Here is a 72,089-nt window from a genome sequence, read left to right as displayed (position 1 = left end):
TAGTCGTGTTAGCTACATTCTTCTCAACCCATGAGGCAATTTAGCTACGCATGATATTGGTGAAAAAAACAAACAAGATATATAACAAACATGTATTCAAACTGCAAATCTGAATTTGTCAATACAAGAAATACATTACAAATACACAAAACAAAGAGAGGGTTAAAGAGTCAATCACAATGTCTTGCTACCTCCGACTCATTTTACAGCTACTTCATTTAGGTGATTGAATAGTATTATCCTCTTCTTTTCCTAGAATCCTAAGCTCTCACTAAGGTATTTCTATGGAAAATTGGTAAGGGTTTCGCAGAATCCCTTCTCAGGGTATTCTTCTCGTCTCCCTTGATGTATATTCTGCATGGAATTTGCATGGGTATTTATAGGCATTCGTGAGCACTTCTCTTCTCTAACTCATGATTGCGTTGATGGGGCACATTAAATTTCATACCCTGCCGCGCTGTCTACAACATGTCAGGGGTTCATTGAATCTTCAACAAAGTTTTTCTGTCAGCCACCAATGCAACTTGTGACGTGACACCCATCACCCATGTCATGTCATGCCTCAACGCTTGTAGCGTATGCGGTCATCTTTTCTTTTCTTCTCTGCCAATTCTTGCTTGATCGTATCAGTGGGTATGCAACATGCGATCGCACATTCATCAGACTACTGAAGGATATTTTGCATAGAAGTAGCAAAATTAGTCCAAAAATTTGCTATGCGTTAAAAGTATATGATTGCATGCTTCGTTTTTTGTATAGATTTATTGGTAGAAATTATCTAAATTTCATGCGCCTTATTATTTTAAATGAAGAGATATAATAACTTATATTTCTACAAGTTATCATAATCAAATTCATAAAATTAATATTTTAATCATATTCAAATATTTATTTCCTCTCAAATAAATTTTATAATATAATGTATCAAATATATTATAGTAATTATATCATATATAATTAGATCATAATTCCCGTTGAGCTACAAAGGGGGCCTTATGGGCCTGTAGCTGGAAGCTCCAAAAGTACGTGAATAATTAATTAAACTCCTTTAATTAAATTGTTCACCATCCATTAACTGTGGGCCACTCCACTAAAGAACGACAGCTATACTCTTCACACGACAGATATATTTTTGTGTCCATTCAATATAACCAGTCAACAGTACGATGACCCCTCACAAATTTCTCGTAAGTACAATTGGACCAAAATAACTGTTTTGTCCCTGTAGTTACATCTAACTCCTTAAGTATAACCGATCCCTCTAATGAACAATAAATCATAGTTCAACTACGACCAAACCCCTCTCGAGCTAAGAGAGGGTGCGACGCCACATTGTTCAAGCCCTGGAATCAGCCCTTAAACGAGCAATTTATCTACTTACCCTGACGTTGGGGAAGGAGTGAATTCCTTCTTGTGTAGTTGTGTTCCCAGCTCCTCAATCAGATGAATCCTCAAAATGGTAGGCTTGTTGAGTCAATGATCTGGCCACTCTCTGTTGGGAATGGTGTCCTAAATCTCCTTGTAATCTCGTAGTTTGTAAACTCTGTATAAACATATTGTTGTTAATAAATAAGTGTTATTTTAAAAGCATATACTCAATCTAATAAACTAAGATTCGAGGTTATTTCATGTAATTTAAACAAGTATGTAGAGACATACAGGTAGATCTTGTTTAAATGATAACCTAAATGGTTTGTAGTAGATGGATAAGGTTGGGTACCTTATCTTAGTGACACTACGGATACGGCTCGCTTTGTAGGTGTTACAAGTGTTGTAAAGTGCTACAAATGATCTGATCCTGATCATTTATGTAGAGACATGCGAACAGGGGTATCCTATATAAAGATTTGTATAAGACCGAACCATGAGATGATTAGTCTCTTTATATAACACCATTAATAATAGAGACTTACATTTCACTAGGATGACCATAGGTGATATGACCTGAATCCTGAGTGAGTTGTGAACTCCTGCTCATGAAGGTGGTCCTTTTAATTTGTATGAGTGAGAATGGTCAGATTACCAACTCAATAAGCCTACTATTTGTGGATTCGTCTGATTGGGGAGCTAGGAACTCAACTACACAAGACGAAATTCACTCCTTCCCTAATACAAGGGTAAGTAGATAAATTGCTCCCTTAAGAACTGATTCCAGGTCTTGAACATAGTGGTCTCACCCTCTTGGCCCGAGAGGACTTGGTCATAGTGGGACTATGACTTATTGTTCATTAGAGGAATCAGTGGTACTTAAGGAGTTAGATGTAACTATAAGGGAAAACGGTATTTTGGCCCAGTTGTAGTTACGAGCAATTTATGAAGGGTCATCGCACTATTGATTGGTTATATCCAATGGACACAAAAATTTATTTGTAGTACAAAGAGTGCAGCTGTTTGTCTTTAGTGGAGTGATCGACAGTTAGCGGATGTTGGGTAATTTAATTAAAGAGTTTAATTAATTATCCGAGTACCACTGGAGTTTCAAACTACATGTCTATATGGTCCCCACTATAGCTCAACAGGGATTTAATCTTTGGATTAATTTGTAGTGTTCAAATTAATTGAGTGAATTAATTATATATGATACAATTAATTATAATGTATTTGATACATTATGAGAGAAATTTGAATATGATTTAAATACCAATTATATGAATGAGATTCATGTAATTAAATATAAATATGATTTATATTGAAAGGAATAAAATACTTGGATATGATTCAAATATCATTTATATGGATGAGATTCATATAAATGGATTTAATATAAATGTGATTTATATTAAATGTCACGTATAGCTAAGAGAAAATAAAATCTATAGTTTATGTTGTATTTGATACAATATAAAACTATAGGCTATATGCTATATTTGATATAACATATAGTGCATATATAATAAAGTAGTTATTATATATTTTATTTTATTAATTTATTTAAAATTAATAAAAGGGAAGGAGTTATAACTCCCTCCCCATTTTATTCTCTCAATAACTAACATGGGTTTCAAGTGGGTTGTAGAGAATCATCTTCTTCCAAGATTCACACAGAGAAAACTTCTTTGAGAAAAACTCTCATCTCATCCTCTCCATCTCCTTCCCTCTTCTTAGGACTCAAGCAAAATCCACAACTTCTACTTGAGTCTTTGAATCCCAAAAGAGAATACAGAGGGTTCTCGATTGGTAGTGTCCCTAAAAGAAAAAGAAGATCCGCGAGGAAGGAGTTCCATTCATGATTGTTCGAGGGATTCGAGAAGAAAGGTTCTTCAAAGGTGATTTCTCTTGTACTTGTTTCTTGTTAAAGCATGCTGTAATTTAATGTTAAAATGCATATCTCTTGTATATTTACTATAAATTTTATATTCAATAATTAATGAAATTTAGGCGATCCGCTTCCGCTCAAGGATCTCCTCATGTCAAGTTTTCTTCAATTGGTATCAGAGCCAGGTTGTAGTTCTGATTCCAAATTCCATTTCTGGTGGGTTTTAATTTCTGCATTTAGTTTATTTAATATGTCTTTGTGGATGTTTGTTGATGGATGTTTACGGGATAGACGTACTTGTTTTATAGCTTTCTGTTTAATTCACAAAGTTAATTTGTAAGGGTCTCTGCATTTTTTGGGCAATAAATTGCAATCGAGTTTGTATTCGTTAAGTTTTAAGTCGATCGTGAGGCTTCAAATGAAGGGTTGCAATGCATTTCGATGGAGAAAATGAAACGAAGGTTGTCACATCGTTTAGCTAGAGCTAAAAAATCGTTTAGATTTTGTTATGCGATCGTGTAGAGTTTACTACAAGATCGTGTAGCATTTTCTAAATGATCGCATAGCTAATCCTACACGATCATGTAGAGTTTGTTACACGATCGTGTTTTGTTTGTTATGTGATTGCATAGGCGCTCGATGGGTAGACGATCGTGCGGTATATGATACTCGATGTAAGCTTGCGTGCTAAACGATCATGTAAACTATCATGCTCATCGCATAGTCATTAGCTACACGATCGCATAGTAAACATTACTCGACATACACTATACGATCGTGTAGACTTTCATGCTCACCGCATAGTCTTAAACTTCACGATCGCATATAAATGATCATTTATACTCGACGCCTCGCTGCTCAACGATCAGACTTTTGCTACATGATCAACTGCAAGGGTTCTTTGTGGAGTGGTTCAAAACCCGATTCACATGTTCCTTCTTTGATTTGTTGAAGATTTTTGGAATTCATTTATTTCTCCCATGGAACCAGAAGTCAATTTTGGTAGATAGGGATCCCAAAGAAACTTCTTTCGATAGACTCATTTTTGTAATAAGTTAGCCTTTAAATTCTAATTTTTGAGATTGTCTATCCCAGTCCATCAACTTTAGTTAAATATACATGTGATGTATGTTTATTTTATATGTCATAATGTATGTCACATAGTTTTAAAACCCACCATAGGTTATGTATTTATTTTCATGCATCATTTCATATTATAAGTGTCATAATATACTCGTATGCATGATTTAAATTACATAAAGTATGCTCATGTATCATATAATATAAGAGTTATAATATATATATGCAAGCATCATTTATATTATAAGTGTTATAATATAAGGCTGAATGGTTGTATAGAATGTATGCAATGATATGGTTCATTACTTAGTTATATAAATGTTATATATTAGTAATGAATGAACATTGCATGATGCATGACATTACTTTAGGTAATCTTATAAGCATTACAATTTTATAAAGTATGTCAATGTTTGCAATGTCGGTTTGTATCATTTACTTTATAAGAGTTATAATTAAATGAAATTAGAAATTAAAATCAATAACCAAGAGTTGCTTGCAAACTTAGGTAAAATCGTTTTTTAAAATAGTTTTAAAATATGATTGAGATAGACCTAAGTTCACAAATTTCCAATGAGATTAGAAATGAGATTAATCTTTTAAATTGGTTTAATAGGATTAAATTGATTTCAATAAAAGATTAAATTTGTAGTAAGTATATCTATAAGGGACCTTTTGTCTAAGACGGGTTCTAGCTAGACTGGGGTATTTAAGCTAACGGAAACGGAACGCTCCTACCTGGGAACCTACCTGGAAAGGTGAATTAGATAGATTTGTTACAAGCATGTAATTGTTGATCAATATTTGTTAAAGTGTTTAATGAATATTAATCAAAATTGTTTAACTTTCTAAAGTAAGTGTTACTTTTGGGCAAACTTAAACAATCACTTAGTAAAAATAATTAGCCGTATTTTTCTTAAGTAAATTAAACCCTAGGTAGTTAAAATACTCAGTGAGAGAAAAAGATATATATGATATGCCATTTTTCCACTCATGTTTCTCCTTTAATATTCACAACGTGAGATTCATGCTTGGCCTTTATAGTAAGTAGGAGAAGAATGTGTGTCAACATGTCCTACGGTCTCTTTCATTGGTTTGCACCGTGATACCTTCTTTCACGGCCTTGAGGGGCCCTGGGAACGTCTCCCTTATGATGGTTTGTGCAGTTGGTTAATATCAAGGCGAACTCTATAAATGGATAGGGTCGCTTTAGTTTTTTCCCAACCGGTTTTCCCTTCCGTTGGCTCATTGGGGCGGAACTCTAGGATCTAAAATGAAGGGTCACACTTATGGGAAATTATTAAGCAAATTAATGATTTCTTGGCCAAATAAATGATAACTAATCATTATAGGAATAAGAGTTATTATGGTGTAATGATTAGTTGAGAGTGTTTCAATTCAATGAAGAGAGAAATTGACTACCCTTCAGTGGCTTTTGTCCTAAATCACTAAAGCGTCATTACAAAATTAGATGTTAAATGGGGTTCATTTAGATTTTGCTAAAACTAATTGTTTTTTTTTTTTTTTTTTTTTGAAGAGTTATGCTAAAATCTAATATAGATCAATATGTTTGCTTTTTCAGCAAAATGTCAATTATTGATTTTCTGTTAGTTGTCTTTTCAACTTTGACCGGTTTTAATTACATGATGTGGAAAGAATCCATTAAAACATTTTTCGTGGTAAACGACCTCGAAGTTGTCATGAATAACGATTGTCCTCAAGTCCCAACCCTTGATGCACCACGAAATGTTCATAATGCATATGAGGTGTGGAGAAGGCTAATTCAAGGGCTCGAGTTCACATTTTGGCAAGCATACCTGATGCATTGGCCAAAAGGTTTGAGAACATGGTCATTACACATGAGATTATGGAATCAATTCCAAATTTAAGTGCAATCAAATGATCTGCAGCTGCCAATATATCTCGCGGTAACAAAAATGTATTGTTCTCTCTAGTTCCTACCGCCTTTTTACTTATAATATACGTAAAAACAATCAGTCAAAGTGATTAATTAGTCTTCTTTTTGAAGATCCACGAAATTTCATTTTTTCATTTCATTGGTCCTTATTTCTTATTTCAGCATAGTTTTCCTTGCGACGGTCCGGGACGAGGTGAACTGAATTCCTTGCAATGGATAATTGTAACACCAGAGGTGCGTCCTTCCCGGTCCTCTCGTAAGCAGTTTTTATTGTATCGGCCAAAAACCTGACTAATTGATCTTTACGGTGCTTCTTCTATCAATTAGATCCTTTATCCATAGAATAAAGTATCTATTTCAGTAAATAGCAGAATCATGGATAGGGAACTATACTAGGGACCTACCTAATTTTATTGTAGAAATTTTTTTGTATGAACGAAAGTTCTCACTATTCAAGCAAAATGGGATTCATGACAATGAAACCAGTAGTGTCAGTTCCTAAGATAATCTCCAGCTCACATTGAATGTCAAAGGACTAACAGAGAAAGTAAATTTTGCCAACTCTGATGAAGTTCATCGACGAGGATTGTCCTATGAGATGAAACTTGGAGTTTATAATATGGGTTCTGATACTGATCCCACTACTCTCCAGAAAATGAAAAACTCCAAAGACGATAAATATGATTTATTTTTCTTGGAGACGTGCTTAGTAGAGAATGATGACTCTACCTGGATAATTAATTCAAGGGCTACTAACCATGTGTGTTCTTCCGATCAAGGATTTAGTTCCTAGAAATAGTTAGAAGTTGGAGAGATCACTCTAAGAGTCGGTACTGGTGATGCCGTTTTAGTTATTGATATAGGCAGGCTTAAGTTATTTTTAGACAAGAAACGAAATCTGTTATTAGATAACGTATATGTAGTTCCTCATATCAAGAGGAACTTAATTTTTGTTTCCTGTCTAATTGAACAAAATTATTCATTTCCTTCTCTGAGAATAAAGTGTTTATTTTTAAGAATGGAATGGAGTTAGGTTTTGGTTTAATAGAAAATACTTGTATGTACTAAGGTCGATAGTCATAAAAGTTATACTCACTACTGAATTGTTCAAAACAACAACAACTGTAAAAGACCGAGAATTTCTCCTAAGAAAATGCCCATCTTTGGCATCTAAGGTTAGATCAGATCAATCTCAATAGGATTGAGAAGTTGGTAAAAAATGGACTTCTATATGGTTTAGAAGAAAACTCTTTACCAGTATATGAGTTATGCTTTGAGGGCAAAATGACCAAACGACCTTTTACTAGAAAAGGTTATAGAGCCAAGGAAACCTTGGAGCTTATACATTTAGACCTCTATATTCCGATGAATGTAAGAGCATGAAATGGGTATGAATATTTCATTTATTTCATAGATGACTATTCTAGATTTGGGTATCTATACCTAATGCAACATAAGTCTGAAGCTCTTGAAAAGTTCAAGGAGTACAAGACCGAAGTTGAAAACTTGTTAAGTAAGAAGATAAAAACACTACGGTCTGATTGTGGTGGAGAGTATATGGACTAAGATTCCAAAACTATATGATAGAACATGGAATCACGTCCTAACTCTCAGCCCCATGTACACCTTAGTAGAATGGTATATCAGAAAGGAGAAATAGAACCCTGTTGGACATGGTTCGGTCTATGATGAGTTATGCTTATATTCCAGATTCGTTTTGGAGATATGCAGTAGAGACTGGAGTTTATATTTTGAACAACGTTCCCTCAAAGAGTGTTTTTGAAACACCTTTTGAGTTACGGAGAGATCGTAAAAGTAGTTTACACCACTTCAAGATTTGGGGATGTCCAACTCATGTGCTTATGGAAAACCCCAAAAAGTTGGAACCTCGTTCAAAAGCGTGCCTATGTGTAGGTTACCCCAAGGAAACGAGAGGTGGATACTTCTATGATCCAAGTGAGAATAAAATGTTTGTATCGATAAATGCTACCTTCATGGAAGAAGATCACATGAGGGATTATAAGCTACGAAGTAAACTTGTTTTAAATGAGATTTCTAATGAGACTGTTGAAACTTCATCAAGAGTTGTTGAACAAGCTAATAGATCAACAAGGGTTGTTGATGTTAGTTCATCTAGTCATCCATCTCAAGAGTTGAGATTTTCTCGACGTAGTAGGAGGGTTATGAACCCACCTGTACGCTACATGGATTTAACATAAGCCCAAAACATAATATCTGGTGATGGTGTTGAGAATCCATTATCTTATAAGCAAGCAATGAAAGATGTTGACAAAGATGAATGGATTAAATCCATGAATCAAGAAATGGAGTCTATGTACTTCATTCTGTCTGGGAACTTGTAGATCAACCTAATGGGGTAAAACCTATAGGTTGTAAATGGATATACAAGAGGAAAAAAGATATAGATGGAAAGGTACAGATCTTTAAAGCTAGACTTGTGGCAAAGGAATATACCCAGGTTGAGGGAGGGGACTATGAAGAAAATTTCTCACCTGTTGTCATGTTAAAGTCTATCAAGATTCTCTTATCCATAGCCACATATTATGGCTATGAGATATGGAAATGGATGTCAAGACTGCTTTTTGGAATGGTAATCTTGAAGAGACCATCTACATGATTCAACCAGAAGGATTCATTGAACAAGATCAAGAGCAAAAGGTTTGCATGCTTAATCGGTCCATTTATGGACTGAAACAAGCATCCCGATCTTGGAATATAAGATTTGATACTGCGATCAAATCTTATGACTTTGATCAGAATGTTGGCTTTGATCAGAATGTTGATGAGCTTTGTGTTTACAAGAAAATCATCAAAAGCTCAGTAGGTTTCCTCGTGTTGTGTGTCGATGATATCCTACTCATTTGGAATGATGTAGATTTTCTGACTGACATTAAGAAATAGCTAGCCGCCAAATTCCAAATGAAAGATTTTGGAGAGGTGCAGTTTGTTCTAGGGATCCAAATTATAAGGGATCGTAAGAACAAAAGGTTGACCTTGTCTCAGGCATCGTATATTGACACGATGCTTATCAGATATTCAGTACACAATTCCAAGACGGGTTTATTACATTTCAAGCATGGAATTGTTTTGTCTAAGGAACAGTGTCCTAAGACTCCTTAAGAGGTTGAGGAAATGAGATGGATTATCTATGCATCGGCTATTGGTAGCCTTATGTATGCAATGTTATGTATTAGACCTGACATTTGCTATGCAGTAAGGATTGTCAGTCATTATCGATCCAATCTAGGATTTGATCACTTGACGGCAGTCAAAACGATCCTCAATTATCTTCGGAGAACGAAGGACTATATGTTCGTGTATGGAGATAAGGATTTGATCCTTACATAATACACTGACTCTGACTTTCAGACTAATCAAGATTCTCGGAAATCCACATCAGGTTCAATGTTCACTCTGAATGGAGGAGCTATAGTATGGCGAAGCATCAAACAAGGATGTATCGCAGACTCTAATATGGAAGTCGAATATGTAGCTACTTGTGAAGCTGCTAAAGAGGCTGTTTGGTTTAAGAAGTTCCTTACTGATTTGGAAGTTGTTCCAAATATGTCTTTGTCTATCACACTTTTCTGTGATAATAGTAGTGTTGTGAAAAATTCTAAGGAACCTAGGAGTCACCGAAGGGACAAGCATATAAAACGAAAATATCATATTATTCGGGAGATTGTGCATCGCGGTGATGTGATTGTCATGAAAATCGCATCGAAGCTCAACGTTGTTGATCCGTTTACAAAGTCTCTCACAGTTAAAGTGTTTAAGGGTCATCTAGAAAGTCTGGGTCTAAAGGATATGCGGCACATTGTCTAAGGCAAGTGGATATGTTACTGGGGTATAGTGCATGCCTTAGTTTATTGTATTTTGTACTTTATTTGTATTGTACATTAGTCTCCTTAAGCTTTAAGACAAGTGGAAGATTGTTGAGAATGATGTCCTAAATCTCCTTGTAATCTCGTAGTTTGTAAACTCTGTATAAACTTATTGTTGTTAATAAAATAAATATTATTTTATAAGCATATACTCAATCCAATAAACTAATATTCGAGGTTATTTCATGTAATTTAAACAAGTATGTAGAGACATACAGGTAGATCTTGTTTAAATGATAACTTAATTGGTCTATAGTAGATGGATAAGGTTAGGTACCTTATCCTGATGACACTACGGATACAGCCCGCTTTGTAGGTGTTACAAATGTTGTAAAGTACTACAAATGATCTGATCTTGATCATTCATGTGGAAACATGTGAACGGGGGTATCCTATACAAAGAGTTTGTATAAGATCGGACCACAAATTGATTAGTCTCTTTATATAACACCGTTAATAATAGAGACTTACATTTCACTAGGATGACCATAGGTGGCATGACCTGAATCTTGAGTGAGTTGTGAACTCCTACCCATGAAGGTAGTCTTTTAATTTGTATGGGTGAGAATGACTAGATTGTCAACTCAACAAGCCTACCTTTTTGGGGATTCGTCTGATTGGGGAGCTGGAAACTTAGCTACACAAGAGGAAATTCACTCCTTCCCCGATATAGGGGCAAGTAGATAAATTGTGCCCTTAAGAACTGATTCCGGGTCTTGAACATAGTGCTCACACCCTCTTCTGGCCTGAGAGGACTTGGTCATAGTGGGACTATGACTTATTGTTCATTAGAGGAATCAGTGGTACTTAAGGAGTTAGATGTAACTACAGAGGCAAAATGGTATTTTGGCCCAGTTGTACATATGAGCAATTTGTGAAGGGTCATCACACTATTGATTGGTTATATCCAATGGACACAAAAATTTATCTGTAGTGCGAAGAGTGCAGTTGTTGGTCTTTAGTGGAGTGACCGACAATTAACGAATGTTGGGTAATTTAATTAAAGAGTTTAATTAATTATCCGAGTACCGTTGGAGCTTCAATCTATATGTCCATAAGGTCCTCACTGTAGCTCAACAAAGATTTAATCTTTGGATTAATTTGAAGTGTTAAGATTAATTGAGGAAATTAATTATATATGATATAATTAATTATAATGTATTTGATCCATTATGAGAGAAATTTGAATATGGTTCAAATACCAATTATATGGATGAGATTCATGTAATTAAATATAAATATGATTTATATTGAGATGAATAAAATATTTGGATATGATTCAAATATCATTTATATGGATGAGATTCATATAAATTGATTTAATATAAATGTGATTTATATTAAATGTCACGTATAGTTAAGAGAGAATAAAATCTATAGTTTATGTTGTATTTGATACAATATAAAATTATAGAGTATATATTATATTTGATACAACATATAGTGCATATATAATAAAGTAGTTATTATATATTTTATTATATTAATTTATTTGAAATTAATAAAAGGGAAGGAGTTATAACTCCCTCCCCATTTTATTCTCTCAATAACTAACGTGTGTTTCAAGTAGGTTGTAGAGAATCATCTTCTTCCAAGATTCACACAGAGAAATCTTCTCTGAGAAAAACTCCCATCTCATCCTCTCAATCTCCTTATCTTCCTAGGACTCAAACAAAGCCCACAATTCCTGCTTGAGTCTTTGAATCCCAAAAGAGAATATATAGGGTTCTCGAGTGGTATTGTCCGTGCAAGAAGAAGGAGATCCGTGAGGAAGGAGTTCTGTTTGTGATTGTTCGAGGGATTCGAGAAGAAAGGTTCTTCAAAAGTGATTTCTCTTGAACTTGTTTCTTGTTAAAGCATTCTGTAATTTAATGTTAAAATGCATATCTCTTGTATGTTTACTGTAAATTTTATATTCAATAATTAATGGAATTTGGACGATCCACTTCCGCTCAAGGATCTTCTCATGTCGAGTTTCCTTTAGTTCAGAAGCAATTGGGAAGTCCGAGAGAGGAAGTTGATGACTGTCATGTACCCCTAATTGTCAAGTAGTCGAATGAATTGATGAAGTTGCAGAAGCAAATAAGGGCATGAAAGTGAAAGGCCAGAGCAATTGCTAAAGTCAAGGATAAAGTCTCTAGCTTGATAGCAAGTTTGAAGGAAGAAGTCAAACCATTTGCATAATGTGTCTTCTTCAAGAACAGGTGTTCAGGATTGAAGAAGATGTCAGTTGGTACCACTTAGCTAAAGTGGGAGTACATGACTGTCATTTATGTTTGGGAGATAGTGTAAACCCCTAAACCTATTTTACTAGTTAACCATATTTAAGTCTCCTCATTTACGTATTCAATTATTCTAGTATGTGTTCTAAATCTGGTACATAATGGTTGTAGTAGTTGAAATATTATGGAAGTTATAATGAGTATGCGTGTGAGGTAGAGATAAGGAAAAAAATTCTAAGTCTTGAAATGAACTCTCGAGTAGTAAAGGGCATCAACACTTAGATAAAATTTGGGAAAGCTAAGGCAGATGAAGGAAAGCATGACACTAGGTTGAAAGGGAAGTAGGAATTTTCCTAATTGCTAGAAGTTGTGCTCTCAGACAAGATAAGAGAGTTAACGCTTAGAAGGGAATCAGAAATGTAGAAATGAGGAACGCATGAGCGACTGTAGGTTTAAGAGCCTAAGGTGGAAATTGACTGAGTCTAACAGGAAGTATGCGTCAAAGACTACATGGAGGTTAGTAAAGGCTTAAAAGCTGTATTTTAGTGTTTGGGGTTTGAAAAATAGTTCTAAATAGTCCCTAGATTAATTTGACCGTAAGTGGACTTGCAAAAATTTGATGTGGCACGTTGAGGTGGCTAATTTTAAATGAGGTGTGGTTTTTTACTAATTTTATATCATTGGTTAGATTATATGGCCTTTAAATTATTTTCTTAACCTTTCGATTCCTTATCTCTCATCCCTCATCTTCTTTTCAACATCTGCCTCCTCATCTTCTAAGATGGTATATTTTTCTCTATTCTCTTTTTTTCTCTAGTTTCCCTTTTTCCCTTTTGTCTCTGTTCTTCTCTAGTATGATTTTGTTCACAGCCACAATTTGATGCTCGCAGTCGCACCACAGGTAAAAATTGAATGAATTTCTGCAAGTTCAAAGAAATTATACCAATCCAAAATCATATAAATTTAACCCATTAACCTCTTGAAGTTCTGTTAGTTCCATTTGTCATGAATAATTTTTGTCACACAAATACTTGCATATATTATTGCCGACAATGGCACCTTATAAACATTTAAAATTGAATGAAGCTTTAGTAATGGAGGCTACTTATGGGCAAAAATACACCCAAATAGGCTTTTAAAATTTAGCAAAATCAATTCGATTTGGGTATTAGATTGAGAACTTGAAGAGTGAGGGTTTTGAAGAGATGTCATTAATGGAGATTTGAGGGCGATTGGGGGAATTTTTGGATTGTTGAGAGGAAAATTGATTCGAAGTAAAGAAAGAAGAGAAAGAAAGGGGGAAAGAGGGATGGCACTAGAGAAGATGAGAAGAAAGAGGTTGCGGAAGATGAGGAGAAAGGGCGGAGAAAGAAAAGAATAAAAAATAAAAAATAATTTAAAAAAAATATCATGTATTATAAAAAATAATATAAAATTAGGAAAGCTCCCCGCCTCATTTAAAATTTACCACCTCAACATGTTACGTCAAATTTCTGTTAGTCAACTAACAGTTAAATTAACCTAGAAACTATTTGAAACTATTTTCCAAACCACATGGACTAAAATGTAGCTTTTGAAACCCAATGGACAAAATAGACACTAATCACAATGACTAAAACAAACTATTTTTCCTCAAACCAATAATCGACCCAATTTTTATCAATTTTTTCAACCCAACACAACCCCCAAAAAAATAACTAACCCCAACCCAACCCTCTTTAAATCTTAGGGACCAAAAGTATATTTTACCCAATTTCAATTTATATAACAATTTTGTGTCTTCAATAATCTTATATTTTATTGGTATGAATTATGTTTATATTAATTTTACATGTTGTAATTTTGTAAAAGAAGTTAAGTTATATTGTTTTGTAATTTTTTTTTTTTTTTTGGTAAAAGATCCAGTCATTTTGATTTAATTTGAAATACTATAAAAGAAGATAATTATATGGTCAATAGTACTTTTTTTAGTGGATTATATTTGAAATAAAGGTTTATCTAATACAAGACAAAATTTGTTACACACGATGTTATAGAAATTTTAAGAACATCAAAGATAAATATAGAAAACTGAAACCAGAATAGAACGCAGAGTTTGGTAACCCAATTTGACGCAATACCACCTACATCGGGGAGACAATGTGCTCGTAGAAAGATATTTTCACTAATATAAAATCAAACAATTACAGCAGTACACTTATCTGTAAATAAACGACAATTACAGTGATACTCAAATAACTCAACTTAGCGTATGATCACTTAGGCTTCCCTAACTGTGAGACTCTCTCTCAATGGAACTTAGGCTCCCTCTTATGTGAGATCCCCTCACCTTTAACATACTTAGGCTACCCCTAAGTATGAGAATATTAGTGGACATTCACTTAGGCTCCCCCTAACTGTGAGACCACTACCATAACTCTGAGCTTTGATGTCGGTTGCAAAAACTAAAAACGGATGTACAATGTCGATTTCTAAAAAAAACTGATATTTAATGTCGGTTTTAAACCGACATTAAAGATCCATTTTTTATCCACTAACTTACTCAATTTTTTAGGGTTTGAAGGGAAGTAAAGGTGCCATTTTTTTCTTCTTCCTCAAATTCCACCCGCCAACCTCATTTCCATAGTCTCTCTCTTACTTCAACTCACTCTCACACAACAACCCATACAAATCTCTCTCTCTCTCGTCAAACCTCCCACTGTTGCACGTATCAACTCCACGTCGTCCACCATCGTCGATCGATATTGTTCGTCATTCATAGTTGTGGTTTAGATCTGCTATTCTTTGTGGTCAGATTTGTAGGTCTCATTTTCCATAGCCTTCTTCTCCTTTCTCTCTCTCTTTCTTTCTTTAATTTTGTTTTGCCCTCTTTCGAACACTGATCTACTATAGCACAGGTGGATCTTGCTAAATCTGATTGCAACTTAGCTCGATATCGTTGGATCTGCAACCCAACTCATCGGATCTGATTGAAACACATTCCATCTCGCCAGATCTAACCACAGTGCACTCGGCCTCCCCGAATCTGACCACAGCAAACTCGCTTCGCCTGCTACGCATAAGCTTCGTAGATAATGTTGCTAAGATTATGGCTAACAAGAAAGGTCATGCTTGATTAGAGAGGTGTGACGAAGAAAATATTGCAAGAGTTATGAATATTTTCTCTATTGGTTCCAACTTCACGCTATAGCTGACTAGAAAGGCAAAGGAAAAAAAAAAAAAAGACAGATTGGTGTTGGTGCCTTCTTTGACATTTCGTTGGTTTCTACCATTGTTGGTGTTGTTGATTCCATCCCATTGGTAAAGTTTGTTTAGAAGTGCAAAAGTAAATTTTAGGGGGTTCAGTTGGTAAAGTTTTTTATATGAATTTATGACTGTGGATTCTTGTAAATATAGATACCAAAGATGTTGGAAATTATGGGGCTTGGTTATAGTGTGTGGTTCATTACTTGACTTTTGTTATTCAAGGTAACCGCTTGAAGTGGTTTGATTTGAAATCTTGTACTTTTCTCTAAATACGTGTAATAAATGAGCTAATTCTTTTGTTCAAGAAAGTAGAGATGAATTGGCTGCCAAGATTGATGGGGTAGAGGAGTAAGTTTTTGGTTCATATTGACGATCGAAATGGTCGAAAATATTTTTTTGTCATACTTAGGTAGTTAGTTATGTTTGGCTAGATAGCTGGATGTGATGATGAACAAATATGATATAGATGATGATCGCATTTTTTTCTCTCCAATGGAAAAATCAAATATCACATTGGTTGAATATTGTTCAAGGCATAATTATTCTGAAAGAAAAACTAGATGTCTCGTTTATATAAAATAGGAATGAGACTGAGAATGATGGAAATATTTTCATAATATTCATTAAAAGTGATAGTAGAGTAGAAAGAGATAGGGGCGAGATTGATGGATTTTTCTTGGAGAGATGAGATTTCTTGTATGGAAATGTTTTTACAATATTGAGGTGGACCAATAATCTGTTCAATCTGTTTAAATTCTAACTTGTTCAATCTAGTCAAATATTAGTTTGTGTCATCACGAAATAAAATCTCAAGTTTGAATTTCAAGCTCTAACTAGGGTTAACATAGAGAGAACCAACTTTTTTTAATGGAAGAGCTTATTGAACAAAATGCTTTGTTATTTTGACCAAATTTTTTGTTTCGGGAATTAAAGTGCTTCAATCTTAGGTGGAAAAGGACCTTCATTCTATTAGTTGTTTGCATTTCTTTCCTCATACTTCAAGTTGTGAAGGTCTCTTTCTATATTTCTCTATCTTTCTCTCACTTTCAAAGTTAATTTTTTTTATGTATATGTTTAATTAAACAATAATGCAGAATGATGTGGCAGAGTGTAGCAATTGATATTGGATCATCTTCTCCTTGCAAGTATGTAGAATTTAAAACTTTAATCAATACCCAGTTTGTTATTTGATTATTTCAATACTCTTATTTGGACTATATTAATGTTTAGAATAATGGTAATGTTTGATTAGGCAGATCGATGATGATGTTGGAATAGGCATTGAATTTTATTATACTTAAATCTCTTTTTGCTTTGTTTTTTGTGATCAATTGGAGCCATTTTCTTTGAATTGGACAATTTGTCAATTTCATTAGCTATTATTAGATAATAGTTACCCATATCATTTTTTATTAACTATGACTATCATGCAGTTATGGTAGTCATAGCTTAATTAATTGTTGTTTATGATTTCTATTTGAACTGGTTTTAATTCAGTTCTTAGTTTCATATATTTTCTTTCAACTTTTTAGTTTTAGTTAATTGAATTTGATAAATTTGTTTAGATATTTGTTTGGAAGTTTGGAAGTTTGTAAGTTTTATTATTTAGGTTTATGTATTTTGTCCAATGTATTCAATTGTATTAAGTATTAGTTGCACTTGGGTTGATAAGTTGTTTATGGTTTGTAGATTACTACTGAACCATATCTTTTAGCCATTGTTGCTAATGTTATAAAGCTTTAGTACTCTTACTCTTATTACTGTTGAATGTTGGAGCTATGTCTTTTATTATTGTGAGCTTTAAAAATATAGTACAGATCTCTAAGAACTTGAACGTTGGAGTCATATCTTTTACTGTTTCTTTGAATATCTAAAGTTTTGGATTAGATTTAGTGTTGGATTCCTATGACTTTCCTGCAGTTATGGTAGACATAACTAGTTGTTTATGATTTTCATTGAGTAGTTTATGGTAGTAGAACTTCTTAGACATCCTTTGGCTTTAGAATAGACTTTAAAGAAATTTAACTGAAGTTCATATTTTTCTGTTTTGCTTACTGTGTTGGTGTATTTTTGTTTGGAGTTTTGGTTACTTTCTGTAATATTGTTGGTATATTTTGTGCTCTTTTATTTTATTTTTGTATGAAGTTTTGTTTTCATTATCTTGTTGAGTTTTTTTCTTTTTATAATTTTAGTTTTTAAGTTTTTTTTTTATGTTTATGCATTATTTGTCTATATGAATCCAATTGCTATCTAGATTAATCTAAATTTTTCCCTCCTTAATGTTGTATGAAATTTTGGAATCCTTACACATCAACATTCCTAATATTCAAATATGAAATTTCTCTCAGTCGATGCATTTAGATTAAGTCTAGGCATCATATAAATCTAGCATCTAAATGCATTGAAGGTGAATATTTAGTATGTTGACTAGAATCCTTAATGTTGTATCTAGATTTTTCTTTCTTTTACTAGCAATGGGTCCAAAGATTAAAAAGAAACCATCAGGAATGGTTGAACTACTACTTGGATATTCTCTCATTGTTTACTATCTAATGTGATGAAATTTGATCTGATACAAAAACTCAAGTGAATTTGAATTTGAAACCCTTTTAGTATGGGAACCCTAATTCCCAATCACTAAAACCCTCAAATCAATTTGCTTTCAACCCTAAGGATTGAGTTAGACATATTAAGATCAAAGCTCTTGAAACAAAGAACAAGTTCCTTGACTCAAGGTTCGAACAAATGCATCTCATGGTAATTGGTGAAATCTTTGTTTAACCTGGTTGTCCCAATGTCTTCAAGAAGTGTTCATGACATGCTTTACTATTTAAAAAAATATTGAAACATTCCTTTAGATGATTTCTTGATTCTTGCCTCTGTTATGATGTATCATTTTATATTGTTACTCGAAAGTTGGTATAAGGAATTCATTTTTAATCTTTTCATAAATGGTTTCTGTGTAGGGAAAAAAGGAATGTTTTGCTTCATGCCTCTTTATTTTTTATGACTTAATTCGAGCATACGTTACTCTTGAACTTGCCTGGATCAACAACATGTTGAGGTTAATGCCCTAAAGTCTCATGTTTTATAGTTTGTAAACAGTATGTACGAACACTTGTGTTGTTAATATATGATATTTACTTCACATCTTGTATTTTTGCTCAGTTAATTGTTTTATTTGCTTTACCACAAACCAATAAACATAAATCCCTGATTATCTGTATGTGACTCAAACATGTATGTGGTGACATACAAATGGATCATGTCTTGAGTGATAACCAAAATAGTCTGTAGTATATGGATATAGGAGGGAAACCTTATCCTGGTAACACTACGAATGCGGCCCGCTTTGTAGAATGATCACAAGTGTTGTGACTTATCATAGATGGTCTGATCCTGATCATTCTTGTTGGGGACATGTGAGCGGGGGCGTCCTATACAAAGAGTTTGTATAAGATCTGACCACGAAGAGTTAACGTCTCATTACATAACACCGTTCATGATAGAGACTTCACTTCACTAGGATGACCATAGGTAACATGACCTCAATCCTAAGTAAGTTGGGAACTTCTGTCATTGAGGACGGTTGTGAACTCCTGTCATTGAGGGCGGTCCTTTGATTTATATGGGTGCGAGTGGCCAAGTTGTCGATTCAAACCTACCATTTTGAGGATTCGTCTGATTTGGGAGCTGGGAACTCAGCTACACAAGATGGAATTCACTCCTTCCCCGAGGCGGGGTAAGTAGATAGATGGCTCTCTTAAGGGCTGATTCCGGGGGCTTGAATGATGTGGCGCCACACACCTTCTCTTGGCCTAAGAGGTGTTCACACATAGTTGGACTATGTTGTATTGTTTATTAGAGGAAACAGTGGTACTTAAGGAGTGAGATGTAACTACAGGGGAAAAACGGTAAATTGGCCCAGCTGTACTTACGAGCATCTGTGAAGGGTCATCGTACTCATGATTGGTTATATCCAATGGACACAGAAATATATATGTAGTAAGAAGAGTTCAGTTGTTGGTCTTTAGTGGAATCACTGACAGTTAACGGATGGTGGATCTCGTGGCTAAAGAGTTTAGTCAGCTATTCACGTATCGTTGGAGCTTCGAGCCACAGGTCCATTAGGTCTCCTGGGTAGCTTGGATAAAGTCGAGAACCAGTATTTGGATTAATTTGAAATGTTCAAATTGACAAGAGGAAGTTCGATTATATATGATATTATTGGACTGGTTATTGGATTGGTTAACATATATGATATAATTGGCTAAATGTATGAGATACATTAATATGGAGGAAATTAGATATAAATATGATTTATATCAAGTAGAGGAGAAAATTCTATAGTAGATATGTGATATCAAACTATTAAATATAAATATAATATGATTATATTAATTAATTAATTATATGATAATTAATCCCTTTTTCCACGTTGAGACGTGGGTAGTGGACAGCGTTGGTTATGGTAACCGATGGGTTAAAAATGAAAAGAGTTTTCATTTTGAATCGTGCATTCAATATTTATTCTACCGCCCAAAAGATTTCGAGAGACGATCGCCCGAGAGCCTATACGATAGTTGCTTCTTCATCTAAACGATCATATACCTCACGATTTATCTAAACGATCGTATACGTTTTTTTTAAACTATTGTTCAGCATTTCATACACGATCGTGTAGCTTCTCTATGTGATAAGCACTTCTGCTATACAATAGCACTATTTTCTCTCCCACTTGCTTATCGCCTATACGACTCGTTTGTTCTCCATCTTCTACCAAATTCACCAAAGCCCACCCTTTGGGTTTTCACTCCGAGAATACCCGGGGCTCATTAGTGGTGATCTCGTCCCCATTGCGGCATTCGTGTTCGCGTTAATCGTGTTGTTGCAGTTGACATTCCCGCTGGCCATTGGTAAATCTCTTGGAGGGTTTCCACTGCGTTTGAGTTCCGGAGTGTGAAGATAGTCTTTTTTCTGGTATGGAACTCTATCCCTCATGATTTTGTTTGTTCTTAACATGTCGATAATTAGATTTATTTGCATAACTGTATGTGATGAATGTATATTATTATATTTTGGTCACGGTGAGATCGGAGCGATTCGAACGCGCTCATAGAACTCTCGGTATTAGATCCTTCACAACATGATCGACTTTGCTTTACCAAACCTATTGCAAGTGCCTTTTCATCAACTTGGTATGAGTGATTTCCTTCTTGGCATTTACACCTGCATGTGATCTGTTTTCATCTTAATCTTGTTTAATTAGTTTGATTGGTCTGGTTGCCTAAGAAATCTAAAATGGAAAAATAATTCCTCTACTAAATTTACTGTTTAAAATCTTTGTTAGTTTAAGCTTGTTAGTTTTAGTATGGTACATCCTGAGGTAATTTGGTGCTTTTTTTTTCTCGCTTGGTTAATTTTTGCTCCTAGTTTGAATTTCATAATGCTCTTTTGTGGGTAGTTGAATTCTTATTAGAACTCCTTTGCCCATTTTTCTCTGCTTGCAGGAAGTCCTGCTTTGGATTTGGATCAAATCTGTGGTGGTTGGTAGAGATAACATAACGAAAAAGCAATTGAAAGTCTATGTTTTGAAAACACTATATAATGGCAACAAGTGTGTGTGTGTGCACTTTTTTTTTTATTGATTTGCACGTGTCTAAGCAACAAATATATATACACTCCAATGATAAAACAATGGCAGACATTTAATATCGGACAATTACTGACAAAAAGTAGATGAAAATCCAACATTGAAGATAATGTTCAATGTCGGTTGAAAATTGGCATTGAAAATAGTATTCAATGTCGATTGGAAACTGACATTAAAGATAACTGGTATTGAAATCTGGGTAATCTATAATGTTGGTTTAAAGCTGACATTAAAGACAACCGACATTATTAAAGACCTTTTATAACACGATCTTTGATGTTGATTTTCAACCGACATTGTACCCCTATATTGTCAGTTTTAAGTCGATATTAAAACTCAGTTTTGTAGTAGTTGACTCCCTTTCAATCGTAATCTTTCTACCTTTTAGCAAATAACATCTCACTTGTTATACGTAGGCTCCCTCTAAGTTTGAGAATCCCTTCTCAAGTAATGATGTCTTAGGCTCTCCCTAAGATGAAGACAACGTTCACATGAAGTAAGCTTCAACAACGATCTTAAACAAAACCTCGAGATCTAACAATGATTCTAAATCACAATCATAGAAATTGACATACACCGTATAGTAACCGCAAGATGAAAAGCTAATCCCAACAAAAATATACAAAACAACAACCCTAGCAAGACGATATCTTATGTTTAAATAGACACAACGAAAATAGGAAAATATCCCTATTCAAAATTTACAAAGCATAAATAAGGAAAGAATCCAGAAAGATAAATCTGCAGAATTTTCAAGATAAAGAAAATGTAAGGTCTACAAAATCAGCATTGTGATAGACATTCAGTGAGACAGTTTTTATCACATCACCGAAACAACCTAAAAAACAAACTCAAGCAACTTTAAATAAATATAGTCAATTTTAAATCTCTAAGAATGTTCATACATGATCAAAATAGAGAAATAATATTTATTTGTAATATTTTTTAAAAGAAAAATTAGATGATCACTATTGAAAAATTATGATACATCCAAGATTTCACTTTAGATTTCCAATTAAATTAACTTTACCTATATAGTATACAGTTTAAATAGAGTTTTTTTATATGTAAATGAAAATGTAGATATTGTTGATTGGATAGATTTATTTTAATTATAAAATAAAAATAAAGAAAATTGATATAAACACACATTTGAGAATGAAGATGATGAAATTTCATAATATTTATAAAATACATGAGTTTTTTATGTTGTTAATTGATTTTGAGATGAAACTCTATATATATTTAATATGTAAATTAAGATCTAACCCAAGATTGATCAATTCAAAAGAAGATATGGGTATGGTAGATTCTTGATTACCATAAAATAGACTTAGTACCTAATAATTAGATAATAAATTAAATTTAAACGACAAGTCGTCAAAGAGAAAACTCATGTCGTTTGTTCTAACAAGGCTGCATAAAATTTAATGTCATGTCAATGCATACAATGTCAATGCATAGGGATGCCGTGGGTGAAATGAAACATGTATTTTTCAAATTAAATGCAAAACCTACTCAAATACGACTTTGTGTTTCTCATTAAATAACTTTTGTCTAAAACACGTAATTTCCTTTTTCCCGTTAAAGCAAGTATAGTTTGGTTGACATATGGATGTGTAAGTGACTAAAAAATTTGTGGTTCGAATCCTTCTATTTTTATTATATTAAAAAAGGTTATTCTGAGTACGATCAAATCATCGACCTTTGAGATATTAATTGGTGTTTTATTTAAAATTATGCTCAGATTGGAAAAATAAAAAATTTATTTTCAAACATGAACTATGATGTGTATAAATTTTAAGAATATTATTAGAATTACAGTTTCTAATCTATATTAAAAGTTACATATATTTTAAAGTTCATGTTGATGTCGATATTTTTATATTTAAAATGAATACTAATTTTTAATAGAAAAATTATATATATGTGTGTATTAACAAATGAAAGTTGATAGGACCAAAATAATATATCAACAACCTACTAGGATCACCTTTAAGACAATCAACCAAACAATAGTACTCCAAAACACCACAAATTAATCACCAAATAATCACCAAGCAATCAACTAATAGTGGACAACTATAAACCATAAAATTTTGGAAGAGTAATTGTCACATTCCCTCCCAGATTACTCTCTTAACCTGTAAAGGGATGTGAAGATAGCAGTTGACAACTCTCTTATGATAACTACTGTCCAACCTGTATTAATGAGCTTGTATCCTTAGCACCTGTTGACATGATAGCAGTTAAGAATCTTATAGTAATTATATACATCATCTCATCTTTCACTTAACTACACAGGTACTACCATACAGAAAATTCACATCCTTTATATTACAATCATCCAGTTAACAAATATTTACACGTAAAACCTTTAACTCCAAAACTCTACCCATAAATCCCAAGACATGAACAGAAAAAATTAGGGTTTAAAACATGACAAGTGGACCACCTAAACTTCAAGTTACTAGGAAATTCTGATAGTGACTGACTGGCAGATCTATACAACTTTGGGACGTTGACCGCTACCTGGAAAGAGAAAATATTTAAAATGATGAGCTTAAAATGTCCAGTGAGTAACTATTTAAAATAAAACATGCTTCAACATAAACAACATAGATGTGGTTCTTCATAAAACATTACATAATCTTTTTCAGGGTTGGGAGATAAAATCGAGAACATAAAATCATATCATGTGTGAAAACCCTGAAGTAAGCTCATTATTATCCTGTAAAATACCTCTACTCCTCTGCTTGGACGTATGGGAGAGCTCTTTTTCTCAATCCTTAATAACTTTAGTTGAGAGAGAGCCCTTTTGCTCAATCTCGTCAACGTCGATAATACAGGTCATACATGCACGTAGAGCTGGATTGGGTCCTAGCCACCTTACCATATCTTCAGTGTCAAGGATCCCTAGTATAACTGAAATTTGGGTAACGTACCATGCCTTCAATACCAACATTGTAGTAGGGTTTATACAAGGCATTAAAACATTTATTACAAATGTAGTAACAGAATGCTCATATGAATTAAACATACTTCATAAATCTCATACCATCACATAGTGCCTTGTAAATATCAAGTATAATCCATAGGCAATAACTTGTTGAAATCACATACTAAATTCACGTATGAAATCTCATTTAATTAGAAACATGGGTCATGCGTTCAACAGACAAGTAACGCATGCATTGTAGAAATCATGGTTATAAAACTGCATGTTAAATTAATTATACATTGAAAATCATACGAAAAAACTGATTATTAGAAAACATTTATTAAAACTTGTCACTCACTGTCTTAAGCTACTTATCCAAGGATCTGTAAGCCTCTCCTATTTGTGTCTGTCCTTAAATAAGGAAAGGTCCCTTAGTCTGTATAATTAGCTCCCTTTTGAGCTTAATGCATAAACTTAAATTCACTACATACTAGTAATTCATCGCATCATGACTAAGTTCATCGCATCCTAACCATCTCATCGCATCGCATTGCTACACTTAGTCATTTTCCCTTATATTTTGGCTGAAGAATGGCAATCCTTTCTCGTGGTGTTCAGGTAGGCACTAGAACACATTTCTTAGCCTATATGATGAGCATCCACTATGTGATGTACGCAATGCGCCTCGGCTATGAATATTATGTTAATGCTCACATGCATTAATGCATATCATTGGTTGGTCAGCTGCTTGCTTATTCTTCAGACGCAATTGCTTACTTATTCATCGATAATATCATTTCATATTTCAATCTTCTAGATTCCATAACTCTAATTCCAACCTTTATCTAACTAGATTTTCTTTATTGAATTTATCCATAAACATCTTAACTCTCTTACATTAGAATTTGAGAATTAAATTCCTCTGAATAGGTTGGAAATCCCCTTAATCTCTTCGAGCTTGCTGAGAACTTCGTCAATTCCTTTCAAGCTTTCAGATGGCAATAACACTTCCTCTTAAGTATAGGAAAATTTTTGGCAAACAGTTCTTTTCTTCACAAGGCCTATTTATACTTAGGCTTGCATGTAGACTTGTCTTAATTAAACGCCACTGGCATGTTAATCCTTAATTCAATGTTTCAAAGGTTGCCATGTAGCCCATTTATTAACTGATTAAGTTGAACTTTTCAGCTCAATTTCATCACTTTGGGCTTGCGATCACTTAAGCTTTTTCTTGGTCATCGCATACTTCTACTCATCGCCGCACACTCTGAGCGACACCTTCAACATATTGGTCCACAAATGCCTCGTTTGCCAACTTAGTCATCACCACTTGCATATGAGGTTGGTCGCATAGCGTGTCATAGCTCCAGCGCATAAAATTCTTTACTTTTCTCTAAGTGTTAACTTCTCCCTACTTCATCCGAGAGTTTGACATTCCACACTTAACATATTTTTCTATCCTCTAAGTACCCAAGAGTATGGCTTCCTAATACTTAGAATATTTTCCCAGATTCAATCATATATACACATACATTGAGCTTCCCACACACTTCAAATAATACAAACATCATAAGTACATACTTACAAAAGTTTAATTACATAATTAAGAGGACTTAAACATAATTAGCTAGTAAAACAAGTTTATGGGTTTATAGCAGTAGCAAATAACACACACGAATTATACTTTAAAACCCCTTCAATGTGAAGAGTAAAAACCACAGGACTTGTGAGGAGTAAAAACCACAGGACTTGTGAGGAGTCTATCCTTGTCAACTTCTCTTATTATGATAAAGTTGGGAGAAAAATAACCCAAATCAATCATATAAAGATTCACAACCCACCAATACTTTCATACATAAGAGATCAACTTTTGGGAGATAAAGAATGAAAAATATCACTCAGTTTTATAGATTCTACTCAGCAACTACTACGAATAAACTAGAGTTCAAAATGAGACTCTATGTGTCCCCAACAGGTTGACCAAATCCAACGGTTGAAACTTCGACAATCGACAATTTTTTGGAAACTATCTCTGAAAACCCGAATTGCACAGCCTCTATTTTTCTCTGTCTTTTGTATTTTTTTTCACTTTCCTTCTTTTTAAGTCATACCAATATCACATAAAAGAAAACTTAATGTTTTCAAGATGGACCAACCCAAAATTAGCTCCAATTGGGCCAAACATATAACCTAATATTTTGGGCTCACAAAATAACAAAACCTTAGTCATACAACAAGTGTGGCTGAACACCCACAACAAGAATAAGAATAAAAGACGGTAATTTAAAATGGTCATACTATCGCTATTACCTCTTCCATGGATAACAATTACTAACTTTGGATGGTAGTTAAATTTAGAATATATGTAATTTATTCACACGTTAATACATTTAAGTTTATAAAAATAAAAAAAAAATAAAAAATAAAAAATAAAAAATAAATCTTTGATTTTTAAGTAAATTAACCTTCAAAATTTGATAATACATGCCGTTAGATGTTAAGTTTGACATGAAAATACTGATGTAAACAAATACTTTTAAAAATAATCATGGAGATCAAGAAGAAACTCAATTAAGATAAATTATTTGAATTACACAGTTCATAGTAACTTAGTAAGTTACATGAACTTTTTTTAATCAACGGTAGAATGATATTTTCTCAACATTTTCTACTTATTTTCGACATTTTTCTGATACCTTGCTAAGTTTTTTACAATATTTTCAATTTTGTGTTTGTTTTCAATCTGCCAATTTAATCGAAATGTACGAATGAAGATATTGATATATTTTTCTTTTTATTATACTTTTCAACATACAGCATAAAATATTATAAATTTATTTCTTGAATTTGTAACACAAGTTTAGTATTAGAAATTGTTACATTTTAACTGGATACATAATTTAGTTTCAAATTAGCTATATTTTTAAATATTTCTTTGTTTTATTTTTTTTAACAATGTTATAGAGTAGGAGAACTAAATCTCTAACTTTATTACCGATAGGACACTTTTTATACCACTTAAATTATGCTATTTTGATCATTTATGTCGATATTGATGTGTTCATGAAATACTTATTAAAAAATATAAATTATTTTAAAGATATATCAATATAGTGTATGGTACATTTTTTGAAAGATATATGATATCTATCAAAAAATTTAAAATTTTTCCATTCAGACCCGTCGACCGTCGTTCTATAATACAAATATTAAATTATTATTAATAATATTGCAACGGTTAGAGGTATATTAAGGAATTTGATCCTTTTATAAATAAATATTAACAATCCAATCGTTAACTTAGAATAAATCAACACAATTCTTTTTTTTTTTAATTCAACAATACACGTCACATGGGATAAGAGATTCAAATATGTGATCTTTTTTCGAGGACACATATAGTTAACTTATATGTTAATTTGATTACACAATCTAATGAAGAAAGGGAACTCAACATCCCTTATGAAACCAATGAAGAAATAATTAAAGATGATATTTTTTAAAAAAAAAAAATTAAGATTTAGAATTATAATTACTGAAATTTAAAAAAGTGACAAAGTGAGTAAAGGATAATAAAATAAGATTAATTAGAACATTATCAAGTATAATAACACAAACTTAAATAAAACATCCTAGTTTTAGTAACTAAAAGCTAGAAAAGCTAAAAAGTTACCATTCTTAACTTCACATATGAACACACACACACACAAAAACATATTAACACACTGCGATTACCTTAAAGTAATTAACCACAAACTTAATAGTTTAGGGTTTAAAGTTTTTGACATAATGATTCTGATTCAGTACATTTCACAAGGCCAAAGGAAAGCTCCCATGGCGAACTTTCGCTTCTGGGCGACGTCTCCGGCGACCGGTAGACCATATTCTTTAAGAAGGCAGTCCAGCTTCCATTCCGGCATGCCTTCATAGTCACTCCTCTTGTACCTTGGGTAGTGAAGAGGCATTTGAAATTGATCGAACGGTTTGCTCAATCGCTGATGCTGATGCTGATGCTGCTGCTCCGACCCGATCACCGAGCACCGAGCAGCATCGATGCAGCCCATTATTTTGCTCATCTTCTCTGGTTTTCGGGTCTCTTTCACTCTTAGTTTTCTTGTAAATGCAAATGGTGGTGGAAAGGTTGGCCTTTTATAGGGAACTTCATGAGGAAGGATTAGGAAAATTAATTGAGCTTAATATATAGTAGGTGGTGGGAGTTAGAGTGCATTTATCTATATTATAGGTTGAAAGCGAAATATACTTTAGTTAAATTACTTTCTTTTATAATGCATACAAGAAAGAACACAAATCTTAAAAAAAAAATCTATAGTCTAAAGCTGGATAGTGATAATTTTTTTAGGATGATAAGTGGAGTATAATGATTTGAACTTTTAAACTTAGAGAAGAAGTATATGTCAATTACCCTCCATATATTTTTAAGAAAATTTCATTTATGATCATTCACATTACCAAAGAAGAATATATAGGTTAAAATATGGTTTTCTTTGAGTTGTTTTGTTCTATTTTGAACCTTGTATTTTTAAATGTCCAATTTTAATCGTTATATAATTAGTTTATTATTATCTTTCTCTAGAAAAGATTAATTTATAACCTAATAATTACTTATATTTAAGGGAGGAAATAGCTAAATTGAATGAATGATTGAGTGAATGGGGCATTGTTATTTCATTATCAAAAGAATTGAATGCAAATTTTGTAAGCATGGATCACTAAAATAAATGAAGGATGGAAAGATTGAATGGTTGATATTGAGTGACTGATTATTGGTGCAAAACTAAAAGATTTGAGGCCTCAAATTTTGAAGTGTACCTTTTCCATTCACCACCCAAACTTGAACTAATTAATAATTTGCCTAGTTGCTTCCTTCATCAGTTGGGCAATTTAATTCTTCAGTTTAATGGAAAGAGAGAGAGTATGGCTGAGTAGATTGGAGAGAAGGGACTAGAAGTATGTTGAGATGTAAATAGAAGATTTGTCTATCTACTTGGCAACCTTTCGTTGTAGCAATATATTTGAGAGTGATTTTAAAATGATTAGAATCATTTTAAGACATACATTAATTCATATTAATTTTTCGCAAACTCAATCCCATATCCTAGTGATCATCTTATTATTATTGGAGTTGAAGGAGAATTTGGTGCAAATAGGTTTTGTTTTTACCAAAAATCAATGGACCGAGTAAAAATCTTGTCCAAAAATTGAAATTTTTTCATTAATGAAACGAGAAAGCAACATAATCATAGAACATAAGAAATAAGGATGGTGAGCCTACGACAAGTCTACTATAATAATTTTCTTTAGTAAATTTATTTAAAACAAAAACAAAAAGTACATATTAACAACGCATCACTTTGGATGTGTATGGAAAACTATTATAATGGATTTAAAATACAAACTTAATCAATAATGTAAATTGATACATTTATTCAAGTTAGGTTCAATTTGATAAAACTGAAAATATAAAGGTAATGTATGAAATTAAAAGTTTAAAATTGAATTTGATGTAAGTTTAAAAGTACTAATTTTAAATCTCATTCAAACTCAATTTAACTTCCCCCAAGGGAGGGAGGTTTAAATATGAAACCTTGTCCTTCATATTTAAATATCAATTTTTTTAAGGAAAAAATATTAGCTTACTAACATATGAAAACTTTGATATTATGATATTCTAGACGTCTCTAAATTAGCTCCACTTGTGGGATAAGCACTAAATGTGTTAAAAAAAAAACAAAATTTTTTCCTATTAAGGTTATAGGGGATCCACCATTGTTGTTCATAATAACACTATTTAAAAATAGTGTGGGTCAAGTTTATAGAATAAAATAATATTTTACTTATCAATATATGTTAAAATGGAAGATATTGTACTGATATATTTTAGTATTATAATTTTTTTCATAAATAGAGATTACTATTAATCTTCATAAAAATGACCATTTCAAGAAAAAAGTATTTAGATACTTTTTACGTTGTACTCATCTTTATGTAACTCACTCAATTATCAAATCACATTTTGTTTTATGACGAACCTCTTTTTTCTTCTTTTTAAAAATATTTTTAAATCCATTTTAATTGTACAACAAGAATGCAATACATAAAAATGAGTGCAACTAATGATAAACTCTATTATAGCTAGAAAAGAAGAAAAAAAAATTGACCCATTCCTTTACTAATATGGAGTTGAGCTCAGCTCAACTATCTACCAATAAAATATTGGGCTTAAGGCTCAATGTTCTTATTGGGCTACAAGGACTCTGTATTTGGGTCCCAAAAAAGGATCACTTATTTAGGGTACAAATTGAAATAATGATGTGAAAAGAAGTTAATACACTCTTCCATTAAATATGTAAATAATTATGAATCTTAGTATATAAGATCTAAAAAATGTGAATATAATTCAATCAATTAAAACATATACATTTTACTAAGATGTTAGACGTCTGAACTTCCACTCTCAAATGTTAAACGATAAATAAGATACCTACCAACTATATATATATATTTTTTTTTTTTTTACCTCAATTTCTTTTCAAGGAGAAAGTTCCTTACTTCATGATGAACTATTTTAATGACTTATAAATATATTAATACTCAACATTTATTGAATAAGTTAGTTCATAAATGTTGAGTATTAATATATTTATGTATTTATATATGTATGTGTATATATAGAATTTGTGGATGGTATCAATTTAGTCCACGTGGCAACTCTCAATTGGTCAATTCGTCACTCTATAGTATATAAATAACGGTATTAGTCATTTTAATTGGGCAGTTAGGTCGTGGACGTCAGTTTATGTTGCAAATCGTGCAATCCACTCTTCCTTCAATGCCATTACGCCACGTGTCCTTTCATGCCTAAAATATGCATGGGTAGCACCGTCATTTTAATTTAATTTCCTTACTCCAACAAATTAAAATTCAATTCGATTATTTTTTAATTTAGTATTTTTGTTTTTCTTTTCCGATGCAACAGTCAATCGACTTAGTAGATGTATTGGACGGCCGAATATTGATAATTTAATATTAAGATCATAGAGAAAATTCAGAAGATGATTATCAATATATTATACAAGAAATTTTATAAACCACAAGTTAGTCTTAAAAATGATGGGAAAAAAATTAATTGTGACTTAAATATTTAATTTTTAAATACCCCTTGGTCAAGTCAAGAGGCTACTTGATGGTGAAGCTTGAATAATGGTATATAAAATTGAAGTTAATTAAATCATGCTAAAATTAGTTTTACTAAGTTCACTAAATTAAGGTTCATTTTAAGAGAGCATAGTTCAATGACAATATTAGATTCTCCACTCCATCCTATTATCAAAAAAGAGAAAAAAAAAATTGATAAGTGACATAACTCGACAATAATTGATATATCCTTCCTTTTTTTAGATTAGAAGTTCAAATTCTTTATACCCTCACATTTGTTGTACTTAAAATAAAAAGGAAAATAAAGCTTTTGATGAGTTATAGTTTTTATAAATTATTAGGAGGTGAATTAAGATAATTAAGAAGATAAATTTACAAGGATATTAATTGTATATATATAGTTCAATATTAAGTGCAATTAGTGGGAGTGGAGAGGCTTTTAAAATCTAACCTAGTTTTTTTTAGTACAATAGGGGTATGGGATTTGAATAACAAACGTCGTAATCAATAACACTCAATTGAGTTATGCTCATTTTAGCAAAATCTAACAACTTAATTAAAGGCATGTTATTAGTTAAGTTATACTCAGAATTTTGCCTTGAGAGTGTAGTTCTTTTCTTTTTTTAGGCATATGCAAGCGAAGTTGTTTTGTACATATGAACTATTTACAAAATAAACTAACATTCGAGGGTGTCAAACACCTAAGGTAGTTGGAGCATGTGAAATGAAAATTAGTCGTTGAAGCCTTAAATGAAAATAATAATAATAATAAAAAAAGAAGAAAAAGAAGAAAGAAATTATTTATAATTTTAGTCCCTAACTGTTGGGATAAACACTATATTCTTCGGATATCTAATAGAATACGAATTAACTAGCAACAACAATAATAATCAAGTAAGGAATGAGCAATTTTAACGTGGAAAAACCCCCTAATATGAGAAGTAAAAAACTACGGACCGAAGTCAAAATCTCCACTATAATTAATAATGGGTTACAATGAGTTCTCCTTAATCACAACTAGAGGCTTACACATTAAATATCTCAAGATAACAATCTTGGCAACAAAACGGCAACAAATTGAGAAGAATAAAATTAGAAACGTCTCACTTGAAGTGCCAACTAATTATCCATGGTCTCTGACTGTAGGTAGCTCCAAACGAAATCTCCATCATCCATATTGAAGAGCTCATGTCAAGAATATACTGTCAAAAATTCAGCTCGATCGAATCACGGATTGATCCCCAAATGGCTGAAGAACATTACTGGTTAGATTGCAAAGAAACTCCAATTTTATGTCGTTTTCTTAACTCTCGATTTACGTGCATACACATGCTGACCAGCGACTGCAGAATCATTTTAAAAACAAAACCTAAAAAAGGCCTGGGGCCTTTATTGGGCTTTCACTAAAGGTGAAATAACCCAACACTAACTTCCAGATTTAAATGTATTGTAGTTCCTTAACTTTTAAAAAGATGTTTAATTAGTTCCTAAACTTTCAGTTTTAATTTAATAGGTTTATGAAAATTTCAAATTTTAAAAAAATTCAAATTTAAAAGAAAAATGAGAATTTTTGAATTTTATAAGTAACAAAATCCTAAACTTTCAATTTTATTTGGTAGATTGGTCAATTAAAAAGAAAATTGGAAGTTTAGCTAGGGACCATATTTTTAACTTTAAAAATTCAGAACTGCAAAGTTCAAACACTATATTTCTAATTCAACCAAAGAAATGTTTGTTTCATTATATCCTCATTCAAAACATTAGAGCTTGGCGAGTATTACTCAACTGGCACTTAGTATGTGTTAGCGACAATCAAGAAGTCTTGATTTGAATTCCCCACTTGTATAGTACTAGAAAAAACGTTAGAGCTTCGACATCCCACAACCACATGCCAGCATGTTGTGGAACTAAATGAAAGTTATACATACTTTCGTAGCCACTTTTAATATGGACAAAAGGGTAAATGTTTTAAAATGTCAGTCACCGTCTAGCTAAGGACAACGACCCTCCAACCATCTCCACAATAGTATGATATTGTCCACTTTGAACATAAAACCTCATGACTTTGCTTTTGGTTTCACCCTAAAATGTCTCATGCTAATGAAAATAGTTATCCTCATTTATGTACATGATCGTTTTCTTATTTAACCAATGTGAGATTTTGATCACATTTTCAACCTGTCTTTCACTAATAGACAGTGACATTTTTGTTATATTTATGAATAGGTCGACTCATATCCCTATATTTGAAAACAAAAATGGTTTACAAAACTAATTCTTTTTCTGGGCATTAAAAAGGAACTCCTAGTTTTTTAGGAAAATATAAAATAAAGAAGAAAACCTATCAGTTAGTCTTAATTCATTCGTAACAGCCTACTATATATAAGTCAAGTTTAAAGAATTATTAATTATTATTCTAAAAATGAAGAATATTTAATTAATGGAAAAACTCCAAGGTTAACTTCACACTTAAGTAAGTTGAATGATTTGTTTCTAAATCAAATTAAACTCCCAATTAATTCCAACAAATGACATGAAAATTTGTTAAGAAACCAAAAACAAAGAACAAAATAGTAGAGAAATATCCAAACTAAATCATCAAAATATCCAAACCTAGTAACAAAATCAAGTAAGAAAAATAAAATGTCTAAACTTAACAATAAAAATTCCAAATTCAGCTTAAATGAATCCAACACAACATAACCCATATATCTTTTTAAAAAATAAAATAATAATAACTTATCAGAAAATATTAATTAATAATTAACAAGTTTAGAGTTAAGCTGAATTCAGTAGGAAAATATAGGATCAAAATTGACTCAATTAATCAAACTAATTACACCATAAAATGGTAATGTTTTACTTAAATTTATTCGTGTCTTTTAAAATTCTAATGTCTATTTTTTCTTTAGTGAAACTGTAGTTAGTTTCCCAGCTCATTTTACTTCAATATTAAAATTAACCGCACACCTTTTTTTTTACAGTAAAAATATACACACAGAGGAAATTTACATTTCCAACCAATAGAAAAAAGGTTACAGAAAGAATAAGTTGTAAATACCGCAGTCAGTCAAGCCCCCTTTTTCTTTTCTTTTTTATAATTAATTAATATATTTCATTTATCGCTTAATAACTGAAAAAACGCCGCCGTTTCGCCTTCAGTGTCCGGCAGTATGAGAACGGAGAACCAAAACGATGGCGTTTTGTGAATATTTATTTTTGTTGTTTTTTTTTTAATAAAGAAAATACGAAAGCCGCGGGAACACGTATTATAAGTGCGTGCAAATAAAACGGAATTTCAACGGCCACGCCTCCATTTCTTTCTAACCAAACGACAAAGCTCTTTCCCAGAAGGAAAAAGAGAGAAAAAAAAAAAAAAAACTGCTTCTTTTTCCTTCTTTCCCTTGATTTTGATTTTGATTTTTTGATTAAGTTCTCCTACTTTTTGATCAAATTCATCGTTACAATAATCCGACAAGAAACCCCATCTTGAAATTTCCGTTGTTTCTTTGATTAATTCCTCGGTTTCTTAGCCGTTTTTGTGGTGTAATTACATCATTTATCGATCAAAAACCTCCCTCCAGGTGTTTGATGATTTGCCCCAATGGGGATTTGATTCTCAAACTGGGTTTTTCTTTTATTTTTTGTTGGGCTTATAAGGAGGAGAATTTGATTCCACTACGTAGCTTTTGGATGGATGATTGATGATTGATTGATTCTGAAATTACAGGGGAAAATTTTTGAAGTGAAGGTATGGTCTTGTTTATTGAGATTATGTGAAGTTGTCCGTTGACCGTTTCTTTGATACTGGCATCTGATCATTTTGTTTGGTATTAGAGGGTTGGTTAATTGTTTGGGAGTTCTGAGAGTTTTGGGGTTTCTTCGTTCTGCTTATAGCTTCTCATTGTTGTGTGGTGGAATTTGTAGGCAGTGGTGTATTTGGAGACGGATTTTGGTTCGGGAGACGATTTTGTGTATTTGGGGTGTTATCGTCTTTGGCGGAATCGCCCTCTCTAAGCCGGGATGGAACAATTCCGGCGCATTGGAGAGGTATTGGGAAGCTTAAAGGCTCTTATGGTGTTGCAAGATGAAACTCAATTCAACCAGCGTCAATGTTGTTTACTCCATGATATGTTTAGTTTGGCTTTTGATACAATTGCTGGAGAGATTAAGGATAATCTGAAGCTTGAAGAGAAGAACACCAAGTGGAAAGCGCTTGAACAGCCTTTGAGGGAATTGCATAGAGTTTTTAAAGAAGGGGAGCTTTACATCAAGCAATGCATAGATTCCAAAGACTGGTGGGCTAAAGTAATCAGCTTCCATCAGAACAAAGACTGCATCGAGTTCCATGTCCACAACTTGCTTTCCTGCTTTCCTGCTGTCATTGAAGCGATTGAGACAGCTGGAGAGATATCAGGGCTCGATCAGGACGAGATGCAGAAGAGAAGGCTTGTACTTATGAGGAAATATGATATGCAATGGAATGACCTGAAACTGTTCCATTGGAGATTTGGGAAACAGTATTTGGTTCCTCGAGAAATACGTAATCGGATGCAAAGCATTTCAAGAGAAGATCGATGGCTGCTAATTGAAGCACTCAAGGAAAAGATAAGTTCACCAGGAAATGCTGGTTCAAAGAACGAGCAGCGGCTTGGTGAATTGTTGATAAAGAAATTAAACTCGGAACCGCCAACGGTGAAGCTTTTCCCGAGTTCAATTTTGTTCGGAACAAAGGATTATCAGGTGAGGAGACGGTTGGATGGAGGGCATTCTAAGGAAGTTCAATGGTTTGGGGAGAACTTTGGTCTGAAACAGTTCACGGCGGAAACTGAACAAACAGATTCTGAGGTTCAAATTCTTTTATCACTTTCACATCCTAATATATTGCAATACCTCTGTGGGTTTTTGGATGAGGAAAAGAAAGAGTACTTTCTTATAACAGATTTGATGTCCAAGGATCTTTCTTCCTACATGAAGGATAATAATGGAGCCAGGAGGAGAATCTTGTTTCCTCTCCATGTTACAGTTGATATCATGCTTCAAATTGCTAGAGGCATGGAATATCTACACTCCCAAATGATCTATCATGGAGATTTAAACCCTTCCAATGTATTTATGAAGCCGAGGAACTCTTCAGAAGGCTCTTATCTCGTAAAAGTTGCCGGTTTCGGTCTATCATCGATCAAGGATTCACCTCCTAGAAACTCAACAAACCAACTAGAAACCAACCCTTTTATCTGGCATGCTCCAGAAGTGATGGCAGAGCAAGAACAAGGTCCAGGAACTGTTCCTTCTTTCAGGAAGACAGAGAAAGCAGATGTCTACAGTTTTGGTATGCTTTGTTTTGAGCTTTTGACCGGAAAGGTTCCATTTGAAGATGGTCATTTACAAGGGGAGAAGATGAGTCGCAATATCCGAGCAGGCGAGAGACCCCTCTTCCCATTTCCGACTCCTAAATATCTGGTGAGTCTTACCAAAAGATGCTGGCATTCTGACCCTTCTCAGAGGTTATCTTTCACTTCCATTTGTCGAATACTTCGCCAGGTGAAGAAATTCCTTGCTATGAACCCTGAAAGCAATCAGCCCGAATTGCAAACGCCTATTGTCGATTACTGCGACATTGAAGCAGGAGTTGCAAGGAGATTCTCCTCAGATGGGGTTGGTGATTTATGTTCAGTTTCACAAATTCCATTCCAAATGTTTGCTTATAGACTTGCTGAGAAGGAGAAGACAAATCCAAACAAAATCAAAACTTGGGATTCTGCAAGTGATGTGGTTTCCATTAGCAAGGATGATTGTGCCTCCATTTATAGAGATGATACTGCTTCTGTAGTAGAAGATCCATTCACTATCCCTGCAAGTGATACTAGATCCCTTTATTCTGATATGAGATCTGTTTATTCTGAAGCTCCACCCAAGAAAATGCCAACTACAAAGAAACTTCCAGACACAAAGATCAAAAAAGGCACAGGTAAGATTTTGTTTCCTTTGTTCAAAGCTTTATATTACAAACAAATTGGCTATATAATAACTGGAGCTTGTGGTTTGTTTTACTCAGGGATCTTAGAAACAAAAACACGAATGACTACACGAACACCCTCACGAATGCCTTCACGATCAACTTCACGACCTCGAGTATTGAAGACGAACAGAGATATCCCGTTACCATTTTCTAGCCCTCTGAGTAAGGGAAGAAGGAGACCGAATGGTCATGTCTCGGACTCGGAAATTCACTAGCTTTTGCTTGCTTCTTAGATGGAAGCCTTTTTGTAGAGCTTTGCTTCTGCATTGTTGTAAAATTTCTGACATCGTTCAAGTTATGCAGATCAGATACTTCATTTGTTTTTCTTTCCTTTTACAGAAATAGTCTTAGAAACAATTTCATGTTAGCTTCTTGTAATTAAGCTCTTGTAGTTTCTGGACATCTCAGAAAGAATAGCAGATCCTGGTTTTCCCCCCTTCTATTTATATTTTGTCTATTCTTTCCCTTTATTTTTTTTTCACTTTTTAAGTTTGAGATTTGATTTTACTAAGTGTCAGTGGAGCTTCAAATTATGGTTTTTTTCTGTCATAACTTATCAACTTTCTTCATTGTCTTGTTCTGTTCTCTCAGGATGTGATTTGCAGTTTTTAAAATTGGAAGACAGCAGATTGTCCTCTGTGGTTTTTGAAGCAGGGAGCCTTTTCTTTTCATCATTTTCATCTGAGAATTGTCTTTTTGGGTTTGTATTATTACAAGCAATGCATTCAGAATAGAGAAAACAAATTAATCGTTAAGGATGTTGAGTTATTGTTTCTACATCTCCTGTCAGCTAACGTCCATATCCTATTTTTTATGATTTTGTTCTCCCAAAGGCAATAGATTGTAGAACAGAAAGGGAATTTGCAGTGATTTGATACAACATGGCAAATAAATGAAGGGGAAAATAGACGAATAAAGAAAGTGACAAGTGCAACGTTCTCTCTTTTTGAGGTAAGATAATCTCAAATTTATGAAATCAAACAAATGAAGGGAAAAAAAAATAGACAAATAAAGAAAATTGCCTGATCACATTTATACATGAGTAGATGCACCACGTCAAATTTGAATTTACATATCGAATGGGTGCTTCCATTCATGTTTAAATGTGATCAAGCAATTTTTCGAGTCTAAGTATTAGTTAAAAGATGTTAGAACAATGGAGGTATTTTTTCAAATTTTCTGTATAAAAATTATATTTATACGTAGACATGAAAGTTAAGGTTTTAAATTGAATAAGTACAACTTACACAATCAAGAAACTACTGTTCAGGTAGGCAGTGTTACACGGTGAACGAGCACATCCCATGTCAATTTTACGATATTATTTTGTGTTGTTCAAGAGTGATTTCATTGTACCATATATATTTATTTATAAAATAGACTTATAATTTACTAGGACCTTGAGTAATTTCCGCTGTTTTCACCTCGTCAAAAGAACAGGTTATAAATTATTGTGATAAATAAATGGATTTAAAATGTGTGTAAATATAGTGTTTGTAATGTTCCCCATGCTTAGATTTTCAGTACATATTTGAGCAGCCAAAGTTAAAATTGGTCTCCACAATTCAAACACAAATCCTATGAAAGCTCAAGGGAGAAAATTCAAAATCCAGAAGAGGAAGTGTTCAATCTCAATATGCAACCATTCTGCTTCTTTATGCAGCTTTTATAACTAGCTGTTGGGTAAAATTACAATCACGAAAAGAATCGAATAAATTATCGGTTAGAAGTGTAGAATTTAGAGACATATATTTCTTTTATATATATACACATTCACTAAAAAACTCTGCGGCAGCTTTTTCAATCATATGATTCCATATTATATTGAATCAATAACTCAACTTATATAACTCAAGAAAAGGAGGAAATGTGAGATGAAAATGTAAATGCTGTTACCATTTTTATACTTTAGTCTCAGAATAGGGCTTCAGATATTTTGTCAAATCCACGAGCTGTAAAGTGATTGAAGTTGACCACATTCGTCAAGTTAATCAGGGGTTCGATTTTCACTCTCAAACCATTTGTAGTACTTTTATGCAACCACTTGAGTTGGCTGCAATAACCATGTCGGATTTTCCTCTCCAGCATACACTCGAAACAAACTGATCATTGTAGTCCTCGGTCTCTTTTCCAGAAATAGGGTCGATAGAACCAAACTTATAGGAAGTCATTGGCATAGGCAGAGATCTATGGTAAGCATATACCTGAAAAAGAGTTCAAATATGCAAATCCATTAAAGAGACGTCATCTCGAGGAGTATATTTCCAGACTTTTCAAGAGCAATTTTAAAAACAAAGTAAGATAAAGAACATACTTCGTTTGTTTCTGAACCACAAGCAATGTAGCCATTGGAAACTGATAGACCCACGAAATTCTAGCAGTGGAGAAGACCAGATAATTCAGTAAATCGAAGAACAAATAAAAGGGTGCACATAGGGGGAAAGAACTGACAGAGAGAGAGAGAGAGAGAGAGAGAGAGAGAGAGAGAGAGAGAGACAAACCTTTTCATTAGTGTGGCCGCTGAGTGTTAAACTGCAAGCATTGGAAGACAAGCCAGTAGGATTGGTTCTATTAAGATCCCATAGCTTCAACGTGTTGTCTGTGGATGCCGAAACAAGAGTCCCCGAGTCCAAGAACTTCACATAGCTTACAGCTTTTTCATGGCCACCCAACACACACCAGGGGGCTCTAGTATTACGTAGATCAAAGCAATAAGTTCTGTAATCGGCAGACCCAAAAGCCAGCAAATGAGTTGAGTGAGCAGAGAACTGAACGCAGCAGACGTTTGCTATGTTCCTAATTGTGCCCAAACAGTTCTTCTGCAGTAGAATAATGCACAAGGATCGATCCGTTAGAGAAGAATTCAAGTAGACGAAGATCTTCTAAGTAACAAAGTAGAGCGATGATGATATATATATATAAAAGATACCAATCATGCAATCTTCATATGAATTATCGGTATTTAACGAACTAAGTCAAACACAATTTTTAATAATTTTTAGCTCTTCTTTTTATTGAGAATGTGAAATAGTGAAGTTCCAGGTCCACGTAAACAAAAATAAAAACAATGATGCTTTTTCAAGTATTTATCCTAAAGGGAAAAGATTACCGTAGAATAACTAGAAAATTTAGGTTTAATGGTTACTTTAGAAAATAAGGAGCTCCTCCCTCATGCACAAACTCTTAAAGTAGAAGGAAGATTCTCTCCCTTCCAAATCCTTGGCTTGGGTGTTATATTGCCAAAAAAAGGCAAAAGAGGAAGAAAAATAATCCAGGGGATGTAAGAAAGGAGAAGAAAAAGGAGAATGGAAGAGAGAGAGAGAGAGAGGGCATGCCTCGTTAATACTCCAAAGTTTCACAGAACAATCATCACTTCCACTGGCCAATTTTGTAGGATGCACTTGTGAAAAGTCGACAGACCACGCCCTCTTATTGTGTTCATTGAATTGAGAAACCTCTTGACTTACAGTTGCATCCCATAACTGGAAATCCATTCAAGAAAATGGAATTGTGAGTGATCCTCAAAACAAAAATAATAATAACAATTGTTAAACGGTGTAGCAGAAGTCTAGATTTGATAGCACATATTGATCAATATATATTTTTTATAAGAATATTGATCAATATAAGCATTTCAGGAATGAAAACTAAAAGTAAACTACAGGCTAAAAATCATTAAGAGACAAATCACTAATGAGTAAGAAGAGACTTGTATAAAATCTAGACAGACTATGAGGTAAATACTTGTGTCTATAAATTCAACAAAATTTCAATAACCAAGGCATTACAAGAAAGATACATGGTGCCTGCTAGGCCCCGTCTTTGAAATTTTCATGTTTTGTAACCATGCAGGAAATATACCTTAACAACGCCATCATAATCAGTTGAAGCCAGATAGTTCTTGATGTAGCTATTCCAGCAAACACAACTAAGCTTTGATCTATTAAACATTTCAACTGCGGGATAGTGAATATCTGCCGAGTCACTAAAGAGTGAGTTAAACTCAAAAATCCTTATTTTCTTTGACACTCCAGCAGCAGCAAAATAGTCCTCATCCCGATCAAAACTCAAGGAACAGATTACATTCGAGGAACTGTTAAAATCGCCATTTCTCAGTACCCCACGTACTTCAAACTTGCTATAACGAGAATACTTGCAAAACCCATCAAAAAAGGCACCTAGACGATCACTGTGACTCCTCTCATCATCTTTCTGTGGTAGATAGCAGTTTTCACGAGTTCTCAGTAAATCATTATCTGTCCGAATTGCTGTATCATTCTCAGAAGGATCTACTTTTGATCTCATGGAAAAATAAGCACTTTCAAGCTGACTTATATTTTTTGCTATTCTCTCTTCATTGGTTTGTGATATTCTATATACCTGAGAGTGCATATCTGAATTTAAATATCCTCCATGAAGGATCAAATCATCCCTTCTATCCACCGTAGACAAGCCAGATTTATCCAAGGGTTTGGCTGAGCTGTGCCTTTTATTGACTTCTTCAATATCTGATTCTAAATACCGTATGTCTTCCACCAACTTTGAGGCATGTTTCTGCTTTTGCTCATTCAATGATGTGAGAAACTGCAATAATAACTCCGATTCAGCATCTTCTTCATCAATAGATGTTGAAATCTCTGCTGCCGGAACATTTGCCATCCCATTAATTAGTTCTGATTCTAAAATTTCGCTGTTCATCCAGAATTTACAGAAGTCCAGTTATAACACACATATAAACAATTAATAGACACAGGCAAAGAAACCATTGGTAGAACTAACCAAGTGAAAAAAATTAGAAGTCCCGCTAAATTACTTTTTCCATCCCTCTATTTAAAAATAGAGCCTATGAGAGGCATCCAATCCTAAAAAACAAAATTGGGATCCAATCCAAAAATAGTGACCCATAGAGGCACCATTTTGAGGGGACATGTGTTGAGTATCCCACATTGAAAAAATCAAGGAACCCCACAATGTTTATAAGATGCATAGGTTAGTATTCTAGTAGTCAATTGGTTTTGAGATGGAATCCAATGTTATCTAATATATTGTTGGGAATGCGACCAAAGTCCCATGTTGGCTAGATAAGAGGAAAATCTTAGGTATATGAGTCTTGATAAATTTAATTATACAATACTTCAATACTTCCTGCCCCTTGTGGAAATCAATATTAAATGGGAGAGAAAATTACATTATAGGGATTCAAACATAGGACCTCTTGCTCTAATATCATATTAAATCACCAATAAACCCTTAAGTTTTTGGGTTGATTGATGATTTAATATGGTAACAGAGACCTACTTTAGTCATGTCGGTAGAATTCTAGAGTGTCAAACAATGAATTGGTGGGAGCTTTGAAAGATATAGTCGTGGTGGAGATCTATGGTTGAGCTCTATCAGACGGGAGGTGTATTATAAAGAAGAGGAGTTGGTTTGGATAAGATTTGGATAGATGGATGACTATTTGAGGGAAGATTTGATGGTCCTTTATTCAAGAGGGGGATTGTTGGGAATGTGACCAAAGTCTCATATTTGTTAGTTAAAAGGAAGATCGTGGATATAAAGTGGGGACAACTATCTTTAATTATATGAGGCCTTTTGGGTGAAACCAAAAACAAAGTTGTGAGCCTTTATGCTCAAAGTGGGCAATATCATACCATTGTGGAGATATTGGATGATCGTTGTCTCCAACAAGAATATCAACAAAATATCGATATCGACGAATATTTATGACAATAAAGAAATTGATATAATTATTTAAATTAATAATTAAATTGCTTTTATTCCATACTAAGTTATAATTGTTGTTATTAGTATTCATAATCATATTGGGATTAATCGATGATATTTCTGATACTTTATGTGCAACTATATTGACGTATCAACGAATATTTCAATCCTTATAATTGACAAGCTTCAGATTTATTAAGCCTTTTTCAGTCAAAACACTTTATGCCAAATTATGAAGGATTACAATCTAAAATAAGTAAGCATTTATATTTTCATATATAATGTTTCTTCAAACACTAAGATTTGTGATTTGAGGTAGACTATAATTCTTTATTACCTTGCTGTCGGACGAGATGCAGGTTCAGGATGAAGAAGCCAAAGACAAAAACCAACTTCCTTCAAATTATCGGCTAGAAAGTTAGGAGGAAGAATCCTCTCGCGCAAATTTGACATCGCTGCAGCAAGTGCACCATCCGATTCAAACTTTCCAAGTAACTGAAAGAAATAAAGTATATTCATTTAGGGGGGATTTTCAGGGCCGCAAGAAAGTAATAGAGTAGAACAAAAATTAGAACTACTTATGGACCAATGACAACACTAACAAGAACTATGGTCATGCATAGCTGCACATCCTATGTCGGTCAATTTTTTGTGAAATTTTCTACTCATCAACAGTTTCACTCAAACAATAGTAACACCTTTTACTTTCGAGTTCATGGATATTGGATAGAAACTCTTTTAATCCAAATTTATCAATAGAAGCATTTTCAACATTCTATGAATGAAAGAAAACACACTTAACTTTCTTCATATCAATTAAACCACGACTATCCCCTCACCTCAAAAAGAAGAACACCAAGAGAGAATATATTTGATTTAGCTGAGCAGCATCCTGTAATAAGTTCCTCTGGACTTACGTACCACGTCTCTTCCAATAAGTCACTTATTGAAGTCGGGGCAGAATCATATACACGAAGGCCAGCAGGCTTGTTCCAACCCCCCTGTTCCGCAAAATGTTCATTATAATTTTCCAAACCATTCTTATTGCAGTCCCTAGTATTTGCAGTTTCAAGATTGGCACCAGATTTTAAAGGAAAATGAGAGTGTCGGGCCATAAGACTCATATTCTGGACATCTTTTTGTTTTTTTGGAGATCCACCAAATGACAGAAAGTTCCCTTGCTCCAATGGCCTTTTCCGAGTCAGATGGTTATCTGAACACTGACCGTCTTTAACCATTAGGCTTTCTGGAGATTTCCCTTGAATAAAAGCTCCAAAGTACCTTACCTGATTTGTCGTCAATATCCTGAAAGAAGATGGACGTAAGTCATGCAACAAAACCCCCTGAGCATGAAAACGATCCACCAGCTCAACTACATGCCTAAATATATACAAGCATTTAATTTTATTTACTTTTTGGTTGGGAACTTTAAGCCATTCTCTCATACTAATGCCATCAAAAGAAGAACCCCGATGTTTGTGCTCGGATTTCCTATACAAAGCAGGAATGACAGGCTTAACATCATTAACATCATGCTGTAATGATGAGCCAGATGCCAATGTAATACCCCCACCAATCCTTGCATTCTTAGGGTTTCTATGTTCAACATTAAAGCGCTCCAGTTGTACACCTCTACGAATGATCCCCTTGCCTTTCAAGGTATTTTTAACAAAAAATTCAGGAAAACCCGATTTTGATAGAATCTTGGTCCGAATACTGCCATGAGTATCACCACCCTTATTGTCAGTAGCCTTCATTTCTTCCAATTCTTCTCCACAATCATTACGACTGGCTCTTCCAGCAAAAGCCTCGGGAAAAGATGTGTACCCAGCATTCTCCAAGCCAGGGGTTACTGCCTGACCATTGTTCTTGTAAGAAGTATCGATACGTGAACTCCCACTTCCTGAACCACTTCCCAGCTGGTAAAGATGTTGCCACTGACTGTGCCTAGAAAGCAGCCGTGCTCTATTGTTTGATGGACCAATAATTGCTAAATTGGATCCATTGTGATTTTTCACAGTTAGCTCTTCAACCATTACGCCAGCATCATCCATACAATGAGGACTGCACTCTGGTTGATCAGATAATTTCACATTGTTTTTACACCTATTAAGATTCTTACCCTCTAAAATGTCAGTAAATTCATGAGGATAATCCTGTGAATAGCCACCGTCAATGGGTATAACCATTTCTTGTGATTCAACTATGTTGGTATTTTCAGGTTTCAGCAAATACTCATTCTCCTGAGCATCTTGCCTGACCTTATTTTGGACATGTGCATCCTCTGTCGCATCCAATAGCGTCATATCCTCGCTCATTTCTTCCATTCTCTCCAGACCAACTTCATTCTTTCACATACTTGATTGCCCTGCTAGCATAACACAACTTGCCAAGTCAAATACCATAAATAGAATACCGAAAGCTGAGAACCAATTTTTCAACTCTTGAAAACTATCGGAACAGCAATATTCCTCTATAAGGAAACAACCGTAGATAAAATCAACCAACAGATTTAAATGTACGGCACAATCCTGAAACATAGGCCATTCAAAATGGTTGAGCAGCAAAAGCATAAAACTCAAGGTCAAAGGTCCAGACGTGAAAGAAATGTAATGGATTCATTTATGCAATACAACTAAAACCACTTCCCATTAACAACCAGACCAGAGGACAGTACACCCAAAGCATCAGTTAAAAATGGGAATTGAAAAATCAACTCCCCAGCTCCAATCATTACGAAAAGAAACACCAAAATATAAAGAATCAATAAACAATCAAATTCATTACAACAAAAATCAACCCACCCCCCCACCCCCAACCCCCAACCCCCAGAAAAACAAGGATTTGAAATGTTATCTAAACCAATAGTAATCCATCTGGATGGTCAGAATAGAATTTAATTGGGATAAACAAATTAACATTGAAAAACTCGTGCATAGCCTTAACAATTACCGATAAGAACTCACCTCTAACCTGCTCCGAGCACAAATTCCCTACATCTGTCAAAAAGTACACAGAAAAACAGCAATATATAAACTGCCGCCTCCATCCACAACTCATCTTCACTTTCCCAGCTGCCAAACAGTAATGAATTCCGCACCAGAAAATTTAAAAACAATATAATATATATATATCTGTGTATATATATATATTCAATTAAGAATCAACTTCAACAAGTATCCGACGAGCTGAGAAGCAGAGAAAAAATTAAAAAAAAAAAAAAAAAGAGAAAATAAAGAAGAAATTAAGCAGAGGAAAAACCCTAGAAAGCACTGAGAAGAAGGAGAAACCAGCAAACGAAAAATAGAGAGAAATACGTGTGACACAATAGCTGAATAGAAAGCAGAAAAACAAAATATCTTTTTGCCTCGCTTTCTCATCCGCAACAAAATATAAATAATTAAATAAATAAATAAATGGAATTCCTTTTTTAATTTTCTCCCTTAATTTTTTTTGGTTGTAAATTTGTTTCCTCAAAAATAGTTTTAACCAAAAACAAAACATTTCAAAGGGATCAGGTTTTTCTCACGTGCCTTTCAGATTTTTGTATGGGCTGAAACCTATTAAATTTTTTATTGATTAAAATTAAATTAACGATAATCTCTTTTTTGGGAAACAATGGTAATATTTGTCTACTTGGTATGGATTTGGATTTCCATTGTTACGCTTCCCGAAGCATATTGGAAAAACTATATGGTAAGAAATATTATTAAAGTAATGTAGTAATAATAATTAAAATCCAGCTTTTGGGTTCAGGAGATTTTAACGATAGGTGGTGGTGATGCCACGTCGGCGAGACAAGGTGGGGCCCGTGGAGACGCGGCCAACTCAACGAAGCGTCGTAGATTTGAGAGGGAAAGTTAAGTGGACACGTGTAAGTCACTCAATGGTCGGATTATAGCAGAGTATGGTCCTCCAATATGTGAATCTGACTAAATTTTCTTCTTCATATCTATTAGTTTTTATTCTGCTAAATTACAAATATATACACCAACTTTTCAACTTTGTCGTTTGTTTCTGTATTCCTTCAAGTGACCTAATAGATGATTAGTCATTGTGGTAACATCTTGACTACCACAGTGACAGAGATGATTAAGTTATATACATGGGAGTTTTGTATGGGCAATTGGGCCTCTTTGCGCCTTTGAGTGTTATCCTTAGGAAGTGTTGTGGTTTAGTCGGCTCATGGAGGCTATTTTGGACATAATGTCATGGTACCTTATACGATGACTTCCTTCACCAATTGATATAATGTCACTTACATAGGATGCAACGTGAAACAAAGGGGTAAAGTTTGTGGGGGCTTTGGCTAGGTATTTCAAGACCACTATGGCACTTTGGTGTACACAAGTTGTCGATCCATGACAAATTCATTTTCTATCTCTAGATAGGAGTTGACTATGATTTATGAAGTGTTTCAACGGTGCATGTTAATGAGTTTCACTCATCATTACTGAATCTGATTATTTTAGAGGTGATTTGTTCCTAAATGAGGAGGATCTCAACCCAACACCCATTAATTTTTTGGCACAGGCGGTGTTCCGCCTACCCAGTCATGTGGGATTTGTGAGTTTCGATATAGGGCCAACGAGAAATTGTTTAGTTGATGGCATCATTAATATGGCGGTTATGTGACAAATTCATAAAATTGGGGTAACTAGCTCTGGCTTGATAATGTTATGGAAGTGGGTTTTATCGTGTTGGTTGTTTCTTTGGTTTAAAAGAAAAAATCCACATTCTTTCTAGAGTTGCAATATTACTTTTGGCATTTCATAAATGTTTTGAGACAATTATTAAAGTAAATATTCATTTGAATGTTATAGGAAAGCTAAGACATAGAGCAATGTAGTAGTGGCCTCAAATGGAAATTGAAATCCAACACTGTCACTTCATTTTATGTTAGTCACACTCATTCTAAGTCCTCATTTCCATCCAAAATTTAATAGATTTCTACTTCAATGGTAGTTTTAAAATAGCTGTAAAATGCTAAAGCTAATATTGCAACTTTTAAAATATGACTTTTTTTTAGATACTAGGAGTCATTTTTTAAAAATGTAAAAATTTAGGAATTTTATAATATAGGTTGCTTTATTTTCCCCATTATTTTGGCATGCAATATGGCTCTTTTATGATATGTAATATATATGGCGTTATAGTTTTTTTTTTGTATTTAATATAATGTTTGACATTGTAGTTCTTTCTTCTTACTTCACTCTTGTTTTTGCATGAAGAACCAAGGATTAGATACGGTTCGAAGATTCTCTTCGACCATTGATCTTCAAAGCACACCACAAGCAAGATATATCAATTCTTATTGTTCCAAATATTCATAAATTCAATCACAATAACATACAAAAATACAACGCTTATCAATACAAATTTCATGGCTTTATATGGCTTCAGAAATTAAAACATAGATATTCTGTGAAACATTTTGAGAGCAACTCTCACGCTTATGAATATATGAGTCGTGATATAATATTAAAAGGACTTAAAAATAAAAAATACATATAATATGCACCATAAATCTAGAATCACTGATCTTAAGCTAACTAACTATGAATTTGTAACCATCTAAGAGTCATGGAGCCTCACTCCAAGTCTTTTTTCAAGCTTAATTTTTCTTAAATTCCACTTGGCTTCAGTTATTGCAACTTCTTTTTATTGAAGATTTGGATAGCATATAGTGTTTCGTTTTTTATGCATTTTCTTTTAGTTCATATGGTTTGATTCAAATTCCTTCCATTCATTTCATATTTCCATCAGATTAGTAGAGTTATTGAGAGTCTGACCCTATTCAAAGGCATCTTTAAAATCATTAAGGCTGACATTATCCCCTTTTGAGTTGAGATTGATTCGCTCATTCTTTAGGAGCTTCTAAACGGATTTTCACATTAAGGTAACAAGATTCAATATTTTGTGAACTCCTTGAGTGATTTACAACAAAAAGGGACAATTCATGAGTTTTCCTATGCTAGTTGAAAATACAATCCTATGACGCACGGACTTGCTATTCATACTCGAATACATTGGTTCACCTCAATTTGGTTGGAAGATCACCTGCCATGGGTGAATTCCATTCTAAATGTTGATAGGTATCTTTCCTAAGCTGCCTTTTTTTTTTTTTAATTGTTCTTGTATTTCTAAAAAAAACATATCTATTTGGTTGCATTATATTTAAAAGTGATTATATCAATTGCAAATATGTTTTTTTTTTCCCTCATCACACATTTGAAAGATTTTTTGTTAAACATTTTAGACTCATTTTCACATAATATAGTGGTAGTTGCAATTATATTATTAAACTTTCAAATTTAAAAATTGAATTCTCAAATTTATATAATGGTTAGAATCAAGACCTTCAAACTTACCTAATTATATAAATTGTAACATTTGTATAAGTTTGAAAGTTCAAATTTTATCACTTGTGAGTCTAATTTCTACAATTACTGTAAGCTTGAGAGTCCAATCTTAACATTTGTAAAAGTTTAAGAGCTTGTTTTTTTGCAATCAAAAGTTTAAGGGTGTAATTGTAATTCCCACTATATTTTAAGGGTGGTTTTTGCCGCTTGCCCAAAAAGAAGTTTTTAAGTAATTGATTTAAAATTTTAGCTAATTATATATTTAGATTTTTTTTTCTTTTAAAAAAAACACTCATCTTAAATCAAATCTAACGATTTCATTTTTACAACTTGGGTAGGATTGAAGGGATTGATCTTTTTTAGTTTAAAATAAAAAATGTAATACACTTATATTTGAGAAAGAGCATTTGGAATTTATTTATTTAATTACTATATAAATTATTGATAACATTATTATGTAAAAATCATCCTTTAAGCTTCGTAAGCTGGTTTGCCCGAGAGGTTAAGGGGGAAGACTTAAGATCTTCTGCACATAAGTGCGCATGGGTTCGAACCCCATAGCCAGCAGTTTTATTTTATTTAATTAATTACCTTTTTTTTTTTTATTACTTTTATAGTTTATTTTCATCCCTATTATTTTATTTTTTTTTATTACTTTTATAGTTTATTTTCATCCCTATTATTTTAAAAAATACAATAATACACTTTTTAATTATTTTTGTATAACGTGCTTTTTGTCACTTTTTTATAATCACAATACTCAATAAGAAAAATTATATTTCTTTTTAACGAAGATATCAATTTATAGCCCTAAATTTTGGAAGTTATATCAATTTAACTTCCAAACTATAATTGTGTCAATTAAAACCTTAAACTTTTATAAATATATTAATTTAAACCTTAAACTTAATAACTATAAAATTATCCATTATGTTTTATTTGGTTACGTTTATACAAGTTTCAAGTTTAAATTGATAAAAATTCAGGGTTTAAATTGATACACTTATGAAAGTTTATGATTTAAATTGATATAATCATTAGTTTAGGGTTTAAATTGATACAACTCTCAAAGTTCAATGTTTAAATTGGTATAATTATTAGTTTATGATTTAAATTAATACAACCTCCAGAGTTTAAGACTATAAATTGAGATTCACTATCTTTTTTTATTTTTCACAATTTCGTGACTTTAAAATCGACATGAAAGGTGATTTGAAATTTTCATTATTTCATTAGAAAATCAGCTAAAGATTAAAAATGAGAAATAACATATATAATAATGAATAATAACATATATAATAATGAATAACAAACTTGTTAAAGCAATATATTTTTAAAGCAATTTAACTAATTAACTTTTTGAAATTGATTTTTATTTTAAAGATATCTATAGACATCGACATTTTATCGATATTTCTATCAACATTTTTTCAAAATTAAGATATATATATATATATCACCAACATCCCTTTACATTACATTTATTCTTACCTTTTTTGTTCGTTTGTTAGTACAATACATTTTTGTTTTATTTTATTTTGATAAATTTGAAATACTTACCAAATAAAATTAAAATTTTATTAAATATACAACTTTCAAAATTCATGTACTAAAATTATAGTTTGACTAAGTCAGAATTATTACAATAAATTTAATTTTAAGCGCTCAATCACTATGCTAAGTGAATATTTGATCATAATAATATATGAAACTAATTATCAAAAAAAAAAATTATGAAATAATAATTGGTACCTTTATTCCTAAGTTATATTTTAATAGAAAAAAATTACATCTCCTCGCTTATCTTAAACTAAAAAATAATATTTTTTTTTCTAAGTTTTTCTATTTAAGAGTAAATTCATCCCGTCTTAAATTTACTTTATAAAAAGTTTTTAACTCTACACGAAGATTGAAATTAGGTTGTAAGACTAAAGGTGAAAGAAAAAGAGATTCAATATCGTTATTAAAAATTCGAAAACTAAAAAGTTACATTTTAAATTTTAATGAAGAAAAACACCCGTTGTTAAAAAATTCATAACTAAACTAACGAAAACTAGTTTTTTCGAAATTAAAATAATTTTCATGAATTTTTGAGATGAAGTCAAGCCACCGACTTCCGGAAAAAGTCCTCACCATTCCCGGAGAGATTTGGACCTTTTCGCCATATCAAAATAGGGGTCCAATTTTGAAGATAGGACCCGTCTGAAATGAGCACTAATATTAATTCAATCATAAATTCATTACCTGTAACTCAAATCCCCATATTTTAATCCTACTTATGTACCGTTGTTGATGTTGTTTATGATTTGATTACTCGAACACAGAATTATTAGCGAACTAATATATTAATTTTCCCCCTTCTGTTTGTTTCTCCAACTGGGTGGCGCTTCTTTTACCCTCTGTCCTCTCTCTCAATCATTAATGGCTCAATTTTAGTTTCTGTTTCGCCTTCTTCACTTACTTCTGCAACTCGATTGATAGGGAGCGACCCGAGTTTCTGCGAAGTCTAATCTGCTTCCATTTTTCAGCTTTTTCGTGTTTCTGGGTCTTCCCCTTTTGTTATAACGACAAAATTTGAAGTGGGAATTTGGATCCAGATGCGTTTTAATGGAATCGATCTGATTTAGAGTATTGGGTTTTGGATTTTGTCTCCATTAGATACGGTTTTGAACTGGGCATTGCGATCTTGTTGTTTCAGAGATAAAAGTGGGGAAGAGGAAGATGAAGTTCAATTGGAAGCTACCGTTTCCTTTCAAACGCAACCACGTACTGATTTTGAAGCTTGTTCTTCCTATTCTCTTACTGGGTATTGCTTTTCGTTTCCTCTTTGCCGGTTCCGGTGACGTTCCGGCGCTTTTAGAAACCCCTTTGACAGAGAGGATGGCGGCGCCGACGATTTTGGAAAACCCTTCAACTGAGAAGAACGATGCTTCTGCGATTTTGGAAACTCCTTTGTCTAAGAAGACTGAGGATTTGCAAGCACCAGAAACTCCGGAGGTTGAAAATCAGAAACCACTTGAAGGTGATGAACTGATGCTCGCTTTTTTGTTATTTTATCTTTCTAATCATCCCCTTTAGGATCAAAGATTTGTAACTATTTGCTGTTCTTGTGTAGTAGTGTCAATCAAAATATGGGGATTTTCTGTCTGTGCAATGCTCATATTCTACTGCCATAACTTTCTTTAAGTTTGATGTTGAACATTGGATTGCTCTGCTGGGAAGTAATGAATTGATTCTCTGTTAATTTCTTGTTCACATTCTGTTTGGAAGTGTTCTGTTCCATTTTCTTTTCTTTTTACCCCTTAGATAATGAAGTTTTGAAATCTTGGTCGAATTGAATTTGGTGCAGGGAAGTGTAATTTTTTTGTTGGAGAGTGGATTCCAAATCCATCAGGTCCTGTGTACAATAATGAGAGCTGCCCCCATATTGAAGCTCATCAAAATTGTATGAAGAATGGGCGGCCAGATACTGAATACCTATACTGGAGATGGAAGCCACGGGATTGCGAACTACCAAAGTTTGATCCAGAAAGATTTCTTGAGATGATGAGGGATAAAACATGGGCATTGATTGGAGATTCGATATCTCGAAACCATGTTCAATCTTTATTGTGCATGCTGTCAACGGTATGTAAGAATATGTCAAAATGAAATTTGAAGTAGGGAGATTGCTCTAGGTGATTGACCATAGCTACATTCTTCTCTCATCTAGTCTCTTTGGTTTAGTCAAACAAATTGTTTTATACCATCCCTTTTTAGAACAGAGGCATTCTAAGAAAATCATTTAAGTGTTTTCAATTATAGCTTCATTTTCTTCTGTTACAAGGTTGAAGTTTACCATGCCTGTGCATTTTATTTTCCAGGTACATTCTAAACATAGCTGATATTGTCAATATGTGATACTAGTCTTCCTAGATGGATGTCCATTTATATAAGGAGTTTATCAGAAAATGAATGCTGTGCGACGAACTTATTCGAACAAGATTTGTTATATAGGTTGTGTCCTTGAGTTCTAAGAAAATGAATGCTATGTCAACTACTATGATAAGCTTACTTCTAGTAAACTTTAATACGGGTACATGTTTTCCTTCTGGCATGTTATTTTTTACCCATCTAAACTGAGGAAGTAAGTTTGAAATTAAAGTTTTAATTTCATCTAAATGAACCATGATTCGACTAAGTGGGTAATAATATCCATAGTCAGGTGAGTTCTTTTGTCTTGTGGCTGGACAAGCTTATTATTATTTTTGTGGGTGTTGGTTTCTTGTAGCTCAGTAGTCTTTTTTTTGGTTCTTTCCTCCTAAAAAAGCTCTTTACAGTATCCTGGATTTGTTAGTTTACGTGTTCACTCATACAAGTTCTAAAAACAGCAATGTTTGAATTGCATTGCAAAGAATGAAACGGTCCGAGAAGATGAGGTTCTCCTTGCCTTCAATTTCTCAATTTGATGATCTAGCAATCCAATCTTTTTGTCAGAGTTACATTTTTTAATGCTTGAAAACTTTTCATATTGGAATGTGCAACTTAATCAGGTGGTTGTATACTTGTTCTCAGGTGGAAGTAGCTGTTCATATCTACCATGATGAAGGATACAAGTCTAGAAAATGGAGGTTTCCATCATACAACTTCACTGTTTCAGTTATTTGGTCACCTTTTCTTGCAGAAGCTGCTATATTTGAAGATTATAATGGTGTGTCTACATCTGAAGTTGAGCTTCATCTTGACAAACTCGATAAGAAATGGACAGATGAGTTCCTTCAAATGGACTACATGATTATTTCTAGTGGTAAATGGTTTGTGAAATCTGCAATATACTATGAGAATAACAAAGTGCTGGGCTGTCATTCTTGCCCAAAAAAAAATTATACAGAGCTAGGTATTGATTTTGCCTACCGCAGATCCCTCCGGTCTGCTTTAAACTTTATTATAGCATCCAAGCATAAGGGTATGATATTTATGAGAACATCAACCCCTGACCACTTCGAAAATGGTGAGTGGTCTAATGGAGGAACATGCGATCAAAGGGCGCCGATAAAAGAAGGTGAGATTGAATTGAAGGAACTGACCAAGATTCTGCGCATGGTCGAGTTAGAGGAGTTTAAAAAGGCAGAAGTAAAAGCGTCTCAAAATGGGTTGAATCTTAAACTTCTTGACTTGACCCAGCTTTCATTGTTGAGGCCTGATGGGCATCCAGGTCCATACAGAGAGTTCCAACCATTTGCAAATGACAAAAATGCAAAAGTGCAGAACGATTGCTTGCATTGGTGCCTACCCGGACCGATTGACTCATGGAATGATGTGATTATGGAGATGGTGTTAAACGGATAGGAAACTTCACCACCGACATCAAGCAACGAGATTTTGCTACAAGAAGGTACACTCTGGATTTCTCTTATTGTAGGTAATGCCATTGAGGCCATCTTCTGTTAACAGTGCTTTAGGAGATTCATCTCAATTTGTATTAAAACACAGCCATGTCATTGAGTTGATTAGTAGTTACATATCTTCTTATGCATCAAATTGAGCATATATCTTGTCCTAGTTTGAGCATTAAAAGGGAATGATATCCATTGTTATTGCTTCTTTTTCTTATGATTGAATCAGGTAAGCAAATCTTTGTAACTATAGTTCCAGTTCTCGTTCGAGTTTGTTGCAGTTGGTTCTGCTGGACTGATTTTGTTCTATGGCCCTATCATGAACATTGGGGGGAAAAGAAAAACTGAATGGCATTGAGATATATTATTCCCATCTTATCATTTGATTTTTTTTTTTTAAAAAAAAACTAACCATGTAATCTTTTTGCAGATTTAAGCAGTATTCCATTTAGTAAAATAAAGAAATGATGTTAATTTAACAACCAAAGTAGGATTATCTTATCATGAAACCCCATTCACCAATCACAAAAGAATCTTGAATGTGATCACTTTGTTCTTTTTTGTGTTCCTTTTGCTTTCTCTCTCTCTTCCAATTAAAAAAAAAAAAAGCCTTCAATTCTTGAATTGAGTTTCTTGCTTTTGTGAAGAGAAAGAATGAAGTTTTCTCTTTGAACCATAGATTATTGAACTTTTTAAATTGTATGTGGAGACAAGAAGTATATTTAATTTTTAAATAAGGTCTTTATATGTTCCACTCTTTGAATATGTCACAAAGCAATGTTGAGCATTTTCTGAATTCCTATAAATCATATGAACACTTGAAATTTATTTTGAAATTTGATACTTAATGAATACTAGTCACATCTATTTGGGATAATTTGAATTGATTAAATTTTAGGAAAATTTTCACATATGGTAAATTTGTCAAACTATTTATAAAAACAGTCACAAAAACTCTGATAGATAATAGTAGACTAGTGTCTATCAGTGATAGACTTTTATCAGCTAAACTTTTATCGGCTTCTATCAAAGAAGATTAAAATTTTGCTATTTTAGGTAAATAATTTTCTTTATTTTTTTATTTTTGAAAATTTTCCTAAATTTTGTACTAATGTTTTTTCAGTGGGATTAAGAAGGTAGATATCCATTATGCCTATTTTCCATCCACAAACAGGAAAAAGAAAAAAAGAAACAAATATTTTACATCAACGTTTCTAAAAACAGAGATTTTACATTAATATCTTTTATATAGTCTAGAAAAAAATATTGAAATAACTAAATAATGGTAGCTAAATTTAATCCTTGATTAAAAATTAAATAGGTTGAAATGTAAATTTAGTGCTTAATTTTGATAGTTGTGTTTATTTAGTCTATAATACTTTTAAAAAGTTTCAAATATATTCCTAAAGCTTTTGTTTTGATTCTAACAAAGATTTTTATATTAACACTGTCTCTTAATATTAATGTAACATTATAATTAGATAAACAAATAATAACTTGACATAACATGTTACGTTAATCAACATATTATGTTGATATTTACATACATTGATATAGGGCTTATTAAATAGAAAAATGGATTTAGTAACACAACTAAAAAGTTTTTAGTTTATGAATTAAATAAATACCCTTGTCAAATTTCATTGACTAAAAAGTTTTAAGTTTGTGAATTAAATAAATACAATTGTCAAAATTTGTTGACTAAATTCATAATTGAATTGATCAAGTTACCCATCATTGACGGATGCCACTATTATGAGTTTATTTTAGTATAATAAAAGTTGATAAAGTGATTTGAATAGTAGACCTTCTAATTGCTAACACACACCGAATGTCTGTTAAGTTTGGTTCACTTTGACTTTTTTTTTTTCCACTAGTTTAGGTTTTGCTTTTCTTAATGCTTTTTAAAAATTAAATATGCATAATATTTCTCAACATATTAGTCATTAGAATATTTTAATGATGTGAACATAAACATAACTCAACAAAGATGAACTTATACTATCAACCTCGAAATCTGAAATCCACGTATATAAAAGATATATTTCAATGACTTTTTGTCCCTTTGTGTTTTTATTGAAATAACATTTGTGTTCATGCCATTGCATTTTCCATAAACAGGAGAGAATAATGCAAAAAGGAAGAGAGATGAGAGAGTTATTTTTTTCTTTTTTTCTTTTTTTTTATGGATAAAAGAGTTTATACATTTCACATTTTTAATGGTGGTTTGGTAAAAATTGGTATTGACCCACAAAAGAATAATACTCACATAGTAAGTACTTACCACGTAAGTAATTTTTTTGTGGGTCTTTTTTTATTTTTTATTTATTATTATTACATTTAACTAATTCTTTATATATATATATAGACAATTTTATGTCATTTAATTTTGGTGGTTTGTATTACTTAAAACTCAATCTAATAATTGGATGGATTAAAATACTAAACCTTCATAATTAATCGACATTAGAATTATGTTTTAAAAATCGTTAATACATCATTTCTACATTTGTATAAAACTTCTTAAAATGCATTGATTAATGTAATATTCAAGAAAAGTGTTGAATACAATTAAGAATGATGGTTTTTCATTATGTGTGATATTTTATATTTTCATCTTCACCTGTTTTTCTCGTCTTACTTAAAAGAAGAATTATGCTATTTTTTTTTATATATATTTTAATAAGATTTTGGAAGAAAAATAATTTTAATAAGATTTTGGAAGAAAAATAAGTTTAATAAGTGCTTTTTGTATTAGTTTTAAATGAAAGCAAGTGAAAATAATAGAAATAACTAAAAGAGTGTCTAGACATCTTCATCGAAGATACATGCTTTATTCCAATTAGCTATACTAGTGTTACTGTACAAGACTTTAATTTTTTTCTTAAAAAATATCAATTTATATTATAAGCTTTGAAAGTTATCAATTAAAACTCTGAACTAATAATTTACTAAAATCAAAGTTGTTTCAATACCAAAGGAGTGAACTTCACTAGAAAGGAGCAACAACTTTCGTAAAATCGGAAGGGTCGGACCTCCTGAGGTGAGGGTGCGAAGGAACGACTCTTTCCTTAAGAGAAGTCTAATGCATATCAATTTAAACCACAAACTTTTGTAACTGCACCCTCCTAAAGATTTTGCTCGACAAATCTTGTGTGAAACTCATAGCTTCTATCAATTATACTTCTAACTTTTTATAACGGACCAATTTCGATTCTTCATTACTATTACTTTCATTTATGCAAGTGTCAGTTTTACAAAATGGATAACTAGAGTTGATGTATTGGTTCTCAAATAAAGTTCCAATTTACTGCTAAATTGATTCATTGATGAAGATTAGAGATTTAATCAATACAATTATAAAAGTGTATGTTTGGTTTAACTTTTCAAGTGTTTAATTTTGAAAAAAAAAACCATTTTAAAAAAAATTGGAGTGTTTGACAACAATTCAAAATAGCTTTTGAAAAAAATGAGTTTATGCAGTAAGTTGACATGAGAGAAACCTTTGAAATAAATTTTTAGAAAAATGATTTTTTAGTATTTAATACTTAATCTCTCCCCAATTTGTGTAACACATACAATTATCAAAATGCCCTGATTAATTCTTTACCTCATTTCCACCATAGTTGTCACCCGTTACCATCGCCCTCCACCAGCCACCAGCCACCTCCAACAACCACCACTGACGGCCAACTCCAGCGATCACCTCTGGTAACTTCCAACACCACCAACTCTAGCGGCAACCAATTTTGGCGGCGAACTTTGACGATCCCTTCGGCAACCAACTCCATAGCCACCGACTCTAGCGACTAATTTTATCGACCAATTGTATCAATTATTTCCAATAACTAACTCATAGGGGCTAACACTAATGACTAATTAGATTGATCATATGTTAAAAAGAAACTTGACCAATAATTTTTCTTTAAATAATCAGTTCATAGTTTTTAATAATTATCATTTATAGTAATTTGACATTAATAGAAACACTTTTTAAGGGCCGTTTGGGTTGTAATATTGTTTGATGGGTATGAATACTAAATTATGGAATTTAAATGTATGAGTTTTAAGAATATTTGAGATAATTAATGTCTGTGTTTGAATTGTCTAGAAGTTAAATGAGTGTGTTTGATTTATCAATTTCGAATATAGAAACTAAAAATAAATTTAATTATTTAATATATTTTTATATTGATAAATTATTTAATCACTTAAAATATCAATAAATAAATGGTTTTTAATTAAACATTATTTAAATCATTTTATTTAATTAATAAAAATAATTAAATAAATATAAATTAATTAGAATAATAATAATTAATAATAAAATTTTACATTAAATAGTTAAGATAACATAAATATCAATGATAAATGTATTAATTGAAATTTATTAAGTCTAAATAATATATTTATATTTTAATAATTAATTAGAATTAATAATAATGATTAATCGATATTAATTTATTAATTAATCAAACTATATTCATCTCCCATATATAAAAATTCCATAAGTATGGAGGGTATTAAAAAACGCATGTCAGATGAGTTTTAAAGTTAACTAGATAATAATATCCTAGGGTTTAAAAGGTGAAATCCTGCAAAACAAATAAAGATGTTAAATGTCTATCTAAAACTCCATGATAAAATCTGTAAAACAAACAAACCTTAATATATTTCAATCCAAATAAACTTGTATATAAGAATACTTTGAGAAAATGTTAACGAACACATATCTGTTATTATTTTAACTCATTTTTATTAAAAGTACTTACATGAAAATGACGGAAAATTTGTACGGATTGGTCAAATTTTGAGACTCACTCAAAATTTGACTCACCTTTAAAAAACGCTTGAAAATTGGTTTCCTAATGACGTTAGTCGCATACGAGAGTACCGTTTTAACTCAATAAACGTGCGCGAGCTAGACACAACATAGATTTCTCGCTCTTTCCTCTCGCTCCCTAATTCACGTTGTTCTCCATAATTTTTTCCTTAATTTTTTTTCTTCTTTTGAATTCTTCCTCTAGCTTTTCCTCATCGATTTTGTAGTTTTTTCCTTCATTTGAATTCAGAAAGAAAAGAAAAGAAAGCCAGAAGAAGAAAGAAGAAAAAGAAAGGCAGAGAAAGAGGAAGAATAAGTTGACGGATCGAAATTTAAAATTTAAAACGTTTGATTTGTCCGATGAAGAACGAGAGGAAGACACAAGAGACATGAGTTCAAAACAAGATGAATGAGTGAGAATCTAAGATGCGTGTGTGGCATCGAGCGTTTTGAAGACTAAACGAATATTTCACATGCGACTGACATCATCGGAAGATCAAAATTTAAATGTTTTTAAAATCTGGGCCAAATTTGAGTAGACCTTGAAATTTGATCCATCCATACAAATTTCTCAAAATGAATTCTTTCGTTGTACCATTTAAAGAGGCCCTCCTAAGTATCATACATTCAAACGAAATGTTATAGATGGTTTAAATTGATAGACGTTCTGAAATTATAAAATTTAAAGTGATACAATAATAATAATAATAATAGTTATTATATTATTATTATTTTGAGAGTTTGAACCATACATTAACATAAAGATGGAGACGAATATTAATGTTAAGAAAAAGATTCGTCAAAATTATATAATTAAAACCATATTCTCATCCTACACGTTTCATTAAAATCCTGAGTCGCAATAAAAAAATCCATCTCCTCATTCTTAAAATCCCATCAACTTCTTCTCCATTTCCAATACCATCCATTTACTCATCAAACTCCATTTGCTTAAATCCCACCAATTTCCGCCACCATTCTGCTTTTTACCTCTTCAAAACCGAAAACCCATCATCATCTCTCTTCTAATTCTGTTTCTCTGTTTCCTTAATCCATGGCAGACCTTTCTCCCCCTGACTCCTTTTCAAAGCTTTCTTCCGACGCCGGAGCCGCCTTCGTCCTCGAATCCAAAGGTCCGAAATGGGGTTTTCTTTTTTCCCCTGTTTCAACAGTTCAAATGCGGTGCTAATTAATTTTGGCTTGAAACAGGGCAGTGGTGGCATGCGGGATTTCACTTGACGACGGCGATCGTTGGGCCGCCGATTCTGACTCTGCCGTTTGCCTTTCGAGGATTGGGTTGGGGAGTGGGATTTGTTTGCTTGACGGTCATGGCGGCGGTGACTTTCTACTCTTACTACCTCTTGTCTAAGGTTCTGGAACTCTGTGAGAAACAGGGCCGCCGCCACATCCGCTTCCGGGAACTCGCCGCCGACGTCTTGGGTAACCATTTCGTTCTTCTCAACATACCGCTTTGAGTAGTGTTATTGATTTAAAAAGGTTAAATTTATAAGATAATATACCCTTCAACTTTGCCATGCGTTCCAAAAGTTAAAACCTTTTCTTTCAAAAAAGTTATAATATTATTCCGGTCTTTAGTAAATATTTCAAAACTAGTTTTGGAATATAAATCTATTACAAAGTTGGGCCAAAATTGACTTACAAGATGATGTGATAGATTGATAGGTGATTTAAGTTTCTCCTGTAGCATTCAAAATAGTTACGGTTAGTTTTCTTCATTGGAAATAAGTAAAATAATATTGATAAATTTTATTTTTAAATAAGAAAACTAACTACGATATTAGATAAATTAATACTAGATTAGTGTAATTTTATTATTTTTACATTAATAATTAATTAATAATTTATTATAATTTATATATTTTTAAAATTTTATATGATTTAAATTTTAACTTATTGTATTTTATCTAAATTATTTGATAAAAGTTTAAGAAAAATAATTTTTGTAAAAAAATAAATCAATTAAAATTTGAAAATATATGTGAAAAATTATATTAATATGAAATAATATTATTATATTTATTTAAATGGTTAAAAAAAATTAACAGATTCTTTAAAAACCTTAATCTAAAAGCAACTGTTAGCTTTTACATATTTAGGTTATGTTTGGCAATTATTTAGATTTTAATTTTTATTTTTGAAAATTAAACTTATTTCATCCACATTTCTTATCATGATTTGCATCTTTCTTAAGTATGGTGCTTGAATTCTTAGTCAAATTAAGTATGTTGGTTGAATTCTTAGTCAAGTTCTAAAAATAAAAACAACTTTTTGAAAGTTACTTTTTTTTTTAGTTCTCAAATTTTGATTTGATTTTTTAAACCAAAGGTGGAGAAGAAATTTGAGGGTGAAACTACTATGTATAGGCTTAATTTTTAAAAACAAAAACAAAAAATAAAATATTTCACCTTGATAATTTGATTTACCAAACAATAAAGGTGGTTAAGATTTTCCCAAAATCAATTTCTATGATTGCGAAGATAATCCCAAATAGAGTCTTAGAACAAAAAGTGAAACTCCAATACTTCTTGATCATCATTAGACTTGTTTGCGATTTAATTTCCATCCAAAATTGTAATGGACTTATGTAGTTTTAAAATATATATGAAATGTCAAAATAATATTGCAAACTTTTAAAAGAATTTTAGTTTTTTGAAACAGAGTATTTTTTAAAAATATAATTTGCCATTTTAAAAAATAGGTTAAATTAAAAAAAAAAACTATGAACTTTGGTATTTGTTTAAAAAAGGCTTTTATTCTTTAAAACTTTGCAATACTACTCTTATCTTTTTATAAATGTTTGAAAACTATCATTGAAGTAGAAATTTATTTGATTTTCACACATAAATGAGAACTTGGAATTAGTGATAGTAATTTGGACAGAAGAACCCGAATTTGCTACACCATTCTAGATCTTATACTCATGACAAGTGCCAATTTTCAAACTATAATTTTAAGGGATTTCTACTTTAAAAGTAGATTTAAAACATTTAAAAAAGATAACCAATGACATTACTACTTTGGAAAGAATATTTCTTTTTTTTTTCTTTGCAAAGGTTTTTGAAATAATATAGATTTTTTCAAACAAATGACAAAATTGAGCATTTTTTTGTATATATAATTTAGCCTAAGATATAAGTCTGCTTGGATTAGTTTGCATCTCATACATTTCAGACATATTTGATATTTTATAAAACTAATAGAATGTCTAATAGCCACATGCTTATTTATCAAATCTAATTTTAATTGTGCATGGATATATTAATAAATTGTTATTTAAACCTTCGTTTTTGTCTCTAATAATCAATCTCCAAATTTAAAACTGTTTAACATAGGTCTTTAAACTTTTAATTTTATGTTTAATAGATCCTAAAAGATATTAGGTTAGACTGAATTAAAATTATATATATTGATAATATGTAGAATAGAAAATCGAACTTTTAACCTCAAAGTCGATAATACAAATTTTATGCTAATTGAATTATGTTCATTTTGACGAATCTACCTAATTGAAAATTGAATTTAACTCAATTGGACAAAATGGAATGAAAAATGGGATAGGAATGTAATTATTTGAAAATGAAAGTAACTATGAAGTCAAGTCAAGTTGACTTTGATAATTAAGCATTATAGGAACACCATCATGATCCATTCACATCCAAATCTCACTCGTTGTCCTTTGTCAAAATTTCAATCCTTGAAGGAAAAAAACAAAAAACAAAAAACATAGGACGCGTTATTCATTGTTTAGACAAATGAAGAAAAATATGTTTAACACTTGTTCTCTCTTTTTTTTTTTTCCTTCTTAGTAATATATGAAGTAGAAGATTGAACTTTTAATTTCGAGATCGATAATTTATACTTGATTCCATAAAAAAAATACCATATCATGTCAATTATCGTTGAAGATAGTTTTTACTTAGTCTATCAACTTCCCTAATTATGTAAAAACCTATATATTTTAGTCATATTCACCTATTATATTTTTTACATAAAAGTCCAAAATGGTAAATGACCTAGTTTTTGAAAAAAATGTCAAATGATCATTTACTGATATCATGACCACGTGAAGTTACGGTACTGTCCTTCTTTTCTTGATATATATATTTTTCCCTTTTCCTCTTTTCTCCAACGTTGCCTCATCTTTCGCCCTCTCTTATTTTCTTCCTCTGCGCGTCGTCGTCTTCTTCTTCTCCGACTTCTTCTCCTCTACATGTCTTCTTCTTAGTCTCCTACACGGTAAGTCCAAGCAAGGAGCTTCGACGTGACTAGTTTCGATGAGCAAGAGCGAGAGAGAGAATTGATTTTGTGAGTGAGAAAAGGAAGAGAGAGAGCGAGAGACATAAAGAGAGTAGTGATTTGTGAGTGAGAAAAAGAAGAGAGAGAGAGAGAGCGAGACCAAGAGAGAATGGCGAGATGTTTTTCTATATACTCGTGAGTATATTTTGGTAATTTCACTCGAATTTAACGTTAGCAAAAGATTATTTCACTTTTTTTTTTTTTAAAAAAAACTAGGTTATTAGATATTTTAAATTTAATTTTTGGATTATCCGTATAAATTTTCTATATTTATGAGCCTAATTTTGATTTTATTATATATATTTTTTGGAGTAAATTAATAGGGTCAGGATGGATGTTGTATATTGTGGTGTTCATACAAGCGGCCGTCAACACCGGAGTGGGAGTAGCCGCAATATTGCTTGGTGGGGAATGCTTAGAGGTATATTATTTATTTATTGCTTTTTATTATTTCGTCCCTTCACTTTCTTTTATTTTCATTCTTAAACTCTTATGTTTGCTCCATTTTGGTTCTTAATTTAATTTAATTTTTTAATTTTAATTCATGAACTTTAAACATTTGGTTCTTTACTATTTTTTTCCCCATTTAATATCCACTTTTTAAATGCTTGTCTCTTACCTATATAGCTTAAAATCATGCTCATAACAACATACTAGTACACATACTTTAAACTTGTTTAAAACAAAATAAAGGTATGACCCAAAATGATTATTTTTTCGTTAAAATATTATTTTGATCCTTGTACATTAGAGTTTGTTCAATTTTAGTCTTTAATGAATTTTAAATATAGTCCATCAAATTTATTTTTGATTGAAATTAATTAAATAATAATAATAATTTTTATACAAAGAAATATCATGTGAATATGTTTTAAAAAAAATCGACAATAAAATAGTAAGTAAGATTTATTGAAAGTACAATAACTAAAATTGACCGTTTGAAAGTACACGAACTAAAACTGAATACCCACAAAGGACAGTGACCAAAATGGTTTTTTGTTTTTGTTGTTGACGCCGTCGTCATGTATGTGTTAAATGTTCATATCCAAATAGATATTTTAAAAGTTAAGAACATTTTAAAATTTGAGATCAAAATAGACATTTTAAAAAACTAAAATAGAACACAATTAAAAGTTGAAGGACAAAATGAGATTTAAACCTTATTTGTTATTATATATTATGCTCATTCCAAATGTTTTTTCTCATTAAAAAACCATTTAATTAAGCACTTCTTTCAATTTTTCTCATAAAAAACCTAATTTAGCATATTTGAAGAACTTTTGACCATAATAGAAAGAATTACATGCTATTGTTGTCCCATCTAATTAAGCTCATTATTACAATTTAGTGAAGAAACCATCATTTATGTTAGAAGATATTTTAAAAATTAATTCTCATCCTACTATATCATTATAAATACGTTAAATTTGCCAATTTTATGCTTCAATTTAGACTAATTTAAGTTTGGTTAGTGACTATGGATTATTTTTGGTGGTGTTTGATGGTTCTTGGTGATGAGAGAAGTTGATGTATTCAAACATTTATCCAAAAGGGGAACTGAAATTATACCATTTCATAGCAATGGTGACTATGGGAATGATAATAATGTCTCAGCTTCCTTCCTTTCACTCCCTTAGATACATCAACTTCCTTTCCCTTCTTCTCAGTCTCGCCTACGCTTTCTTCATCGCTTTCGCTTCTATCCTTGCAGGTTTGTTTATATCGTAACCCTTACTCTTTTTAAACTTTTTATGAACATGTTTGAGAGTCATTTTGAAATGGTTAAAATCACTTTTGTCGTGTTCAAAATCACTCTCAAACATGTAGTTAGTAGCGTGAGCTAATTATTTAGAAATATTGATGCGTGCAGGTACGTCGGATAATGTTCCACCAAGGGATTATTCTTTGGAATCCACACTCTCTGCAAGGGTCTTTAGTGCCTTCACTTCCATCTCTATTTTTGCTGCCATTTTTGGCAATGGCATCCTTCCGGAAATTCAAGTAATATTATAGGTTTCGATGGCTAACTATTTCATTTTTCGTTTTTAGTTTCTAAAATAAAGTATGTTATCTCTCAGTTTAGTTAAATTCTTAGTCAAATTTCAGAAATAACAAAAACAAGTTTGAAAGAACTATTTTTTTAGTTTTCAAAATTTGACTTGGTTTTTTAAAACATTAGTAAAAATTAGATAATAAAGTAATATATTTAGAGGTGGAATAAGTGTTTAGAGACTTAATTTTAAAAATTAAAAACCAAAACCCACGGGGACCTAATTTACCACATCTTAAACCTTCTTTCAATACCCTTTACAATTCTATTATATATTCTCTCTAGGACTTATTTGATATCATTTTTGCTTCATTTCTGAGTTTGTAGCTTTAAAATTGAACTTGAATTTTCCTTCACTACAATTTGATTTTAGTTTCAATTTGATTCTTATGATATGGTAAAATTTTTCAATCATTTGAAACTCATTACTATGATTGACTGGTTAAGTTGTATCAAGGTAGCATTAAAATATCCATATAATTGAACTTATATGAACTCGGTCATGAGCTTATGCTTTTGAGTTTGATTTTATTTATTTATTTATTTAAGGAATTAAGTCATTAGAAACATGATATACACATATACAGGCAACTCTTGCACCACCAGTAGGTGGGAAGATGGTAAAAGGGCTGATCATGTGTTACATTGTGATCTTCATCACATTCTACTCATCTGCAGCTTCTGGCTATTGGGTTTTTGGCAACAATTCCAATTCAAATATCTTGAAGAACTTATTGCCCAAAAATGAATCTCCTTTAGCTCCCACTTGGATCCTCCTCCTCGCCGTCCTCTTCATTCTCCTCCAACTTCTCGCCATTGGAATGGTTGTTCAACTAAATTCCAATTTGATAATGATTTTGTTTTTAGTTTTCTGTTAATTAACTTTCTATATTATAATATACGCAGGTTTATGCTCAAGTGGCTTACGAGATCATGGAGAGAAGATCAGCAGATGCAAAACAAGGAGTGTTCTCAAGAAGAAACCTAATTCCTAGGCTGATTTTGAGGACATTGTACATGTCATTGTGTGGTCTTTTTGCAGCCATGTTTCCATTCTTTGGTGATATTAACAGCGTTGTAGGAGCGATCGGGTTCATTCCGCTCGACTTCATTCTTCCGATGGTTCTCTATAACATCACCCACAAGCCTCCAGTGACGTCGATAACTTATTGGGTTAATCTCTTCATTGTTGCTGCCTTCTCTGGTGTAGGACTTCTTGGATGCTTTGCTTCTTTTAGGAACTTGGTTTTGGATTCCAAGAAGTTTAAGCTCTTCAGTAGTCATGTGGTTTGATTTGATTAATGTTGTTTTTAGTGGATTTTAATGCAATCATTATGAATGGGAATGATTTGAACTTTAGTGGTAGTTTTGAAAATTTGCTTGGTATTGTTAGTGTCATGATATCAAGTAAAACTTGCTTGATATCACTAATTTTATTACAAGTAATACTTGCTTGCAACACGTGTTGTACGATATCAAGCACAAATTAGTTTCGTGATGGGCAGATTCTGACATAATATTTTTTTTTTCTCATCTGTTGGGATGTGTAGTACAGATTTACCAATTTTATTTCCTTTTCTTGCCAAGAATAATATTATTCTCCTTCCTTGAAGAGCTTCTCAAAGTTGAGACATATATTATATATATATATTTGTGATCCTTTTTTAGGGTTGGTCCCTTTATTTGAAAAGTGCAAGTGCCTGTTTGGGGTGCTAAATTGAGATATGATGTCAGAGTTCACATATTAGTGGAGTTGTTTATGAAATTCATATGTTTGTGTTTGGAGTGCATATTTGTTTTGACTAAATTCATATATCTGTGTTTAAGTGCTGAGTTGAGTTGATATATCAGTGATATCTGGTGCAACTTTTTTTCTTAACATAAATAATCTGCTTGTATCAAGATTATTTTCGTTGAAAACTTTTTTATTCAATAATACTACATATATTTTTAAAAATAAACTATGGATTGCATTTTATTTTATTTTTGTTTTTTTTAGTACATGTGCATTGTTGGGGAATTTTGGGAAATGGAGTTTAGGTTTACTTTTGGATCATGCGATTTTCTTTTTTTAAATTTAAGTAATCATTTTACAAATTTGTGCACGTCACATTCCTAATTATATTGAATTCATTGAAAAAATAAATTTGGATTTATATTATAAGTGGAATATCACAAAATGTAATTGTACTATAATGATTTTATTAATGGTCATGTTACATGGTTGGTACAGAGATATGTAACAAATGGCCACATTCTTCGACCCAATCATATGATATAAAAAAAATTATATATGATTTGGGCTAACAAATGGCAAAGTCTACTTAAACAAAAAAAATTACATAAACATCCATCTAAATATTGTATTTGATAGATATGTTTAAGAACTTCCTTTCACCTCCCAAACTTTAGTTGAGACTTCTTTTTTGTCATGATACAAGCTTCTATTTGGATTAGCTTGGAAAAATGTTTTTCAAAAAATCATTTTCATTTAAACACTTTTGATAAAAGAATGTTTAAAATAAAAATAATCATTTGTTTGACAACTTTTTCTCAAAAGTGTTTTTATTTTCAAGTTTGTTTGGTTTTTGTTATATACTGAAAATGTTTTATTAATGTAAAATTACTATAAAGACGACTATAAAATACTATGAACTAGTAATTTAAAATAATTGTTTTTAGAGTTAGTGGAGATGGTCGTCAAAGTTGGTTGTCAATGGTAGCAATCGAATGTGGAGGGAGTTAGTGGTCACTGGAATTCAACGGAGGTGGTGGCCGGAGTTGGCCATCAAAGGTGGTGGTTGGAATGAAAATAGAGGCATCGGTTGATAAGGGTTGAGTGTATTGTTACGAAGTTGGTGGATGTGTGGGTACAAAATATTGATGACATACAAAGTTGGCCCCCAAACACCAATATCATAACACATCTCAATCATCTCCACTCGTCTTAGCCCCTTAAACTGTTAGGGTTGATGCCCTAAATCTCATGGGTCCTGTAGTTTGTAATTGTATTGTACAAACAGTTTATTTATTTAATAAAATCTAAGGTATTTTATTCGACATTTAGTAGCATTAACCCATAAAACTAATAAACAAACACCGAAGATTATCTTTTGAAGCTTAAACATGTATGTAGAGACATACAAATGGACTGTATTTAAGTGATAATCTGAAGAATCTGTAGTAGATGGATAAGGCTGGGTACCTTATCCTGGTGATACTACGAATACGACCCGCTTTGTAGATGTTATAATTGTTGAAAAGTTCTATAAACGATCTGATCCTGATCATTCATGTAGAGACATGTGAGCAGTGGGTGTTCTATAGAAAAGGGTGTGTATAAGATCGGACCATGAAATGAATAGTCTCATTATATAACACCGTTAATAGTAGAGACTTACATTTCATTAGGATGACCTGAATCCCGAGTGAGTTGTAAACTCCTACCTATGAAGGCGGTTCTTTGATTTGCATGGATGAGAGTGACCAGTTCACCGACTCAATATGCCTACCATGTTGAGGATTCGTCTGATTGGGGAGCTGGGAACATAACTATACAAGATGTAATTCACTCCTTCCCTAATGTGGGGGTAAGCAGATAAATTACTTTCTTAAAGGCTGATTTTGGGGCTTGAACAATGTGGCGCCACACCTTCCTTTGGCCCGAGAGAGATTTGGTCATAGTTGGACTATGACATATTGTTCATTAGAGGAATTAGTGGTAATTAAGGAGAAAGATGTAACTATAGGGGAAAACGATAATTTTGGCCCAATTGTAAAACGATAATTTTAGCCCAATTGTACTTACGAGCAATTTGTAAAGGGTTATCGCACTATTGACTAGTTATATCCAATGAACATAGAAATATATCTATAGAGCGAAGAGTGCATTCGTCGTCTTTAGTGGAGTGACCGACAGTTAATGAAAATTAGGTAATTTAATTAAAAGAGTTTAATTAATTATCCAAGTACCATTGAAGTTTCAATCTACACGTCCATAAGGTCCCCTTTGTAGTTCAACAGGAATTATTGAGAATTAATTTTGGATTAATTTGAATTGTTCAAATTAACTGAGAGATTAATTATATATGATATAATTAATTTAAATTAATTATATGTGATATAATTAATTTAACGTATCTGATATATTATAATATAAAGTTTTATTTAAGAGGAAATAAATATTTGAATTTTATTCAAATATTATTTATATGAATTTGATTCATATAAAAACTATATATTAACACTTAATATGAATTTGTATAGATTTTATGAGAGATTAATAACCTTATGTTATATTTGATAAAATTAGTTATAATATGTTAATTGTTAATAATATATAATTAATTACATATTTATATATATTGATATATAATATATAGTTTTATAATTTTTATTTTTTTAAAAAGATAAAAGTGAGAGAGACTTATATAACTCTCTCTCCCTAAAATCTCTCAATAACCATTGTGAGTGGGCAGTTGCAAATGAATCGTCTTCCTCTCCCAAAAACGCAAAAGATCTGTGAGTTTTTCAGTATCTGCTCTCTCTAGTTTTCTCAGAAAAAGGAACAAACCTCACAAATCTTTTTCCCTCTCCCAAAAAGTTTATCAAAGAAGCTCACAACTCTATCTGTAATTCTCAACTCGTAAGGAGAACATAGAAGGTTTTTTTGTGGTAGTATTCACATTGAGTATTGGTTCTGTTCGTGTTCTAGGATTCGTGACCAATCGAGAAGGAAATTTGTGAAGAATTGGTTCTTCAAAAGATTAGTAATCTAAACCTCAAATTCCTTCTCTGTATTTTTCTATTCTAAGCATGCTGTAATTTGTTTAGAATGCATAGTAGGGTTTTGAATTTTATTTTTCTGTGTAAATTTGAAAATTGGGAAATGATCTTGCTTCCGTCTGTGGTTTTCACAAACCATCATGTGGTATCAGTTTGGCATTTTTGGTTCCCAATTTTTAAGATTTCTAGAACTAAAATTTGTTTATGGTGGATACTGCAAATTATATGAAAATTGGGATGTTTTCGTAATTAGACTATAAATTTGTAGCATTTTCTTTACAATTTTATTTGTAAGGACCCGATGTTTTGGACATAATTTTAAGCAATTGAGTCTATAATTCATTGTCCTGTGTCGATCGTGAGTTTTTGGGCGAATTTCTGGCAAAAACGAGGCTCAATTTGGAGAAGAATCGAAGGAGTTCGCCACTGTACAGTAGGTGACTGTACAATAGTGTTACAACACTGCGAAGAGGCGAACAAAATAATTTTTTCTTAGTGTTGCAATGCTAGTCACAACGTTGCAAAGCTTCAAGATAGAAAATTCGCATGGTTCAGTCGCGGTTTGATCGGTCCGAGTGGTTCGCAGTTTGGTTCGTGACACTGGTCCGGTTCAGGCTATTTTAAAGTTTTTTTTATGTAATAATTAGCTTTCTAATTAATTAAATTAATGTAAAACTTATATTAATTTAATTAGTTGTTTAGGAGTCAATTCTGATCCATTAATTGCTCTTTAAATTATGCATTTGATGTATGATATATTTTTCTTATATATGTCATAATATATGTCAGAAAAATCCCACCATAGGTTATGCATTTTTGTATGCATCATAAATATTATAATTGTTATAATATAATTGCATGATTTATTTTATAGCATGCTCATGCATCATATTTTATAAATGTGATAATATATATTTGCATGCATTAATAACATAGCCATGAATTATTTATATTGTAAGGGTTATAATATATAGTTTGAAGGGTTGTTTTCAAATATAGAAAAAGTGAGAAAGTATTTACAAAATATAGCAAAATTTTAGAATTATCAATGATAGACGTTAATAGACATCAATGTTCAACGTCTATCATTGATAGTTCTAAAATTTTGCTATATCTTGTAAATATTTTCAACAGTTTTATCATTTGAAATAATTTCCCTAGTTTGAATGTATGGATGTATGTAGTTATTAATATTTTCTTTAATTTGATATATATTCGTTATGTATGATTAA

The 72,089-nt window shown here is 32.3% G+C and overlaps 5 protein-coding genes and 1 non-coding gene across 11 annotated transcripts; 4 read left to right on the top strand and 2 right to left on the bottom strand.

Annotated features, from left to right (window-relative positions):
* Positions 1 to 27,784: 27,784 nt before the first annotated feature.
* On the bottom strand, positions 27,785 to 28,389 carry LOC150031708 (uncharacterized). Its single transcript, XM_090307726.1, has one exon. The coding sequence runs from the start codon at positions 28,295 to 28,297 to the stop codon at positions 28,022 to 28,024; it is 276 nt and encodes a 91-aa protein (XP_090163852.1). The 5' UTR covers positions 28,298 to 28,389; the 3' UTR covers positions 27,785 to 28,021.
* Positions 28,390 to 34,619: 6,230 nt separating this feature from the next.
* LOC120068156 (uncharacterized) lies at positions 34,620 to 37,865 on the top strand. 3 transcript variants are annotated; one of them, XM_039019859.2, is made up of 3 exons: positions 34,701 to 35,148; positions 35,325 to 37,368; positions 37,456 to 37,865. In XM_039019859.2, the coding sequence occupies exons 2-3, from the start codon at positions 35,421 to 35,423 to the stop codon at positions 37,632 to 37,634; spliced, it is 2,127 nt and encodes a 708-aa protein (XP_038875787.1). In that variant the 5' UTR covers positions 34,701 to 35,148; positions 35,325 to 35,420; the 3' UTR covers positions 37,635 to 37,865. The 3 variants fall into 3 exon arrangements, with proteins under 3 accessions (XP_038875786.1, XP_038875787.1, XP_038875788.1); XM_039019860.2 differs by having other exon boundaries at positions 34,723 to 35,148; positions 35,329 to 37,368; XM_039019858.2 differs by having other exon boundaries at positions 34,620 to 37,368.
* SPA2 (SPA1-related 2) lies at positions 37,354 to 46,808 on the bottom strand. Of its 4 annotated transcripts, none has more exons than XR_005479109.2 (9): positions 46,113 to 46,808; positions 43,986 to 45,514; positions 43,484 to 43,641; positions 41,281 to 42,109; positions 40,755 to 40,901; positions 39,921 to 40,238; positions 39,734 to 39,793; positions 39,316 to 39,623; positions 37,354 to 37,699 (listed from the first exon to the last, which is right to left on the bottom strand). XR_005479109.2 is itself a non-coding variant. In XM_039019856.2 (8 exons), exons 2-8 carry the CDS (start codon positions 45,471 to 45,473, stop codon positions 39,432 to 39,434), a joined length of 3,192 nt encoding a protein of 1,063 aa, XP_038875784.1. In that variant the 5' UTR covers positions 45,474 to 45,514; positions 46,113 to 46,808; the 3' UTR covers positions 39,123 to 39,431. The 4 variants fall into 4 exon arrangements, 2 of the variants coding, with proteins under 2 accessions (XP_038875784.1, XP_090164359.1); XR_005479108.2 differs by lacking the exon at positions 37,354 to 37,699 and adding an exon at positions 39,042 to 39,095; XM_039019856.2 differs by lacking the exon at positions 37,354 to 37,699 and having other exon boundaries at positions 39,123 to 39,623.
* Positions 46,809 to 49,992: 3,184 nt separating this feature from the next.
* Positions 49,993 to 50,075, top strand: TRNAL-UAA (transfer RNA leucine (anticodon UAA)). The gene has a single exon. It is a non-coding gene; the product is annotated as a tRNA-Leu (tRNA).
* A 1,503-nt stretch (positions 50,076 to 51,578) lies between these two features.
* On the top strand, positions 51,579 to 55,261 carry LOC120067811 (protein trichome birefringence-like 23). The gene is made up of 4 exons (XM_039019402.2): positions 51,579 to 52,530; positions 52,858 to 53,135; positions 54,063 to 54,882; positions 55,113 to 55,261. The coding sequence occupies exons 1-3, from the start codon at positions 52,230 to 52,232 to the stop codon at positions 54,834 to 54,836; spliced, it is 1,353 nt and encodes a 450-aa protein (XP_038875330.1). The 5' UTR covers positions 51,579 to 52,229; the 3' UTR covers positions 54,837 to 54,882; positions 55,113 to 55,261.
* A 5,253-nt stretch (positions 55,262 to 60,514) lies between these two features.
* Positions 60,515 to 67,607, top strand: LOC120092631 (putative GABA transporter 2). The gene is made up of 7 exons (XM_039050777.2): positions 60,515 to 60,838; positions 60,915 to 61,145; positions 64,346 to 64,443; positions 65,547 to 65,733; positions 65,893 to 66,023; positions 66,660 to 66,896; positions 66,979 to 67,607. Exons 1-7 carry the CDS (start codon positions 60,760 to 60,762, stop codon positions 67,363 to 67,365), a joined length of 1,350 nt encoding a protein of 449 aa, XP_038906705.1. The 5' UTR covers positions 60,515 to 60,759; the 3' UTR covers positions 67,366 to 67,607.
* The last annotated feature ends 4,482 nt before the right edge of the window (positions 67,608 to 72,089 follow it).

Source organism: Benincasa hispida, chromosome 12 (genome assembly GCF_027475165.1).
Source record: "Benincasa hispida cultivar pf3 chromosome 12, pf3_genome.v1.1, whole genome shotgun sequence".
NCBI classification, from domain to species: Eukaryota; Viridiplantae; Streptophyta; class Magnoliopsida; order Cucurbitales; family Cucurbitaceae; genus Benincasa; species Benincasa hispida.
Note: the sequence above shows the minus strand (reverse complement) of the source record. Positions and strands in the feature narration are given on the sequence as shown.

Coding starts and splice junctions, on each gene's coding strand:
- LOC120068156 (XM_039019858.2), top strand. CDS start 35,421: ATGGAACAATTCCGGCGCATTGGAGAGGTATTGGGAAGCTTAAAGGCT. Junction 37,369..37,455: donor AAAGATCAAAAAAGGCACAG/GTAAGATTTTGT, acceptor TGTTTTACTCAG/GGATCTTAGAAACAAAAACA.
- LOC120067811 (XM_039019402.2), top strand. CDS start 52,230: ATGAAGTTCAATTGGAAGCTACCGTTTCCTTTCAAACGCAACCACGTA. Junction 52,531..52,857: donor AAATCAGAAACCACTTGAAG/GTGATGAACTGA, acceptor AATTTGGTGCAG/GGAAGTGTAATTTTTTTGTT. Junction 53,136..54,062: donor TATTGTGCATGCTGTCAACG/GTATGTAAGAAT, acceptor ACTTGTTCTCAG/GTGGAAGTAGCTGTTCATAT.
- LOC120092631 (XM_039050777.2), top strand. CDS start 60,760: ATGGCAGACCTTTCTCCCCCTGACTCCTTTTCAAAGCTTTCTTCCGAC. Junction 60,839..60,914: donor CTTCGTCCTCGAATCCAAAG/GTCCGAAATGGG, acceptor GGCTTGAAACAG/GGCAGTGGTGGCATGCGGGA. Junction 61,146..64,345: donor ACTCGCCGCCGACGTCTTGG/GTAACCATTTCG, acceptor GTAAATTAATAG/GGTCAGGATGGATGTTGTAT.
- SPA2 (XM_039019856.2), bottom strand. CDS start 45,473: ATGGAAGAAATGAGCGAGGATATGACGCTATTGGATGCGACAGAGGAT. Junction 40,902..41,280: donor ATTATGATGGCGTTGTTAAG/GTATATTTCCTG, acceptor ATGGATTTCCAG/TTATGGGATGCAACTGTAAG. Junction 39,624..39,733: donor GTGGTTCAGAAACAAACGAA/GTATGTTCTTTA, acceptor ACTCTTTTTCAG/GTATATGCTTACCATAGATC.
- LOC150031708 (XM_090307726.1), bottom strand. CDS start 28,297: ATGAGCAAAATAATGGGCTGCATCGATGCTGCTCGGTGCTCGGTGATC.